Below are 72,089 nucleotides of genomic sequence, written 5' to 3' on the forward strand. Positions count from 1 at the left end.
AAAAAAAAGGTGCGAATGCCCAACCATATATCATCAAAAGAAGGAGAGGATGTGTTCGGCTGCAAGGTCTGAATGTCCAACCATTATTTGTAAAAACCGGGAAAGAAAAGGCTCGAAAACCAGACTATACACCGTCAAAAGTGGCAGCGGAGGTGTTCGGCTGTAAGAAGCTCTGAATGTCCACCCATAATTACTGAAAAATGGGTAAGAAAAGGTGAGAATGCCCAACCATAGATCATCAAAAGCAGGAGTGGATGTGTTCGGCTACAGGAAAGGGTTGAATGTCCGACTATAGTTTGTAAAAAGCGGGTAAGGCAAGGTTCGAATGCCCGACTATACACCATCAATTGAGGGAGTGGAGGTGGTTCAGCTGCAAGAAGGTGTGAATGTCCGACTAAAGTTTGTAAAAAGCGGGTAAGACAAAGTGCGAATGCCCGACAATGTATGATGTTTTCAGGAGGTTTTCGTCTGCAAGAAGGTCTGAATGTCCACCCATAATTCCTCAAAAATGGGTAAAAAAAGGTGCGAATGCCCAACCATATATCATCAAAAGCAGGAGAGGATGTGTTCGGCTGCAAGAAGGTGTGAATGTTCGACTAAAGTTTGTAAAAAGCGGGTAAGACAAGGTGCGAATGCCCGACAATGTATGATCAAAAAAAGGAGCGGAGGTTTTCTACTGAGAGAAGGTCTGAATGTCCAACAATTATTTGTAAAAACCGGGAAAGAAAAGGCTCGAAAGCCAGACTATACACCATCAAAAGCGGCAGCGGAGGTGTTCGGCTGCAAGAAGGTCTGAATGTCCACCCATAATTACTGAAAAATGGGTAAGAAAAGGTGCGAATGCCCAACCATACATCATCAAAAGCAGGAGTGGATGTGTTCGGCTACAGGAAGGTGTGAATGTCCGACTATAGTTTGTAAAAAGCTAGGAAAGGTTCGAATGCCCGAACATACACCATCAAAAGAGGGAGCGGAGGAATATGAAAGAAAATTTTCCAATATCAAGTGGGAGAGAAGGTGGTCGACTGCAAGTAAGTGTGAATGTCAGATCATAATTTGTAAAAAGCGGGTAAGAAAAGGTAAGAATGCCCAACCATAAAGATCAAAACTGGCAGCAGAGATGTTCAGCTGGTATTTATCAATGTCTAGATAGATTTCAACAAAAAACAACGTTGTATTTTGCAGTAAAAGAAAGAGCATAGGTTCAGAAATCCGAGAAAAAGCTTTTCATGAGTTCTGCATGATTTGGGATTTTGCTTATAAAATGCATTCCTTCACTCAAACTATGTTAAAACTGTTTTGTCCTTCATTTACCATGTCTACAAAGATTTAAACAAAAAAAACAACGTTGTACTTTGCAGTAAAAGAAAGAGCAAATCTAAAATTTCAGGAATCCGAGTATAAGCTTGCTTTCATGAGTGCTGCACGATTTCGGATTTTATCTATAAAATGAAATCCTTCACTGAAACTATGTTAAAATGGCTTTTACCTTCATATTTATCAATGTCTAGATCGACTTCAACAAAAAACAACATTGGATTTTGCAGTAGAAGAAAGAGCAACACTGAAGGATCAGGAATCCGAGAATAAGCTTCTTTTCATACGTTCTGCATGATTTGGGATTTTATGTATAAAATTAATTCCTTCACTCAAACCAAGATAAAACTGCTTTGTCCTTCATATTTATCAATGTCCAGATCGACTTCAACAAAGAATAACATTGTACTTCGCAGTAAAAGAAAGAGCAAATCAAAAGTTTTAGGAATCCGAGAATAAGCTTATTTTCATGAGTTCTGCACGATTTGGGATTTTACTATAAAATTAATTCCTTCACTCAAACTATTTTAAAACTGCTTTTAACTTCATATTTATCAATGTCTAGATCGACTTCAACAAAGAACAACATTGGATTTTGCAGTAGAAGAAAGAGCAAATCAAAAGTTTTACGAATCCGAGAATAAGCTTCTTTTCATACGTTCTGCATGATTTGGGATTTTATGTATAAAATTAATTCCTTCACTCAAACCAAGATAAAACTGCTTTGTCCTTCATATTTATCAATGTCTAGATCGACTTCAACAAAGAACAACATTGGATTTTGCAGTAGAAGAAAGAGCAACACTGGAGGATCAGGAATCCGAGAATAAGCTTATTTTCATACGTTCTGCACGATTTGGGATTTTCCTATAAAATGAATTGCTTTGCTCAAACCAAGTTAAAATTGCTTTGTCCTTCATATTTATCAATGTCTAAAATGTATCAAGCAGAAAGTTCCTCATATACCCTGAATGAGAAAGAAGCATCCCTTTGGTTGAGCATCACGTTCCTTTTGAGGAGTTATGCATGATTTCGGATTTTGCTATAAAATTCATTGCTTCACTCAAACCAAGTGGAAACTGCTTTGTCCTTCATATTTGTCAATGTCTAGATCAATTTCAACTTCTACTGCACCACCTCTCCCACTTTTGATGATGTATGGTACAGCATTCTTAGATTTTCTAACACATTTTTCAGCAATTATGGTCGGACATTCACACCTATTCACAGCCGAACAACTCCGCTCTCGCATTTGATGGTGTATAGTCGGGGTTTCTCACCCTTTCTCATCAGCTTTTTGCATTCGAACCTTTTGTTACCCGCTTTTTACAAACCATGGGTTGACTTTCAAACCTTCTTGTAGCCGAACACATCAGCTCCCGCAATTGATTGTGTACAGTCCGGTATTTTAACCTTTTCTTACCCGCTTTTTACCAACTATGGTCGGACATTTAAACCTTGTAGCCGAAAACCTCCGCTCCCTCTTTTGATCATACATTGTAGGGTATTCGCACCATTTCTTACCCGCTTTTTACAAACCATGGTCGGACATTCACACCTTGCAGCTGAACCACCTCCGCTCCCTGTTTTGATCATGTATGGTCTGGCAATACTACCTTTTCTTACCCGTTTGTGAGTAATTATGGCTGGACATTCACATCTACTTGCAGCCGAACACCACTTCTCCCGCTTGTGATGATGTATGGTCCGGCATTCTAGTCTTTTCTAACACATTTTTCAGCAATTATGGTTTGACATTCACACCTACTCACAGCCGAACACTTCCGCTCCCGCATTTGATGGTGTATAGTCGGGCATTCGAATCTTTTCTTACCCGCTTTTTACAAACTATGGTCGCACATTCAAACCTTCTTGTAGCCGAACACATCCACTCCTGCTTTTGATGATGTATGGTTGGAAATTCGCACCTTTTCTTACCCATTTTTCAGTAATTAAGGGTGGACATTCACACCTTCTTGCAGCTGAACACCTCCTCTCCCGCTTATAATGATGTGTGTTTTGATAATCGAAAATTTTCTTTCATGTTTTCTAGCAATTATTGATGGACATTCAGACCTTCTTGCAGCTGAACACCTCTGCTCCCGCTTTTCATGGTGTATAGTCGGGCTTTCGAGCCCTTTCTTCCCCGGTTTTTACAAATTATGGTTGGACATTCAGACCTTCTTGCAGCCGAAAACCTCCGCTCCCTCTTTTGATCATACATTGTCGGGAATTCGCATCTTTTCTTACCCGCTTTTTACAAACCAGGGTGGGACTTTCACACGTTTTAGTTGCCGAACAACTCCGCTCCCGCTATTGATTGTGTACAGTCGGGTATTTTCACATTTTCTTACCCGCTTTTTACCAACTATGGTCGGACATTCACACGTTCTTACAGCGGAACACCTCCGCTCCCTCTTTTGATGGTGTATGTTCGGGCATTCGAACCTTTTTTTACCCTGCTTTTTACAAACTATGGTCGAACATTCAAACCTTCTTGTAGCCGAACACACCACTCCCGCTTATGATCATGTACGGTTTGATATTCGAAAATTCTCTTTCATGTTTTCTAGCAATTATTGATGGACATTCAGACCTTCTTGCAGCTGAACACCTCCGCTCCAGCTGTTGATGGTGTATAGTCGGGCTTTCGAGCCTTTTCTTACTCGGTTTTTACAAATTATGGTCGGACATTCACACCGTCTTACAGCGAAACACCTCCGCTCCCTCTTTTGATGGTGTATGTTCGGGCATTCAAACCTTTTCTTACCCGCTTTTTACCAACTATGGTCGGACATTCACACCGTCTTACAGCGGAAAACCTCCACTCCCTCTTTTGATGGTGTATGTTCGGGCATTCGAACCTTTTCTTACCCGCCTTTTACAAACTATGGTTGGACATTCAAACCTTCTTGCAGCTGAACACCTCCGCTCCCGCTTTTGATGGTGTATAGTCGGGCTTTCGAGCCGTTTCTTACCTGGTTTTTACAGATTATGGGTGGACATTCACACCTTCTTGCAGCTGAACACCTCCTCTCCAGCGTAAAATCATGTGTTTTGATATTCGAAAATTTTCTTTCATGTTTTCTAGCAATTATTGATGGACATTCAGACCTTCTTGCAGCTGAACACCTCCGCTCCAGCTGTTGATGGTGTATAGTCGGGCTTTTGAGCCTTCTCTTCCCCGGTTTTTACAAATTATGGTCGGACATTCACACCGTCTTACAGCGGAACACCTCCGCTCCCTCTTTTGATGGTGTATGTTCGGGCATTCAAACCTTTTCTTACCCGACTTTTACAAACTATGGTCGGACATTCAAACCTTCTTGCAGCTGAACACCTCCGCTCCCGCTTTTGATGGTGTATAGTCGGGCTTTCGAGCCGTTTCTTCCCTGATTTTTACAGATTATGATTGGACATTCAGACCTTGCAGCCGAAAACCTCCGCTCCCTCTTTTGATCATACATTGTCAGGCCTTCGCACCTTGTCTTACCCGCTTTTTACAAACTTTAGTCAGACATTCACACCTTGCAGCTGAACCACCTCCGCTCCCTGTTTTGATCATGTATGGTCTTGCAATACTGAGCACTTTCTGACTACTCTATCAACTGGTCTAAGACCACAGTTCTGCCCATTAACTGTAGGGTCCAGAATATACCTGTGATCACTTTACAGTCAGGAAATATTAGATATTTAGGCATAAACCTTTCCTCCAGTCTCTCAGAGCTAACAAAGCTAAATCATGTGCAATTATTAAAGAGAGTAGAGGACGATCTCTCTCGTTGGAAGTCCTTACCTATATCACTTATGGGGAGAGTTACAACCATTAAAATGATGATACTACCAAAAGTTAATTATTTGTTCTCAATGATCCCCATGAAACCATCTGCTACTTGGTTTAAGTCACTAGATTCATGCATCTCCAAATTTCTGTGGAAAAACAAACCACCACGTATTAGTTTAAAAACCCTACAGAAGACCAAGGACTGTGGTGGATTAGATTTACCTAATTTTCAGCACTATTCCTTAGCCAATAGGTTACAGTATATATCAAAATGGTTTAAACCTAGCCCAATAGATGAACCATGGATAAATATAGAACAAGCATTGTGTGATAATCTGGAAATCTCTGACCTGCCACTTATTCGTCAAAACGTAAAAAATCACAAATGTTTCAAAAGCATTAACATCAGCACCTCTCTGACAGCCTGGTGGGAATTTCTTAAAATAACAAAGTCCTCACTTGTCCCGTGTAAGCTTACACCCATCTGGAACAATCCTGACATACTGCAAAACAAAAAAATGCTAAACTTTACTCTGTGGAAGATCAAAGGAATCAAACATCTGGAACATATAATCCAAAATGGAAATTTTATTTCATTTGATGAGCTCATATCACAACATCAGATAGGCAGCAATAAATTCCTAGAATATCAACAACTTAAGTCTATAATAACAAAGAAATATATCCTCCACCAACCAGACTTACAACTCCCGACTAGGGTAGCAGAATTTCTAAGCATCTGCACCCCAAAACTACTATCAAAAATATATAAATTATTGTCTAAGATAGATGACACAATGTCTCTTCCATCCTCAAAATGGGAGGCAGATTTATCCATCAGTTCTAGTCATAGCTTCTGGCCACAAATATGTTTGAACACCTTCAGAATGACTCGAAATCCTAATTTACAGCCCATACAATACAAAATCCTTCATAGAACACACTATACAGGACAAAGGATGTTCAGGATGGGTCTAACACACTCAAACATCTGCTCACATTGCACAGATAATACACCTGATGATTATGCACACGCTTTGTGGTTTTGTGCGCCTGTCCAGAAGTTCTGGCTTGAAGTCTGTGAGGACCTATCAACATGGCTAAAGTGTAGCATCCCTGCATGCCCCAGACTGTGCCTACTGGGTGACTTAGACAACATCAACATGGAAATTAACTCAGCAAACATGGTTCTCACAGTGTTATGTATCGCAAAGAAAACTATTCTCATGAACTGGAAAGCGAAGAACAATCTGTGTATTAACCAGTTTAGAAATTTTCTTTTAGATTATATTAGCATGGAAACAATGTCTGCCTCCTCAAAACATCAATTGGCTGAATTTCATTCTCTCTGGTCCCCTCTGATTAGCTTTATCACATAGTGGTGGTGGTGGGTTGCTGTCCCGTCGCTCTGGGCGGTTGGGTGTGTGCTGGGGGGGGCTGTGTCGCTTCGGGCGTCTGGTGGTCTCTCGGGTCGTGTTCCATTGCTGGGGGGGACTGTGTGTCGGGCTTGGAGGGCAGTTTTGGGGGCTTGCGGGTGGGGCTGTCTTGCAGTGTGGGGCGGGGTCCCTTAGGGGCCTTGGGGTGGTGGCTGCTGGCTCTATGCCGGGTGGCCGGGCCGCTCTGGCGTGGGTGGTGGTGCTGGGCCTGGGCCCTGGTGGCTGGGCCCTGCCTGTGCCTGGGGGGGCTGGGTTGCCCTGGACGCGCCACAGTATGGGTGGGTTGGTGCAGGTCCTGGTGCTGGGCTTGTTGCTCTGGGACCTCCAAGATATCCGCAGATGGTTGTTTTTTTTTCAGGGTGTTGGGGCGTGCGGTGGGGGGCGGTACTTTTCCCCTGTTGGGGGGGGCCCGGGTGATGGTGGGTCTCAGGCCCGGGCTGCTGCGACTGGTGTGACCGGGTGGTTTGTTTGTTTGTTTTTTGTTGTTGTTTGTTTGCTTTTTCTAGAGGTCCTCCGGGGTGGGGTTGGGTTGAGTGGGGTGGGGTGGGATGGGTACCTTCTGGGGGTACAGTAGCTCCCGGAATATGGTCGCTGCAGGCCCCGAGCCTGGTGGACATCAGGCCCTCCTGCCCTGTGTTGGCTCCCAGGTAGCGGGGATGCCTATTGCAGCCAGTCCCTGGCTTCCCTCTCTGGGGGAGAGTAGCTCCCCTGGTGTATATCCCCATACCCCTCTCCCTTCAGGCTCCTGTACACAGCACACACTCACACATGAAGGGTATTGGGGGCGTGTGTGTTCGGTGGGGTGTAGTGGATGGGGCCACGTAGGTGGTCCCCTTTGGTTGCACTCTGCAGTTCCCCGCCCCTGTTTTAATTACACCTTAGACATTACTACTTATCAAACACACTCACACACACACATTAGGTCTTGGGGGGTGGTTACACTGAGTGGCATCTGGTGGGCGGGGCTCTTTGGGTATGTAGGCTGCCCAGAGGGCCGCGCTCCCAGTTCTACAAGTTTGGCTGCCCCTCAATTTTAATTGCTCACTATTAGAAAATATTGAAGAGCCAGAAGGGTGAGGGGAGGGGTCTTCTTCGCACACCCCTGCTTCCTGGTTGCTGCTCGGGGCGGGAGGGGCCAGGAGTATTAATTAATTGTTCTGCTGGTTCGGGGTCTGTGGTGGCTGGGGGGCTGCTGGCCCCCTGGTGTGCCCGCTGCACGTGTAGCAGAGTCGAGGGAGGGAGGACTTGTGGATGTATGGGACGTGACAGTGTGTGTGTGTGGTAATGATTGGGCCTGGATCTGGGACTTGCTGTCGCCTGGCCTGCCTGTGCTTCTCCCGATGGGGGGGCAGCGTTGCCTCTCCCCGCTGCTCGCGACTTCACCCACCTGTGGGCACGTCTTGGCTCCCAGGGCACTTGGCCAGGGGCGCTGGGGCAGGCGCTGACCCACTGTGTGGCTGTCTGGGGCGCTTGGCCCTCCTGGGTATTGGGTGGGGCCTCTTCCGGGGGGTTTGGGGGAGCTCGGGCTCCTGGGGCCCGGGTCCAGTGCACGGCCCATGTCTGGGGGGCTGGGGCCTGGCGGGGTCGGTGGGCTGTTGCCCCTGGCTCCCGGAGGGCCTCTGCCCTATGCTTATGGGGGCTCTTTCCGGGGGCTTCCTCTTCAGTCTTCTGGGTGGATGCATGGTTGCCCCTGCGGTGGGCTTCGTGGGTTCTGTGCTCTGTGGTGGCTGCTGGTGGCCTGGGTCTTGTGGCCCTCTCTGCCTGCTTCTGATTGCTTGGGGGGGCTGTGGATTGTGGCCCTGTACGCTTATACACTCATAACTAAGCACGGTTATCATGTAGGTTGTGTGCCATGGGTGTTGCATGTTCTCACACACACATTCATTAGTCCAGTAGCATGGTCGCTAAGCAGTTGATGTATTATCATGTCGTCTCAGGTCATCTATATCCACAGCTGTGTTGTATGCGATTGCCGCTTCTTGTGCTTGTTTTTGTTTGTTTGTGTGTTTGTTTTTTCTCTGCTTGTCTGCTTTCAGGTGCTCCTGGTGGCGCTAAGGCTGGATTCCCCTCATGTCTTGTCTGTTTTGTTTTTTACAGGTGTAGCAGCTGGTTGTCTGGTTTTTGTTTCTAATTTTGTTCTGTTTCCTCTTTTTTCCTCTTCTTCTTTCCTTGTCCCCCGGTCCGGTTCAGTTCTATTCCTTGTCATATATTGTAAACAGAAATAAATAAATGGGCATCAAGGGGAGCTTTACATTTATAAAACTTCCCTTGGCAAAGCAAATCTGTTTGGCATCAAAGGTATTCAGACTACAATTCTGCTGCCATAATGCTGAACAGGAGAAGGGGAAAAAAAAAAAAAAAGTAATGAAGACAGTTCTGCCGAAAGCCAAGGACTAGACCTGTTCTAAGTTCTATACTTTTTAAAAGGGGCGTGTTTATCAACTATGGAATTAGAAGATTTACAAAAATGGTCAAGTGCTAGATCTTCATCTGGGATTTTAACAGTGTCATGAGTATAACTATTCAACAGATCAGTTAAAAAAAAACCTGCTCATGGAGATTTTTCAGGATCTGGATACCAAGCGTGGACCTAATGTTTTCATTTTTGCAATTCTGATACAGGCTATTGAGCAGTGATAACTAACACCAAGTTCAGATACTGCGGATTTTCTATCTTTGATTTGTTAAGATTGAGCCAATCAGGGACAACCTTGAAGGATCTCTTAAGTTTGGTTTTGTAGGATCAGTAATTACCTCAGAAAGGTTGATATTGGTACACACCTTTTTTAAATGATCAGAGGCAGAGTTCAACTTGTTTAAATTAAAATTGCCACACAGAGATTGGGTTTAGGCCACATGCACACAGAATGACATCAACAAATATAAGAAATATTAAACATTTACACATAGATTTTTGAATACATGTAGAGGAATGATACTTTGAAATGTGCTCATTGCGGAGTTATGATCAGTTGAGTAATGAAGGTTGAACTATTCTGGGAAAGAGGTTCTATTCCCAGCATCATGATGGACACTCCTGATATAGAAGGTTTCGCTAACGCATTGGAATTGTTTTACTATTTTCATATGCATGTGCAATGAATAATTGCTTGCTGCTGATAAATGCAAAGAAGAACAGCTTACACATAGATGCTCACATATAGGCTGCTGAATGCAATGAAGGATTTGCAAAACAGTGAAGTTAAACAATGAATGCGTCCATAGTCGGTATGAGTAGACTACAGGAATATTTACCTGGGTGTACGTTCAAACAGAGATGAGAAAATTGCGATAAATAATTGTTTGTTTGTTTGTTAGTATGTATATGAATGTTATGTGTATAAACTGTGTTGAGTTATATTAACTCAGTAGTGTCTCAGTGAAACAACCGACGGGGGAAGCCTTGCGGTGACAACAAAAGCAGTGTTTTACTGATCAGTCAAGTTGCTCCAGTGTACTCCATACAAACTGGTTGACTACTGAAGGGATAGAAAATGGGGAATACTTGTTTTAAAGCAAACAAGGAATTAGATGGGAAAAATACATGTTTTAACGGGACCCAGACAATATTAAATACTCAGACAGATGGGAGAAGTGTAGTTTTGTAGGAAATCACAAAATTATTACATAAAATTTGTGAAATCAATTGAAGAATGCCTTTCTGAAGAGCTGTTTACCACAGATGAGCAGCTTTGCGACCAAGCACATTGTAGATCGCTTTACTGCCAAAATGATCTAATTTAATGGATTGGTTTAGACATGCATAACAGCATTTTAAGAACAAAGAGAGAAACAAAAAGGGACAACGCTTCACGGTGGAAGGTGATGTATAAATAACTGTGTATATGATGAAGGAGAGACCATTTGAGCAGCACAGCCATTTCGCAGCACAGGGACAGCAGTCCAAGTTAAAGGATCTCCCACGTGGTATCACCTGTCACACTGTGTCAAGGCATCAAAAGAAGAAAAAATCCTCAAACTCAAGGACAAAGAGACGAAGACTCCGGTGAACGAAGAGAGAGGACTGACAAACCAGAAATACAAAAGGATGCTCGATATCAAGATCCAGAAGAAGAGACTAACAATGCCACGAAAACTTACGATGCTGGGAATGATGCCAGCAATGAACAGAGAAGAAGATTCAGTGTCATCAATCTGCAACACATGCCTCTAATGAGGGGGTGAATATAGAATCCTCAACGATTACAACGTCTCTGGGAACTGTGACAACAACAAGGTTTAAACCATTTTGATATATATTGTAACCTATTGGCTAAGGAATAGTGCTGAAAATGAGGTCAATCTAATCCACCACTGTCCTTGGTCTTCTGTGGGGTTTTTAAACTAATACGTGGTGGTTTGTTTTTCCACAGAAATTTGGAGATGCATGAATCTAGTGACTTAAACCAAATAGCAGATGGTTTTATAGGGATCATTGAGAACAAATAGTTAACTTTTGGTAGTATAATCATTTTAATGGTTGTAACTCTCCCCATAAGTGATATAGGTAAGGACTTCAAACGAGACAGATCGTCCTCTACTTTCTTTAATATCCATCCATCCATCATCTGCCGCTTATCCGGGGGTCGGGTCGCGGGGGCAGCAGCTTGAGCAGAGAAACCCAGACGTCTCTGTCCCCGGCCACTTCCTCCAGCTCTTCCGGGGGGACCCCGAGGCGTTCCCAGGCCAGCCGAGAGACATAGTCTCTCCAGCGTGTCCTGGGTCTTCCCCGGGGTCTCCTCCCAGTGGGACGTGCCCGGAACACCTCCCCAGGGAGGCGCCCAGGGGGCATCCTAACCAGATGCCCGAGCCACCTCATCTGACTCCTCTCAATGCGGAGGAGCAGCGGTTCTACTCCGAGCCCCTCCCGGATGACTGAGCTTCTCACCCTATCTCTAAGGGAGAGCCCAGACACCCTGCGGAGGAAACCCATTTCGGCCGCTTGTATTCGCGATCTTGTTCTTTCGGTCACTACCCACAACTCGTGACCATAGGTGAGGATGGGAACGTAGATTGACCAGTAAGTAGAGAGCTTCGCCTTCTGGCTCAGCTCCCTCTTCACAACGACGGGTCGGTGCAGAGCCCGCAACACTGCAGACGCCGCACCGATCCGCCCGTCAATCTCCCGCTCCATTCGTCCCTCACTCGTGAACAAGACCCCGAGATACTTGAACTCCTCCACTTGGGGAAGGATCTCATTCCCGACCCGGAGAGAGCATTCCACCCTTTTCCGGCTGAGAACCATAGTCTCGGATTTGGAGGTGCTGATTCTCATCCCAGCCGCTTCACACTCGGCTGCGAATCGCTCCAGTGAGAGTTGAAGGTCACGGCCTGACGACGCTAACAGAACCACATCATCCGCAAAAAGCAGAGACCCGATTCTGAGGTCGCCAAATCGGACACCCTCAACGCCCTGGCTGCGCCTAGAAATTCTGTCCATAAAAGTTAGGAACAGAATCGGTGACAAAGGGCAGCCCTGACGGAGTCCAACTCTCACCGGAAACGTATCCGACTTACTGCCGGCAATGCGGACCAAACTCTGGCACCGGTCATACAGAGACCGAACGGACCCTATCAAGGGGTCCGGCACTCCATATTCCCGGAGCACCCCCCACAGGACTCCACGAGGGACACGGTTGAACGCTTTCTCCAAGTCCACAAAACACATGTAGACTGGTTGGGCGAACTCCCATGCACCCTCCAGGATCCTGCCGAGGGTATAGAGCTGGTCCACTGTTCCACGGCCAGGATGAAAGCCACACTGCATCTCCTGAATCCGAGGCTCGATTATCCGACGGATCCTCCTCTCCAGTACCCCCGAATAGACCTTACCAGGGAGGCTGAGGAGTGTGATACCCCTATAGTTGGAACACACCCTCCGGTCCCCCTTTTTAAAGAGGGGGACCACCACCCCAATCTGCCAGTCCAGAGGCACTGTCCCCGATGTCCACGCGATGCTGCAGAGGCGTGTCAGCCAAGACAGCCCTACAACATCCAGAGCCTTGAGAAACTCAGGACGGACCTCATCCACCCCCGGGGCCTTGCCACCGAGGAGCTTTTTGACCACCTCGGCAACCTCAGCCCCAGAAATGGGAGGCCCCGTCTCCGAGCTCTCCGACTCTGCCTCTTCCGAGCACGTGTTGGTAGGATTGAGGAGTTCCTCGAAGTACTCCCCCCACCGACTCACAACATCCCTAGTTGAGGTCAGCAAAGCCCCGTCCCCACTGTAAACAGTGTTGACTGTGAGCCGCTTCCCCCCCCTGAGACGCCGGATGGTGGACCAGAATCTCTTCGAGGCCGTCCGGAAATCGTTCTCCATGGTCTCACCGAACTCCTCCCAGGCCCGAGTTTTTGCCTCAGCAACCGCCGAAGCCGCAGCCCGTCTGGCCTGTCGGTACCTATCAGCTGCTTCCAGGGTCCCACTGGCCAAAAAGGCCCGATAGGACTCCTTCTTCAGCTTGACGGCTTCCCTCACCACTGGTGTCCACCAGCAGGTTCGAGGGTTGCCGCCACGACAGGCACCGACCACCTTACGGCCACAACTCCGATCAGCTGCCTCGGCAATGGAGTCACGGAACATGGCCCATTCGGACTCAATGTCCCCCACCTCCCCCGGGATATGGTTGAAGCTCTGCCGGAGGTGGGAGTTAAAGCTCCTCCTGACGGGGGATTCTGACAAACGCTCCCAGCAGACCCTCACAATACGTTTGGGCCTGCCAGGTCTGATCGGCATCCTCCCCCACCAGCGGAGCCAACTCACCACCAGGTGGTGATCAGTTGACAGCTCCGCCCCTCTCTTCACCCGAGTGTCCAGGACATACGGCCGCAAGTCCGATGATACAACCACAAAGTCGATCATCGAACTGCGGCCAAGGGTGTCCTGGTGCCAAGTGCACATATGGACACCCTTATGTCTGAACATGGTGTTCGTTATGGACAGTCCATGACCAGCACAGAAGTCCAACAACATAACACCACTCTGGTTCAGATCGGGGGGGCCGTTCCTCCCAATCACACCCCTCCAGGTCTCACTGTCATTGCCCACGTGAGCATTGAAGTCCCCCAGCAGAACGAGGGAGTCTCCGGTAGGAGCATTCTCCAGTGCCTCCCCCAGAGACTCCAAAAAGGGTGGGTACTCTGAACTGCTGTTTGGCGCATAGGCACAAACAACAGTCAGGACTCGTCCCCCCACCCGAAGGCGGAGGGAGGCTACCCTCTCGTTCACTGGGGTAAACCCCAATGTACTGGCACACAGCCGGGGGGCAATAAGTATGCCCACACCTGCTCTGCGCCTCTCACCACGGGCAACTCCAGAGTGGAAGAGAGTCCAACCCCTCTCAAGAGGACTGGTTCCAGAGCCCAAGCCGTGCGTCGAGGTGAGTCCGACTATATCTAGCCGGAACCGCTCAGCCTCGCGCACCAGCTCCGGCTCCTTCCCCAACAGAGAGGTGACATTCCACGTCCCAAGAGCTAGCTTCAGTAGCCGAGGATCAGACCGCCAAGGCCTCTGCCTTCGGCCGCTACCCAGCTCACATCGCACCCGACCCCCTTGGCCCCTCCCACGGGTGGTGAGCCCATCGGAAGGGGGACCCACGTCATCATTTCGGGCTATGCCCGACCGAGCCCCATGGGCACAGACCCGGCCACCAGGCGCCCGCTGCCGGGCCCCACCCCCGGGCCTGGCTCCGGGGGGAGGCCCCGGTGTCCCATATCCGGGCAAGGGATCACGAGGTCCAAATTTTTTGTTCATCATAAGGGGTCTTTTGAGCTGTTCTTTGTCTGGTCCCTCATCTAGGATCTGTTTGCCTTGGGTGACCCTACCAGGGGATTAAAGCCCCGGGCAACATAGCTCCCAGACTCATTGGGGCACGCAAACTCCCCCACCACGATAAGGTGACAGCTCAGGAGGGAGCTTTCTTTAATAATTGCACATAATTTAGCTTTGTTAGCTCTGAGAGCCTGGAGGAAAGGTTTATGCCTAAATATCTAATATTTCTTGACTGTAAAGTGATCACAGGTATATTCTGGACCCCACAGTTAATGGGCAGAACTGTGGTCTTAGACCAGTTGATAGAGTAGTCAGAAAGTGCTGAGAATTTATTTATGAGTGTGATCGTGTGAGTTAGAGACGTCTGTGAGTTCTGAAGAAAAAGTAATACATCATCAGCATAAAGACTTATTTTATGCTCAATATTTTGGAATTAGATGCCTTTAATATTTCTATTTTGTCTGATAGAAGCTGCTAAAGGTTTGATGAAAATAGCAAAAAGTGAGGGAGAAAGTGGGCAACCCTGTCTTGTACCTCTCTGCAGACTGAAGCTTGGAGAAGTTTGATCATTTGTCCTGACACTTGCATTTGGGGAGCTATATAATATCCTTATCCAGTTGATGAAGTGTGACCCAAACCCGAATTTGTTTAATGCTGTGAATAAAAATTTACAGTTCACTCCATCAAATGTTTTTTCTGCATCTAGAGAGTCGATTGTGGTTTCCAAGTTGTTGATGGTTGAATAGTCTATGAGATTAATGATCCGGTTTGTGAACGAACTGTTGTGCCTACTGCCCTTCAGCCCGTCAAATGAAACGTAGAATTTGAAAAGTGACAAATGAACGAAGACCCAAGGAGTTGAGTCGTAAACGAATCAATACTGTTTCCTGTGCGAGGACCCGTCAGCCGAGGAGTTGAGTCATGAACGAATCAATACTGTTTCCTGTCCTGCTGACTGAGCTTATTAAACTGCCGCCTGCCATATGGTGAGGAAGGGTACTGCATGAAAATGAACGAATCACTCACTGAGACAACTCGTTACTCCCGAGTCACTCCATCAAATGCTTTTTCTGCATCTAGAGAGTCGATTGTGGTTTCCAAGTTGTTGATGGTAGAATAGTCTATGAGACAAACGGGTAAGAAAAGGTAGTATTGCCAGACCATACTTGATCAAAACAGGGAGCGGAGGTGGTTCAGCTGCAAGAAGGTGTGAATGTCCGACTAAAGTTTATAAAAAGCGTGTAAGAAGAGTGCGAATGCCCGACAATGTATGATCAAAAGAGGGAGCGGAGGTTTTCGGCTGCAAGAAGGTCTGAATTTCCACCCATAATTCCTGAAAAATGGGTAAAAAAAGGGTGCGAATGCCCAACCATACATCATCAAAAGCAGGAGTGGATGTGTTCGGCTACATGAAGATTTGAATGTCCATCAATAATTGCTTTAAAACATGAAAGAAAATTTTCAAATATCAAACCGCACATGATCATAAGCGGGAGAGGAGTTGTTCAGCTGAAAGAATGTGTGAATGTCCACCCATAATTACTGAAAAATGGGTAAGAAAAGGTTAGAATGCCCAACCATACATCATCAAAAGCAGGAGTGGATGTGTTCGGCTACAAGAAGGTTTGAATGTCCGACCATAGTTTGTAAAAAGCGGGTAAGAAAAGGTTCGAATGCCCGAACATACACCATCAAAAGAGGGAGCGGAGGTGTTCCGCTGTAAGAAGGTGTGAATGTCCGACCATAGTTGGTAAAAAGCGGGTAAGAAAAGGTTAAAATACCCGACTGTACACAATCAATAGCGGAAGCGGAGTTGTTCGGCTACAAGAAGGTGTGAAAGTCCGACCATGGTTTGTAAAAAGCGGGTAAGAAAAGGTTCGAATGCCCGCATATATACCATCAAAAGTGGAAGCAGAGGTGTTCGGCTGCAAGAAGGTGTGAACGTCCGACCAAAGTTTGTAAAAAGCAGTTAAGAAAAGGTTCGAATATCCAACCAAACATAATCAAAAGCGGGAGCAGAGCTGTTCGGCTGCAGGTAGGTGTGAATGTCAGATCATAATTTGCAAAATGCTGATGAGAAAGGCTAAGTATACTCGACTATACACCATCAATTGCGGGAGCGGAAGTGTTCGGCTGTGAGTAGGTGTGAATGTCCGACCATAATTGCTGAAAAATGTATTAGAAAACACTAGAATGCCGGACAATACATCATCAAAAGAGGGAGAGGTGGTGTTCGGCTGCAAGTAGATGTGAATATCCAGCCATAATTACTCACAAACGGGTAAGAAAATGTAGTATTGCCAGACCATACATGATCAAAACAGGGATCGGAGGTGGTTCAGCTGCAAGGTGTAAAAAGCGGATAAGAGAAGGTGCGAATGCCCGACAATGTGTGATCAAAAGAGGGAGTGGAGGTTTTTGGCTGCAAGGTCTGAATGTCCAACCATAATTTGTAAAAACCGGGGAAGAAAAGGCTCGAAAGCCCGACTATACATCATCAAAAGCAGGAGTGGATGTGATCGGCTACAAGAAGGTTTGAATGTCCGACCATTGTTTGTAAAAGGCGTGTAAGAAAAGATTCGAATGCCCGAACATACACCATCAAAAGAGGGAGCAGAGGTGTTCCGCTGTAAGAAGGCGTGAATGTCCGACCATAGTTGGTAAAAAGCGGGTAAGAAAAGGTTAAAATACCCGACTGTACACAATCAAAAGAGGGAGCGGAGTTGTTCAGCAACAGTGTGAAAGTCCGACCATGGTTTGTAAAAAGCGGGTAAGAAAAGGTTTGTATACCCGAATATACACCATCAAAAGTGGAAGCGGAGATGTTCGGCTGCAAGAAGGTGTGAACGTCCGACCAAAGTTTGTAAAAAGCAGTTAAGGAAAGTTTCGAATATCAGACCAAACATAATCAAAAGTGGGAGCAGAGCTGTTCGACTGCAAGTAGGTGTGAATGTCAGATCATAATTTGCAAAAAACTGATGAGAAAGGGTGAGAATGCCCGACTATACACCATCAAATGCGGGAGCAGAGTTGTTCCGCTGTAAGAAGGTGTGAATGTCCACCCATTGTTGGTAAAAAGCGGGTACGACAAGGTGCGAATGCATGACAATATATGATCAAAAGAGGGAGCGGAGGTTTTCGGCTGCAAGAAGGTCTGAATGTCCGAGCATAGTCTGTAAAAAGCGGGTAAGAAAAAGTTTGAATGCCCGAACATACACCATCAAAAGAGGGAGCGGAGGTGTTCCGCTGCAAGAAGGTTTGAATGTCCGAGCATAGTTAGTAAAAAGCGGGTAAGAAAAGGTTTGAATGCCCGAACATACACCATCAAAAGAGAGAGCGGAGTTGTTCTGCTGTAAGAAGGTGTGAATGTCCGACCATAGTTGCTAAAAAGCGGGTATGAAAAAGTTAAAATACCCGACTGTACAAAATCAATAGCGGGAGTGGAGTTGTTCGGCTACAAGAAGTTGTGAAAGTCCGACTAAATTTTGTAAAAAGCGGGGAAGAAAAGGTGCGAATGCCCGACAATGTATGATCAAAAGCGGGAGCGTAGGTGTTCAGCTGCAAGGTCTGAATGTCCATCAATAATTACTAGAAAACATGAAAGAAAATTTTCGAAAATCAAACCGCACATGATCATAAGTGGGAGAGGAGGTGTTAAGCTGCAAGAAGGTGCGAATGCCCAACCATACATCATCAAAAGCAGGAGTGGAAGTGTTCGGCTACAAGAAGGTTTGAATGTCCGAGCATAGTTCGTAAAAGGCGGGTAAGGTTCCGGTGTAAGAAGGTGTGAACGTCCGACCAACGTTTGTAAAAAGCAGTTAAGAAAAGGTTAGAATATCTAACCAAACATAATCAAAAGCGGGAGCAGAGCTGTTCGATTGCAAGTAGGTGTGAATGTCTGATCATAATTTGCAAAAAGCTGATGAGAAAGGGTGAGAATGCCCGACTATACACCATCAAATGCGGGAGCGGAGGTGTTTGGCTGTGAGTAGGTGTGAATGTCCGACCATGATTGCTAAAAAAGGTATTAGAAAAGGTAAGAACTCCGGACCATTCATCATCAAATGCGGGAGAGGTGTTCGGCTGCAAGAAGCTGTGAATGTCCAGCCATAATTACTCACAAACGGGTAAGAAAATGTAGTATTGCCAGACCATACATGATCAAAACAGGGAGCGGAGGTTGTTCAGCTGCAAGAAGGTGTGAATGTCCGACTAAAGTTTTTAAAAAGCGGGTAAGACAAGGTGCGAATGCCTGACAATGTATGATCAAAAGAGGGAGCGGAGGTTTTTGGCTGCAAGAAGGTCTGAATGTCCACCCATAATTCCTCAAAAATGGGTAAAAAAAAGGTGCGAATGCCCAACCATATATCATCAAAAGAAGGAGAGGATGTGTTCGGCTGCAAGGTCTGAATGTCCAACCATTATTTGTAAAAACCGGGAAAGAAAAGGCTCGAAAACCAGACTATACACCATCAAAAGTGGCAGCGGAGGTGTTCGGCTGTAAGAAGCTCTGAATGTCCACCCATAATTACTGAAAAATGGGTAAGAAAAGGTGAGAATGCCCAACCATACATCATCAAAAGCAGGAGTGGATGTGTTCGGCTACAGGAAAGGGTTGAATGTCCGACTATAGTTTGTAAAAAGCGGGTAAGGAAAGGTTCGAATGCCCGAACATACACCATCAAAAGAGGGAGTGGAGGTGGTTCAGCTGCAAGAAGGTGTGAATGTCCGACTAAAGTTTGTAAAAAGCGGGTAAGACAAAGTGCGAATGCCCGACAATGTATGATGTTTTCAGGAGGTTTTCGGCTGCAAGAAGGTCTGAATGTCCACCCATAATTCCTCAAAAATGGGTAAAAAAAGGTGCGAATGCCCAACCATATATCATCAAAAGCAGGAGAGGATGTGTTCGGCTGCAAGAAGGTGTGACTGTTCGACTAAAGTTTGTAAAAAGCGGGTAAGACAAGGTGCGAATGCCCGACAATGTATGATCAAAAAAGGGAGCGGAGGTTTTCTACTGAGAGAAGGTCTGAATGTCCAACCATTATTTGTAAAAACCGGGAAAGAAAAGGCTCGAAAGCCCGAACATACACCATCAAAAGAGGGAGCGGAGGAATATGAAAGAAAATTTTCCAATATCAAGCGGGAGAGAAGGTGGTCGACTGCAAGTAAGTGTGAATGTCAGATCATAATTTGTAAAAAGCGGGTAAGAAAAGGTAAGAATGCCCAACCATAAAGATCAAAAGCGGCAGCAGAGATGTTCAGCTGGTATTTATCAATGTCTAGATAGATTTTAACAAAAAACAACGTTGTATTTTGCAGTAAAAGAAAGAGCAAAGGTTCAGAAATCCGAGAAAAAGCTTTTCATGAGTTCTGCATGATTTGGGATTTTGCTTATAAAATGCATTCCTTCACTCAAACTATGTTAAAACTGTTTTGTCCTTCATATTTACCATGTCTACAAAGATTTAAACAAAAAAAACAACGTTGTACTTTGCAGTAAAAGAAAGAGCAAATCTAAAATTTCAGGAATCCGAGTATAAGCTTGCTTTCATGAGTTCTGCACGATTTCGGATTTTATCTATAAAATGAAATCCTTCACTGAAACTATGTTAAAATGGCTTTTACCTTCATATTTATCAATGTCTAGATCGACTTCAACAAAAAACAACATTGGATTTTGCAGTAGAAGAAAGAGCAAAACTGAAGGATCAGGAATCCGAGAATAAGCTTCTTTTCATACGTTCTGCATGATTTGGGATTTTATGTATAACATGAATTCCTTCACTCAAACCAAGATAAAACTGCTTTGTCCTTCATATTTATCAATGTCCAGATCGACTTCAACAAAGAATAACGTTGTACTTCGCAGTAGAAGAAAGAGCAAAACTGAAGGATCAGGAATTCGAGTAGAAGCTTGCCTTCATGAGTTGTGCACGATTTCGGATTTTATCTATAAAATGAATTCCTTCACTGAAACTATGTTAAAATGGCTTTTACCTTCATATTTATAAATGTCTAGATAGATTCAAACAAAAAAACAATGTTGTACTTCGCAGTAAAAGAAAGAGCAAATCAAAAGTTTTAGGAATCCGAGAATAAGCTTCTTTTCATACGTTCTGCATGATTTGGGATTTTATGTATAAAATTAATTCCTTCACTCAAATCAAGATAAAACTGCTTTGTCCTTCATATTTATCAATGTCTAGATCGACTTCAACAAAGAACAACATTGTATTTTGCAGTAGAAGAAAGAGCAACACTGAAGGATCAGGAATCCGAGAATAAGCTTATTTTCATACGTTCTGCACGATTTGGGATTTTCCTATAAAATGAATTGCTTTGCTCAAACCAAGTTAAAATTGCTTTGTCCTTCATATTTATCAATGTCTAAAATGTATCAAGCAGAAAGTTCCTCATATACCCTGAATGAGAAAGAAGCATCCCTTTGGTTGACCATCACGTTCCTTTTGAGGAGTTATGCATGATTTCGGATTTTGCTATAAAATTCATTGCTTCACTCAAACCAAGTGGAAACTGCTTTGTCCTTCATATTTGTCAATGTCTAAATCAATTTCAACTTCTACTGCACCACCTCTCCCACTTTTGATGATGTATGGTCCAGCATTCTTACCTTTTCTAACACATTTTTCAGTAATCATGGTCGGACATTCACACCTATTCACAGCCGAACAACTCCGCTCCCGCATTTTGATGGTGTATAGTCGGGCATTCTCACCCTTTCTCATCAGATTTTTGCATATTATGATCTGACATTCACACCTACTTGCAGTCGAACAGCTCTGCTCACGCTATTGATTATGTTTGGTTGGATATTCGAACCTTTTCTTACCTGCTTTTTACAAACTTTGGTCGGACGTTCACACCGTCTTACAGCGGAACACCTCCGCTCCCGCTTTTGATGGTGTACAGTCGGGCATTCGAACCTTTTCTTACCCGCTTTTTACAAACTATGGTCGGACATTTAAACCTTGTAGCCGAAAACCTCCGCTCCCTCTTTTGATCATACATTGTCGGGCATTCGCACCATTTCTTACCCGCTTTTTACAAACCATGGTCGGACTTTCACACCTTCTTGTAGCCGAAAACATCAGCTCCCGCAATTGATTGTGTACAGTCGGGTATTTTAACCTTTTCTTACCCGCTTTTTACCAACTATGGTCGGACATTCACACCTTCTTACAGCGGAACACCTCCGCTCCCGCTTTTGATGGTGTATGTTCGGGCATTTGAACCTTTTCTTCCCCACTTTTTACTAACTATGCTTGGACATTCAAACCTTCTTGCAGCTGAACACCTCCGCTCCCGCTTTTGATGGTGTATGTTCGGGCTTTCGAGCCGTTTCTTACCTGGTTTTTACATATTATGGTTGGACATTCAGACCTTGCAGCCGAAAACTTCCGCTCCCTCTTTTGATCATACATTGTCAGGCATTCGCACCTTGTCTTACCCGCTTTTTACAAACTTTAGTCAGACATTCACACCTTGCAGCTGAACCACCTCCGCTCCCTGTTTTGATCATGTATGGCCTGGCAATACTACCTTTTCTTACCCGTTTGTGAGTAATTATGGCTGGACATTCACACCTACTTGCAGCCGAACACCACTTCTCCCGCTTGAGATGATGTATGGTCTGGCATTCTAGTCTTTTCTAACACATTTTTCTGCAATTATGGTTTGACATTCACACCTACTCACAGCCGAACACTTCCGCTCCCGCATTTGATGGTGTATAGTCGGAATTTCGAATCTTTTCTTACCCGCTTTTTACAAACTATGGTCGGACATTCAAACCTTGTAGCCGAACACATCAACTCTTGCTTTTGATGATGTATGGTTGGGCATTCGCACCTTTTATTGCCCATTTTTGAGTACTTATGGGTGGACATTCACACCTTCTTGCAGCTGAACACCTCCTCTCCCGCTTATGATCATGTGCGGTTTGATATTCATAAATTTTCTTTCATGTTTTCTAGCAATTATTGATGGACATTCAGACCTTCTTGCAGCTGAACACCTCCGCTCCCGCTTTTGATGGTGTATAGTCAGGCTTTCGAGCCCTTTCTTCCCCGGTTTTTACAAATTATGGTTGGACATTCACACCTTCTTGCAGCCGAAAACCTCCGCTCCCTCTTTTGATTATACATTGTCGGGCATTCGCACCTTTTCTTACCCGCTTTTTACAAACCATGGTCGGACTTTCACACCTTTTAGTAGCCGAACAACGCCGCTCCCGCTATTGATTGTGTATAGTCGGGTATTTTAACCTTTTCTTACCCGATTTTTACCAACTATGGTCGGACATTCACACGTTCTTACAGCGGAACACCTCCGCTTCCTCTTTTGATGGTGTATGTTCGGGCATTCGAACCTTTTCTTACCCAACTTTTACAAACTATGGTCGGACATTCAAACCTTCTTGCAGCTGAACACCTCCGCTCCCGCTTTTGATGGTGTATAGTCGGGCTTTCGAGCCGTTTCTTCCACGATTTTTACAGATTATGGTTGGACATTCAGACCTTGCAGACTTATTCGTCAAAACGTAAAAAATCACAAATGTTTCAAAAGCATTAACATCAGCACCTCTCTGACAGCCTGGTGGGAATTTCTTAAAATAACAAAGTCCTCACTTGTCCCGTGTAAGCTTACACCCATCTGGAACAATCCTGACATACTGCAAAACAAAAAAATGCTAAACTTTACTCTGTGGAAGATCAAAGGAATCAAACATCTGGAACATATAATCCAAAATGGAAATTTTATTTCATTTGATGAGCTCATATCACAACATCAGATAGGCAGCAATAAATTCCTAGAATATCAACAACTTAAGTCTATAATAACAAAGAAATATATCCTCCACCAACCAGACTTACAACTCCCGACTAGGGTAGCAGAATTTCTACCAGATTTATCCATCAGTTCTAGTCATAGCTTCTGGCCACAAATATGTTTGAACACCTTCAGAATGACTCGAAATCCTAATTTACAGCCCATACAATACAAAATCATTCATAGAACACACTATACAGGACAAAGGATGTTCAGGATGGGTCTAACACACTCAAACATCTGCTCACATTGCACAGATAACACACCTGATGATTATGCACACGCTTTGTGGTTTTGTGCGCCTGTCCAGAAGTTCTGGCTTGAAGTCTGTGAGGACCTATCAACATGGCTAAAGTGTAGCATCCCTGCATGCCCCAGACTGTGCCTACTGGGTGACTTAGACAACATCAACATGGAAATTAACTCAGCACACATGGTTCTCACAGTGTTATGTATCGCAAAGAAAACTATTCTCATGAACTGGAAAGCGAAGAACAATCTGTGTATTAACCAGTTTAGAAATTTTCTTTTAGATTATATTAGCATGGAAACAATGTCTGCCTCCTCAAAACATCAATTGGCTGAATTTCATTCTCTCTGGTCCCCTCTGATTAGCTTTATCACATAGTGGTGGTGGTGGGTTGCTGTCCCGTCGCTCTGGGCGGTTGGGTGTGTGCTGGGGGGGACTGTGTCGCTTCGGGCGTCTGGTGGTCTCTCGGGTCGTGGGGACCGGGTTGGTCATTGCTGGGGGGGACTGCATGTCGGGCTTGGAGGGCAGTTTTGGGGGCTTGCGGGTGGGGCTGCTGGCTCTATGCCGGGTGGCCGGGCCGCTCTGGCGTGGGTGGTGGTGCTGGGCCTGGGGGGGCTGGGTTGCCCTGGACGCGCCACAGTATGGGTGGGTTGGTGCAGGTCCTGGTGCTGGGCTTGTTGCTCTGGGACCTCCAAGGTGTCCGCAGATGGTTGTTTTTTTTTCAGGGTGTTGGGGCGTGCGGTGGGGGGCGGTACTTTTCCCCTGTTGGGGGGGGCCTGGGTGATGGTGGGTCTCAGGCCCAGGCTGCTGCGACTGGTGTGACCGGGTGGTTTGTTTTTTGTTGTTGTTTGCTTGCTTTTTCTAGAGGTCCTCCGGGGTGGGGTTGGGTTGAGTGGGGTGGGGCGGGATGGGAAAATGGTCGCTGCAGGCCCCGAGCCTGGTGGACATCAGGCCCTCCTGCCCTGTGTTGGCTCCCAGGTAGCGGGGATGCCTATTGCAGCCAGTCCCTGGCTGACCTCTCTGGGGGAGAGTAGCTCCCCTGGTGTATATCCCCATACCCCTCTCCCTTCAGGCTCCTGTACACAGCACACACTCACACATGAAGGGTTTTGGGGGCGTGTGTGTTCGGTGGGGTGTAGTGGATGGGGCCACGTAGGTGGTCCCCTTTGGTTGCACTCTGCAGTTCCCCGCCCCTGTTTTAATTACACCTTAGACATTACTACTTATCAAACACACTCACACACACACATTAGGTCTTGGGGGGTGGTTACACTGAGTGGCATCTGGTGGGCGGGGCTCTTTGGGTATGTAGGCTGCCCAGAGGGCCGCGCTCCCAGTTCTACAAGTTTGGCTGCCCCTCAATTTTAATTGCTCACTATTAGAAAATATTGAAGAGCCAGAAGGGTGAGGGGAGGGGTCTTCTTCGCACACCCCTGCTTCCTGGTTGCTGCTCGGGGCGGGAGGGGCCAGGAGGATTAATTAATTGTTCTGCTGGTTCGGGGTCTGTGGTGGCTGGGGGGCTGCCTGCCCCCCTGGTGTGCCCGCTGCACTACACCCCAGCGGAGTCGAGGGAGGGAGAACTTGTGGATGTATGGGACGTGAAAGTGTGTGTGGTAATGATTGGGCCTGGATCTGGGACTTGCTGTCGCCTGGCCTGCCTGTGCTTCTCCCGATGGGGGGGCAGCGTTGCCTCTCCCCGCTGCTCGCGACTTCACCCACCTGTGGGCACGTCTTGGCTCCCAGGGCACTTGGCCAGGGGCGCTGGGGCAGGCGCTGACCCACTGTGTGGCTGTCTGGGGCGCTTGGCCCTCCTGGGTATTGGGTGGGGCCTCTGCCAGGGGGTTTGGGGGAGCTCGGGCTCCTGGGGCCCGGGTCCAGTTCACGGCCCATGTCTGGGCGGCTGGGGCCTGGCGGGGTCGGTGGGCTGTTGCCCCTGGCTCCCGGAGGGCCTCTGCCCTATGCTTATGGGGGCTCTTTCCGGGGGCTTCCTCTGCAGTCTTCTGGGTGGATGCGTGGTTGCCCCTGCGGTGAGCTTCGTGGGTTCTGTGCTCTGTGGGGGCTGCTGGTGGCCTGGGTCTTGTGGCCCTCTCTGCCTGCTTTTGATTGCTTGGGGGGGCTGTGGATTGTGGCCCTTTACGCTTATACACTCATAACTAAGCACGGTTATCATGTAGGTCCTGTGCCATGGGTGTTGCATGTTCTCACACACACATTCATTAGTCCAGTAGCATGGTCGCTAAGCAGTTGATGTATTATCATGTCGTCTCAGGTCATCTATATCCACAGCTGTGTTGTATGCGATTGCCGCTTCTTGTGCTTGTTTTTGTTTGTTTGTGTGTTTGTTTTTTCTCTGCTTGTCTGCTTTCAGGTGCTCCTGGTGGATTCCCCTCATGTCTTGTCTGTTTTGTTTTTTACAGGTGTAGCAGCTGGTTGTCTGGTTTTTGTTTCTATTTTTGTTCTGTGTCCTCTTCTTTCCTCTTCTTCTTTCCTTGTCCCCCGGTCCGGTTCAGTTCTATTCCTTGTCATATATTGTAAACAGAAATAAATAAATGGGCATCAAGGGGAGCTTTACATTTATAAAACTTCCCTTGGCAAAGCAAATCTGTTTGGCATCAAAGGTATTCAGACTACAATTCTGCTGCCATAATGCTGAACAGGAGAAGGGGAAAAAAAAAAAAAAGTAAAGAAGACAGTTCTGCCGAAAGCCAGGGACTAGACCTGTTCTAAGTTCTATACTTTTTAAAAGGGGCGTGTTTATCAACTATGGAATTAGAAGATTTACAAAAATGGTCAAGTGCTAGATCTTCATCTGGGATTTTAACAGTGTCATGAGTATAACTATTCAACAGATCAGTTAAAAAAAAAACCTGCTCATGGAGATGTTTCAGGATCTGGATACCAAGCGTGGACCTAATGTTTTCATTTTTGCAATTCTGATACAGGCTATTGAGCAGTGATAACTAACACCAAGTTCAGATACTGCAGATTTTCTACCTTTGATTTGTTAAGATTGAGCCAATCAGGGACAACCTTGAAGGATCTCTTAAGTTTGGTTTTGTAGGATCAGTAATTACCTGAGAAATGTTGATATTGGTACACACCTTTTTTAAATGATCAGAGGCAGAGTTCAACTTGTTTAAATTAAAATTGCCACACAGAGATTGGGTTTAGGCCACATGCACACAGAATGACATCAACAAATATAAGAAATATTAAACATTTACACATAGATTTTTGAATACATGTAGAGGAATGATATTTTGAAATGTGCTCATTGCGGAGTTATGATCAGTTCAGTAATGAAGGTTGAACTATTCTGGGAAAGAGGTTCTATTCCCAGCATCATGATGGACACTCCTGATATAGAAGGTTTCGCTAACGCATTGGAATTGTTTTACTATTTTCATATGCATGTGCAATGAAGAATTGCTTGCTGCTGATAAATGCAAAGAAGAACAGCTTACACATAGATGCTCACATATAGGCTGCTGAATGCAATGAAGGATTTGCAAAACAGTGAAGTTAAACAATGAATGCGTCCATAGTCGGTATGAGTAGACTACAGGAATATTTACCTGGGTGTACGTTCAAACAGAGATGAGAAAATTGCGATAAATAATTGTTTGTTTGTTTGTTAGTATGTATATGAATGTTATGTGTATAAACTGTGTTGAGTTATATTAACTCAGTAGTGTCTCAGTGAAACAACCGACGAGGGAAGCCTTGCGGTGACAACAAAAGCAGTGTTTTACTGATCAGTCAAGTTGCTCCAGTGTACTCCATACAAACTGGTTGACTACTGATAGAAAATGGGGAATACTTGTTTTAAAGCAAACAAGGAATTAGATGGGAAAAATACGTGTTTTAACGGGACCCAGACAATATTAAATACTCAGACAGATGGGAGAAGTGTAGTTTTGTAGGAAATCACAAAATTATTACATAAAATTTGTGAAATCAATTGAAGAATGCCTTTCTGAAGAGCTGTTTACCACAGATGAGCAGCTTTGCGACCAAGCACATTGTAGATCGCTTTACTGCCAAAATGATCTACTTTAATGGATTGGTTTAGACATGCATAACAGCATTTTAAGAACAAAGAGAGAAACAAAAAGGGACAACGCTTCACGGTGGAAGGTGATGTATAAATAACTGTGTATATGATGAAGGAGAGACCATTTGAGCAGCACAGCCATTTCGCAGCACAGGGACAGCAGTCCAAGTTAAAGGATCTCCCACGTGGTATCACCTGTCACACTGTGTCAAGGCATCAAAAGAAGAAAAAATCCTCAAACTCAAGGACAAAGAGACGAAGACTCCGGTGAACGAAGAGAGAGGACTGACAAACCAGAAATACAAAAGGATGCTCGATATCAAGATCCAGAAGAAGAGACTAACAATGCCACGAACACTTACGATGCTGGGAATGATGCCAGCAATGAACAGAGAAGAAGATTCAGTGTCATCAATCTGCAACACGTGCCTCTAATGAGGGGGTGAATATAGAATCCTCAACGATTACAACGTCTCTGGGAACTGTGACAACAACAAGGTTTAAGCCATTTTGATATATATTGTAACCTATTGGCTAAGGAATAGTGCTGAAAATGAGGTCAATCTAATCCACCACTGTCCTTGGTCTTCTGTGGGGTTTTTAAACTAATACGTGGTGGTTTGTTTTTCCACAGAAATTTGGAGATGCATGAATCTAGTGACTTAAACCAAATAGCAGATGGTTTTATAGGGATCATTGAGAACAAATAGTTAACTTTTGGTAGTATAATCATTTTAATGGTTGTAACTCTCCCCATAAGTGATATAGGTAAGGACTTCAAACGAGACAGATCGTCCTCTACTTTCTTTAATAATTGCACATAATTTAGCTTTGTTAGCTCTGAGAGCCTGGAGGAAATGTTTATGCCTAAATATCTAATATTTCTTGACTGTAAAGTGATCACAGGTATATTCTGGACCCTACAGTTAATGGGCAGAACTGTGGTCTTAGACCAGTTGATAGAGTAGTCAGAAAGTGCTGAGAATTTATTTATGAGTGTGATCGTGTGAGTTAGAGACGTCTGTGAGTTCTGAAGAAAAAGTAATACATCATCAGCATAAAGACTTATTTTATGCTCAATATTTTGGAATTGGATGCCTTTAATATTTCTATTTTGTCTGATAGAAGCTGCTAAAGGTTTGATGAAAATAGCAAAAAGTGAGGGAGAAAGTGGGCAACCCTGTCTTGTACCTCTCTGCAGACTGAAGCTTGGAGAAATTTGACCATATGATCATTCTGACAGGTGGATTTGGGGAGCTATATAATATCCTTATCCAGTTGATGAAGTGTGACCCAAACCCGAATTTGTTTAATGCTGTGAATAAAAATTTACAGTTCACTCCATCAAATGTTTTTTCTGCATCTAGAGAGTCGATTGTGGTTTCCAAGTTGTTGATGGTTGAATAGTCTATGAGATTAATGATCCGGTTTGTGAACGAACTGTTGTGCCTACTGCCCTTCAGCCCGTCAAATGAAACGTAGAATTTGAAACGTGACAAATGAACGAAGACCCAAGGAGTTGAGTCGTAAACGAATCAATACTGTTTCCTGTGCGAGGACCCGTCAGCCGAGGAGTTGAGTCATGAACGAATCAATACTGTTTCCTGTCCTGCTGACTGAGCTTATGAAACTGCCGCCTGCCATGTGGTGAGGAAGGGTACTGCATGAAAATGAACGAATCACTCACTGAGACAACTCGTTACTCCCGAGTCACTCCATCAAATGCTTTTTCTGCATCTAGAGAGTCGATTGTGGTTTCCAAGTTGTTGATGGTAGAATAGTCTATGAGACAAACGGGTAAGAAAAGGTAGTATTGCCAGACCATACTTGATCAAAACAGGGAGCGGAGGTGGTTCAGCTGCAAGAAGGTGTGAATGTCCGACTAAAGTTTATAAAAAGCGTGTAAGAAGAGTGCGAATGCCCGACAATGTATGATCAAAAGAGGGAGCAGAGGTTTTCGGCTGCAAGAAGGTCTGAATTTCCACCCATAATTCCTGAAAAATGGGTAAAAAAAGGGTGCGAATGCCCAACCATACATCATCAAAAGCAGGAGTGGATGTGTTCGGCTACATGAAGATTTGAATGTCCATCAATAATTGCTTTAAAACATGAAAGAAAATTTTCAAATATCAAACCGCACATGATCATAAGCGGGAGAGGAGTTGTTCAGCTGCAAGAATGTGTGAATGTCCACCCATAATTACTGAAAAATGGGTAAGAAAAGGTTAGAATGCCCAACCATACATCATCAAAAGCAGGAGTGGATGTGTTCAGCTACAAGAAGGTTTGAATGTCCGATCATAGTTTGTAAAAAGCGGGTAAGAAAAGGTTCGAATGCCCGAACATACACCATCAAAAGAGGGAGCGGAGGTGTTCCGCTGTAAGAAGGTGTGAATGTCCGACCATAGTTGGTAAAAAGCGGGTAAGAAAAGGTTAAAATACCCGACTGTACACAATCAATAGCGGAGTTGTTCGGCTACAAGAAGGTGTGAAAGTCCGACCATGGTTTGTAAAAAGCGGGTAAGAAAAGGTTCGAATGACCGAATATATACCATCAAAAGTGGAAGCGGAGGTGTTCGGCTGCAAGGTGTGAACGTCCGACCAAAGTTTGTAAAAAGCAGTTAAGAAAAGGTTCGAATATCCAACCAAACATAATCAAAAGCGGGAGCAGAGCTGTTCGGCTGCAAGTAGGTGTGAATGTCAGATCATAATTTGCAAAATGCTGATGAGAAAGGCTAAGTATACTCGACTATACACCATCAATTGCGGGAGCGGAAGTGTTCGGCTGTGAGTAGGTGTGAATGTCCGACCATAATTGCTGAAAAATGTATTAGAAAACACTAGAATGCCGGACAATACATCATCAAAAGAGGGAGAGGTGGTGTTCGGCTGCAAGTAGATGTGAATATCCAGCCATAATTACTCACAAACGGGTAAGAAAAGGTAGTATTGCCAGACCATACATGATCAAAACAGGGATCGGAGGTGGTTCAGCTGCAAGGTGTAAAAAGCGGATAAGACAAGGTGCGAATGCCCGACAATGTATGATCAAAAGAGGGAGTGGAGGTTTTTGGCTGCAAGGTCTGAATGTCCAACCATAATTTGTAAAAACCGGGGAAGAAAAGGCTCGAAAGCCCGACTATACATCATCTAAAGCAGGAGTGGATGTGATCGGCTACAAGAAGGTTTGAATGTCCGACCATTGTTTGTCAAAGGCGTGTAAGAAAAGGTTCGAATGCCCGAACATACACCATCAAAAGAGGGAGCAGAGGTGTTCCGCTGTAAGAAGGCGTGAATGTCCGACCATAGTTGGTAAAAAGCGGGTAAGAAAAGGTTAAAATACCCGACTGTACACAATCAAAAGAGGGAGCGGAGTTGTTCAGCAACAGTGTGAAAGTCCGACCATGGTTTGTAAAAAGCGGGTAAGAAAAGGTTTGTATATCAGACCAAACATAATCAAAAGTGGGAGCAGAGCTGTTCGACTGCAAGTAGGTGTGAATGTCAGATCATAATTTGCAAAAAACTGATGAGAAAGGGTGAGAATGCCCGACTATACACCATCAAATGCGGGAGCAGAGTTGTTCCGCTGTAAGAAGGTGTGAATGTCCACCCATAGTTGGTAAAAAGCGGGTAAGACAAGGTGCGAATGCATGACAATATATGATCAAAAGAGGGAGCGGAGGTTTTCGGCTGCAAGAAGGTCTGAATGTCCGAGCATAGTCTGTAAAAAGCGGGTAAGAAAAAGTTTGAATGCCCGAACATACACCATCAAAAGAGGGAGCGGAGGTGTTCCGCTGTACGAAGGTGTGAATGTCCGACCATAGTTGCTAAAAAGCGGGTATGAAAAAGTTAAAATACCCGACTGTACAAAATCAATAGCGGGAGTGGAGTTGTTCGGCTACAAGAAGTTGTGAAAGTCCGACTAAAGTTTGTAAAAAGCGGGGAAGAAAAGGTGCGAATGCTCGACAATGTATGATCAAAAGCGGCAGCGTAGGTGTTCAGCTGCAAGGTCTGAATGTCCATCAATAATTACTAGAAAACATGAAAGAAAATTTTCGAAAATCAAACCGCACATGATCATAAGTGGGAGAGGAGGTGTTAAGCTGCAAGAAGGTGCGAATGCCCAACCATACATCATCAAAAGCAGGAGTGGAAGTGTTCGGCTACAAGAAGGTTTGAATGTCCGAGCATAGTTCGTAAAAGGCGGGTAAGGTTCCGGTGTAAGAAGGTGTGAACGTCCGACCAACGTTTGTAAAAAGCAGTTAAGAAAAGGTTAGAATATCTAACCAAACATAATCAAAAGCGGGAGCAGAGCTGTTCGATTGCAAGTAGGTGTGAATGTCAGATCATAATTTGCAAAAAGCTGATGAGAAAGGGTGAGAATGCCCGACTATACACCATCAAATGCGGGAGCGGAGGTGTTTGGCTGTGAGTAGGTGTGAATGTCCAACCATAATTGCTAAAAAAGGTGTTAGAAAAGGTAAGAACTCCGGACCATTCATCTACAAAAGCGGAAGAGGTGTTCGGCTGCAAGAAGCTGTGAATGTCCAGCCATAATTACTCACAAACGGGTAAGAAAATGTAGTATTGCCAGACCATACTTGATCAAAACAGGGAGCGGAGGTTGTTCAGCTGCAAGAAGGTGTGAATGTCCGACTAAAGTTTTTAAAAAGAGGGTAAGACAAGGTGCGAATGCATGACAATGTATGATCAAAAGAGGGAGCGGAGGTTTTTGGCTGCAAGAAGGTCTGAATGTCCAACCATAATTCCTCAAAAATGGGTAAAAAAAAGGTGCATCATCAAAAGAAGGAGAGGATGTGTTCGGCTGCAAGGTCTGAATGTCCAACCATTATTTGTAAAAACCGGGAAAGAAAAGGCTCGAAAACCAGACTATACACCGTCAAAAGTGGCAGCGGAGGTGTTCGGCTGTAAGAAGCTCTGAATGTCCACCCATAATTACTGAAAAATGGGTAAGAAAAGGTGAGAATGCCCAACCATAGATCATCAAAAGCAGGAGTGGATGTGTTCGGCTACAGGAAAGGGTTGAATGTCCGACTATAGTTTGTAAAAAGCGTGTAAGGCAAGGTTCGAATGCCCGACTATACACCATCAATTGAGGGAGTGGAGGTGGTTCAGCTGCAAGAAGGTGTGAATGTCCGACTAAAGTTTGTAAAAAGCGGGTAAGACAAAGTGCGAATGCCCGACAATGTATGATGTTTTCAGGAGGTTTTCGTCTGCAAGAAGGTCTGAATGTCCACCCATAATTCCTCAAAAATGGGTAAAAAAAGGTGCGAATGCCCAACCATATATCATCAAAAGCAGGAGAGGATGTGTTCGGCTGCAAGAAGGTGTGAATGTTCGACTAAAGTTTGTAAAAAGCGGGTAAGACAAGGTGCGAATGCCCGACAATGTATGATCAAAAAAGGGAGCGGAGGTTTTCTACTGAGAGAAGGTCTGAATGTCCAACAATTATTTGTAAAAACCGGGAAAGAAAAGGCTCGAAAGCCAGACTATACACCATCAAAAGCGGCAGCGGAGGTGTTCGGCTGCAAGAAGGTCTGAATGTCCACCCATAATTACTGAAAAATGGGTAAGAAAAGGTGCGAATGCCCAACCATACATCATCAAAAGCAGGAGTGGATGTGTTCGGCTACAGGAAGGTGTGAATGTCCGACTATAGTTTGTAAAAAGCGGGTAAGGAAAGGTTCGAATGCCCGAACATACACCATCAAAAGAGGGAGCGGAGGAATATGAAAGAAAATTTTCCAATATCAAGTGGGAGAGAAGGTGGTCGACTGCAAGTAAGTGTGAATGTCAGATCATAATTTGTAAAAAGCGGGTAAGAAAAGGTAAGAATGCCCAACCATAAAGATCAAAACTGGCAGCAGAGATGTTCAGCTGGTATTTATCAATGTCTAGATAGATTTCAACAAAAAACAACGTTGTATTTTGCAGTAAAAGAAAGAGCATAGGTTCAGAAATCCGAGAAAAACCTTTTCATGAGTTCTGCACGATTTGGGATTTTGCTTATAAAATGCATTCCTTCACTCAAACTATGTTAAAACTGTTTTGTCCTTCATTTACCATGTCTACAAAGATTTAAACAAAAAAAACAACGTTGTACTTTGCAGTAAAAGAAAGAGCAAATCTAAAATTTCAGGAATCCGAGTATAAGCTTGCTTTCATGAGTGCTGCACGATTTCGGATTTTATCTATAAAATGAAATCCTTCACTGAAACTATGTTAAAATGGCTTTTACCTTCATATTTATCAATGTCTAGATCGACTTCAACAAAAAACAACATTGGATTTTGCAGTAGAAGAAAGAGCAACACTGAAGGATCAGGAATCCGAGAATAAGCTTCTTTTCATACGTTCTGCATGATTTGGGATTTTATGTATAAAATTAATTCCTTCACTCAAACCAAGATAAAACTGCTTTGTCCTTTCATATTTATCAATGTCCAGATCGACTTCAACAAAGAATAACATTGTACTTCGCAGTAAAAGAAAGAGCAAATCAAAAGTTTTAGGAATCCGAGAATAAGCTTATTTTCATGAGTTCTGCACGATTTGGGATTTTACTATAAAATTAATTCCTTCACTCAAACTATTTTAAAACTGCTTTTAACTTCATATTTATCAATGTCTAGATCGACTTCAACAAAGAACAACATTGGATTTTGCAGTAGAAGAAAGAGCAAATCAAAAGTTTTAGGAATCCGAGAATAAGCTTCTTTTCATACGTTCTGCATGATTTGGGATTTTATGTATAAAATTAATTCCTTCACTCAAACCAAGATAAAACTGCTTTGTCCTTCATATTTATCAATGTCTAGATCGACTTCAACAAAGAACAACATTGGATTTTGCAGTAGAAGAAAGAGCAACACTGGAGGATCAGGAATCCGAGAATAAGCTTATTTTCATACGTTCTGCACGATTTGGGATTTTCCTATAAAATGAATTGCTTTGCTCAAACCAAGTTAAAATTGCTTTGTCCTTCATATTTATCAATGTCTAAAATGTATCAAGCAGAAAGTTCCTCATATACCCTGAATGAGAAAGAAGCATCCCTTTGGTTGAGCATCACGTTCCTTTTGAGGAGTTATGCATGATTTCGGATTTTGCTATAAAATTCATTGCTTCACTCAAACCAAGTGGAAACTGCTTTGTCCTTCATATTTGTCAATGTCTAGATCAATTTCAACTTCTACTGCACCACCTCTCCCACTTTTGATGATGTATGGTACAGCATTCTTAGATTTTCTAACACATTTTTCAGCAATTATGGTCGGACATTCACACCTATTCACAGCCGAACAACTCCGCTCTCGCATTTGATGGTGTATAGTCGGGGTTTCTCACCCTTTCTCATCAGCTTTTTGCATTCGAACCTTTTGTTACCCGCTTTTTACAAACCATGGGTTGACTTTCAAACCTTCTTGTAGCCGAACACATCAGCTCCCGCAATTGATTGTGTACAGTCCGGTATTTTAACCTTTTCTTACCCGCTTTTTACCAACTATGGTCGGACATTTAAACCTTGTAGCCGAAAACCTCCGCTCCCTCTTTTGATCATACATTGTAGGGTATTCGCACCATTTCTTACCCGCTTTTTACAAACCATGGTCGGACATTCAAACCTTCTTGCAGCTAAACACCTCCGCTCCCGCTTTTGATGGTGTATAGTCGGGCTTTCGAGCCGTTTCTTCCCCGATTTTTACAGATTATGATTGGACATTCAGACCTTGCAGCCGAAAACCTCCGCTCGCTCTTTTGATCATACATTGTCGGGAATTCGCATCTTTTCTTACCCGCTTTTTACAAACTTTAGTCAGACATTCACAACTTGCAGCTGAACCACCTCCGCTCCCTGTTTTGATCATGTATGGTCTGGCAATACTACCTTTTCTTACCCGTTTGTGAGTAATTATGGCTGGACATTCACATCTACTTGCAGCCGAACACCACTTCTCCCGCTTGTGATGATGTATGGTCCGGCATTCTAGTCTTTTCTAACACATTTTTCAGCAATTATGGTTTGACATTCACACCTACTCACAGCCGAACACTTCCGCTCCCGCATTTGATGGTGTATAGTCGGGCATTCGAATCTTTTCTTACCCGCTTTTTACAAACTATGGTCGCACATTCAAACCTTCTTGTAGCCGAACACATCCACTCCTGCTTTTGATGATGTATGGTTGGAAATTCGCACCTTTTCTTACCCATTTTTCAGTAATTAAGGGTGGACATTCACACCTTCTTGCAGCTGAACACCTCCTCTCCCGCTTATAATGATGTGTGTTTTGATAATCGAAAATTTTCTTTCATGTTTTCTAGCAATTATTGATGGACATTCAGACCTTCTTGCAGCTGAACACCTCTGCTCCCGCTTTTCATGGTGTATAGTCGGGCTTTCGAGCCCTTTCTTCCCCGGTTTTTACAAATTATGGTTGGACATTCAGACCTTCTTGCAGCCGAAAACCTCCGCTCCCTCTTTTGATCATACATTGTCGGGAATTCGCATCTTTTCTTACCCGCTTTTTACAAACCAGGGTGGGACTTTCACACGTTTTAGTTGCCGAACAACTCCGCTCCCGCTATTGATTGTGTACAGTCGGGTATTTTCACATTTTCTTACCCGCTTTTTACCAACTATGGTCGGACATTCACACGTTCTTACAGCGGAACACCTCCGCTCCCTCTTTTGATGGTGTATGTTCGGGCATTCGAACCTTTTTTTACCCTGCTTTTTACAAACTATGGTCGAACATTCAAACCTTCTTGTAGCCGAACACATCCACTCCCGCTTATGATCATGTACGGTTTGATATTCGAAAATTCTCTTTCATGTTTTCTAGCAATTATTGATGGACATTCAGACCTTCTTGCAGCTGAACACCTCCGCTCCAGCTGTTGATGGTGTATAGTCGGGCTTTCGAGCCTTTTCTTCCCCGGTTTTTACAAATTATGGTCGGACATTCACACCGTCTTACAGCGGAACACCTCCACTCCCTCTTTTGATGGTGTATGTTCGGGCATTCGAACCTTTTCTTACCCGCCTTTTACAAACTATGGTTGGACATTCAAACCTTTTTGCAGCTGAACACCTCCGCTCCCGCTTTTGATGGTGTATAGTCGGGCTTTCGAGCCGTTTCTTACCTGGTTTTTACAGATTATGGTTGGACATTCACACCTTCTTGCAGCTGAACACCTCCTCTCCAGCGTAAAATCATGTGTTTTGATATTCGAAAATTTTCTTTCATGTTTTCTAGCAATTATTGATGGACATTCAGACCTTCTTGCAGCTGAACACCTCCGCTCCAGCTGTTGATGGTGTATAGTCGGGCTTTCGAGCCTTCTCTTCCCCGGTTTTTACAAATTATGGTCGGACATTCACACCGTCTTACAGCGGAACACCTCCGCTCCCTCTTTTGATGGTGTATGTTCGGGCATTCAAACCTTTTCTTACCCGACTTTTACAAACTATGGTCGGACATTCAAACCTTCTTGCAGCTGAACACCTCCGCTCCCGCTTTTGATGGTGTATAGTCGGGCTTTCGAGCCGTTTCTTCCCTGATTTTTACAGATTATGATTGGACATTCAGACCTTGCAGCCGAAAACCTCCGCTCCCTCTTTTGATCATACATTGTCAGGCCTTCGCACCTTGTCTTACCCGCTTTTTACAAACTTTAGTCAGACATTCACACCTTGCAGCTGAACCACCTCCGCTCCCTGTTTTGATCATGTATGGTCTTGCAATACTCAGCACTTTCTGACTACTCTATCAACTGGTCTAAGACCACAGTTCTGCCCATTAACTGTAGGGTCCAGAATATACCTGTGATCACTTTACAGTCAGGAAATATTAGATATTTAGGCATAAACCTTTCCTCCAGTCTCTCAGAGCTAACAAAGCTAAATCATGTGCAATTATTAAAGAGAGTAGAGGACGATCTCTCTCGTTGGAAGTCCTTACCTATATCACTTATGGGGAGAGTTACAACCATTAAAATGATGATACTACCAAAAGTTAATTATTTGTTCTCAATGATCCCCATGAAACCATCTGCTACTTGGTTTAAGTCACTAGATTCATGCATCTCCAAATTTCTGTGGAAAAACAAACCACCACGTATTAGTTTAAAAACCCTACAGAAGACCAAGGACTGTGGTGGATTAGATTTACCTAATTTTCAGCACTATTCCTTAGCCAATAGGTTACAGTATATATGAAAATGGTTTAAACCTAGCCCAATAGATGAACCATGGATAAATATAGAACAAGCATTGTGTGATAATCTGGAAATCTCTGACCTGCCACTTATTCGTCAAAACGTAAAAAATCACAAATGTTTCAAAAGCATTAACATCAGCACCTCTCTGACAGCCTGGTGGGAATTTCTTAAAATAACAAAGTCCTCACTTGTCCCGTGTAAGCTTACACCCATCTGGAACAATCCTGACATACTGCAAAACAAAAAAATGCTAAACTTTACTCTGTGGAAGATCAAAGGAATCAAACATCTGGAACATATAATCCAAAATGGAAATTTTATTTCATTTGATGAGCTCATATCACAACATCAGATAGGCAGCAATAAATTCCTAGAATATCAACAACTTAAGTCTATAATAACAAAGAAATATATCCTCCACCAACCAGACTTACAACTCCCGACTAGGGTAGCAGAATTTCTAAGCATCTGCACCCCAAAACTACTATCAAAAATATATAAATTATTGTCTAAGATAGATGACACAATGTCTCTTCCATCCTCAAAATGGGAGGCAGATTTATCCATCAGTTCTAGTCATAGCTTCTGGCCACAAATATGTTTGAACACCTTCAGAATGACTCGAAATCCTAATTTACAGCCCATACAATACAAAATCCTTCATAGAACACACTATACAGGACAAAGGATGTTCAGGATGGGTCTAACACACTCAAACATCTGCTCACATTGCACAGATAATACACCTGATGATTATGCACACGCTTTGTGGTTTTGTGCGCCTGTCCAGAAGTTCTGGCTTGAAGTCTGTGAGGACCTATCAACATGGCTAAAGTGTAGCATCCCTGCATGCCCCAGACTGTGCCTACTGGGTGACTTAGACAACATCAACATGGAAATTAACTCAGCAAACATGGTTCTCACAGTGTTATGTATCGCAAAGAAAACTATTCTCATGAACTGGAAAGCGAAGAACAATCTGTGTATTAACCAGTTTAGAAATTTTCTTTTAGATTATATTAGCATGGAAACAATGTCTGCCTCCTCAAAATATCAATTGGCTGAATTTCATTCTCTCTGGTCCCCTCTGATTAGCTTTATCACATAGTGGTGGTGGTGGGTTGCTGTCCCGTCGCTCTGGGCGGTTGGGTGTGTGCTGGGGGGGGCTGTGTCGCTTCGGGCGTCTGGTGGTCTCTCGGGTCGTGGGGACCGGGTTGGTCATTGCTGGGGGGGACTGTGTGTCGGGCTTGGAGGGCAGTTTTGGGGGCTTGCGGGTGGGGCTGTCTTGCGGTGTGGGGCGGGATCCCTTAGGGGCCTTGGGGTGGTGGCTGCTGGCTCTATGCCGGGTGGCCGGGCCGCTCTGGCGTGGGTGGTGGTGCTGGGCCTGGGCCCTGGTGGCTGGGCGCTGCCTTGCGCCTGGGGGGGCTGGGTTGCTGGGTTGTTTTTTTTTTCAGGGTGTTGGGGCGTGCGGTGGGGGGCGGTACTTTTCCCCTGTTGGGGGGGGCCTGGGTGATGGTGGGTCTCAGGCCCGGGCTGCTGCGACTGGTGTAACCGGGTGGTTTGCTTGTTTGTTTTTTGTTGTTGTTTGTTTGCTTTTTCTAGAGGTCCTCTGGGGTGGGGTTGGGTTGAGTGGGGTGGGGCGGGATGAGTACCTTCTGGGGGTACAGTAGCTCCCGGAATATGGTCGCTGCAGGCCCCGAGCCTGGTGGACATCAGGCCCTCCTGCCCTGTGTTGGCTCCCAGGTAGCGGGGATGCCTATTGCAGCCAGTCCCTGGCTGCCCTCTCTGGGGGAGAGTAGCTCCCCTGGTGTATATCCCCATACCCCTCTCCCTTCAGGCTCCTGTACAAAGCACACACTCACACATGAAGGGTTTTGGGGGCGTGTGTGTTCGGTGGGGTGTAGTGGATGGGGCCACGTAGGTGGTCCCCTTTGGTTGCACTCTGCAGTTCCCCGCCCCTGTTTTAATTACACCTTAGACATTACTACTTATCAAACACACTCACACACACACATTAGGTCTTGGGGGGTGGTTACACTGAGTGGCATCTTGTGGGCGGGGCTCTTTGGGTATGTAGGCTGCCCAGAGGGCCGCGCTCCCAGTTCTACAAGTTTGGCTGCCCCTCAATTTTAATTGCTCACTATTAGAAAATATTGAAGAGCCAGAAGGGTGAGGGGAGGGGTCTTCTTCGCACACCCCTGCTTCCTGGTTGCTGCTCGGGGCCGGAGGGGCCAGGAGGATTAATTAATTCTGCTGGTTCGGGGTCTGTGGTGGCTGGGGGGCTGCTGGTCCCCTGGTGTGCCCGCTGCACTACACCCCAGCGGAGTCGAGGGAGGGAGGGAGGACTTGTGGATGTATGGGACGTGAAAGTGTGTGTGGTAATGATTGGGCCTGGATCTGGGACTTGCTGTCGCCTGGCCTGCCTGTGCTTCTCCCGATGGGGGGGCAGCGTTGCCTCTCCCCGCTGCTCGCGACTTCACCCACCTGTGGGCACGTCTTGGCTCCCAGGGCACTTGGCCAGGGACGCTGGGGCAGGCGCTGACCCACTGTGTGGCTGTCTGGGGCGCTTGGCCCTCCTGGGTATTGGGTGGGGCCTCTGCCGGGGGGTTTGGGGGAGCTGGGGCTCCTGGGGCCCGGGTCCAGTGCACGGCCCATGTCTTGGCGGCTGGGGCCTGGCGGGGTCGGTGGGCTGTTGCCCCTGGCTCCCGGAGGGCCTCTGCCCTATGCTTATGGGGGCTCTTTCCGGGGGCTTCCTCTGCAGTCTTCTGGGTGGATGCGTGGTTGCCCCTGCGGTGGGCTTCGTGGGTTCTGTGCTCTGTGGTGGCTGCTGGTGGCCTGGGTCTTGTGGCCCTCTCTGCCTGCTTCTGATTGCTTGGGGGGGCTGTGGATTGTGGCCCTGTACGCTTATACACTCATAACTAAGCACGGTTATCATGTAGGTCGTGTGCCATGGGTGTTGCATGTTCTCACACACACATTCATTAGTCCAGTAGCATGGTCGCTAAGCAGTTGATGTATTATCATGTCGTCTCAGGTCATCTATATCCACAGCTGTGTTGTATGCGATTGCCGCTTCTTGTGCTTGTTTTTGTTTGTTTGTGTGTTTGTTTTTTCTCTGCTTGTCTGCTTTCAGGTGCTCCTGGTGGCGCTAAGGCTGGATTCCCCTCATGTCTTGTCTGTTTTGTTTTTTACAGGTGTAGCAGCTGGTTGTCTGGTTTTTGTTTCTATTTTTGTTCTGTTTCCTCTTTTTTCCTCTTCTTCTTTCCTTGTCCCCCGGTCCGGTTCAGTTCTATTCCTTGTCATATATTGTAAACAGAAATAAATAAATGGGCATCAAGGGGAGCTTTACATTTATAAAACTTCCCTTGGCAAAGCAAATCTGTTTGGCATCAAAGGTATTCAGACTACAATTCTGCTGCCATAATGCTGAACAGGAGAAGGGGAAAAAAAAAAAAAAAAAGTAATGAAGACAGTTCTGCCGAAAGCCAAGGACTAGACCTGTTCTAAGTTCTATACTTTTTAAAAGGGGCGTGTTTATCAACTATGGAATTAGAAGATTTACAAAAATGGTCAAGTGCTAGATCTTCATCTGGGATTTTAACAGTGTCATGAGTATAACTATTCAACAGATCAGTTAAAAAAAAACCTGCTCATGGAGATTTTTCAGGATCTGGATACCAAGCGTGGACCTAATGTTTTCATTTTTGCAATTCTGATACAGGCTATTGAGCAGTGATAACTAACACCAAGTTCAGATACTGCGGATTTTCTATCTTTGATTTGTTAAGATTGAGCCAATCAGGGACAACCTTGAAGGACCTCTTAAGTTTGGTTTTGTAGGATCAGTAATTACCTGAGAAAGGTTGATATTGGTACACACCTTTTTTAAATGATCAGAGGCAGAGTTCAACTTGTTTAAATTAAAATTGCCACACAGAGATTGGGTTTAGGCCACATGCACACAGAATGACATCAACAAATATAAGAAATATTAAACATTTACACATAGATTTTTGAATACATGTAGAGGAATGATACTTTGAAATGTGCTCATTGCGGAGTTATGATCAGTTGAGTAATGAAGGTTGAACTATTCTGGGAAAGAGGTTCTATTCCCAGCATCATGATGGACACTCCTGATATAGAAGGTTTCGCTAACGCATTGGAATTGTTTTACTATTTTCATATGCATGTGCAATGAATAATTGCTTGCTGCTGATAAATGCAAAGAAGAACAGCTTACACATAGATGCTCACATATAGGCTGCTGAATGCAATGAAGGATTTGCAAAACAGTGAAGTTAAACAATGAATGGGTCCATAGTCGGTATGAGTAGACTACAGGAATATTTACCTGGGTGTACGTTCAAACAGAGATGAGAAAATTGCGATAAATAATTGTTTGTTTGTTTGTTAGTATGTATATGAATGTTATGTGTATAAACTGTGTTGAGTTATATTAACTCAGTAGTGTCTCAGTGAAACAACCGACGGGGGAAGCCTTGCGGTGACAACAAAAGCAGTGTTTTACTGATCAGTCAAGTTGCTCCAGTGTACTCCATACAAACTGGTTGACTACTGAAGGGATAGAAAATGGGGAATACTTGTTTTAAAGCAAACAAGGAATTAGATGGGGAAAATACGTGTTTTAACGGGACCCAGACAATATTAAATACTCAGACAGATGGGAGAAGTGTAGTTTTGTAGGAAATCACAAAATTATTACATAAAATTTGTGAAATCAATTGAAGAATGCCTTTCTGAAGAGCTGTTTACCACAGATGAGCAGCTTTGCGACCAAGCACATTGTAGATCGCTTTACTGCCAAAATGATCTAATTTAATGGATTGGTTTAGACATGCATAACAGCATTTTAAGAACAAAGAGAGAAACAAAAAGGGACAACGCTTCACGGTGGAAGGTGATGTATAAATAACTGTGTATATGATGAAGGAGAGACCATTTGAGCAGCACAAGCAAAAGGATCTCCCACGTGGTATCACCTGTCACACTGTGTCAAGGCATCAAAAGAAGAAAAAATCCTCAAACTCAAGGACAAAGAGACGAAGACTCCGGTGAACGAAGAGAGAGGACTGACAAACCAGAAATACAAAAGGATGCTCGATATCAAGATCCAGAAGAAGAGACTAACAATGCCACGAACACTTACGATGCTGGGAATGATGCCAGCAATGAACAGAGAAGAAGATTCAGTGTCATCAATCTGCTACACATGCCTCTAATGAGGGGGTGAATATAGAATCCTCAACGATTACAACGTCTCTGGGAACTGTGACAACAACAAGGTTTAAACCATTTTGATATATATTGTAACCTATTGGCTAAGGAATAGTGCTGAAAATGAGGTCAATCTAATCCACCACTGTCCTTGGTCTTCTGTGGGGTTTTTAAACTAATACGTGGTGGTTTGTTTTTCCACAGAAATTTGGAGATGCATGAATCTAGTGACTTAAACCAAATAGCAGATGGTTTTATAGGGATCATTGAGAACAAATAGTTAACTTTTGGTAGTATAATCATTTTAATGGTTGTAACTCTCCCCATAAGTGATATAGGTAAGGACTTCAAACGAGACAGATCGTCCTCTACTTTCTTTAATAATTGCACATAATTTAGCTTTGTTAGCTCTGAGAGCCTGGAGGAAAGGTTTATGCCTAAATATCTAATATTTCTTGACTGTAAAGTGATCACAGGTATATTCTGGACCCTACAGTTAATGGGCAGAACTGTGGTCTTAGACCAGTTGATAGAGTAGTCAGAAAGTGCTGAGAATTTATTTATGAGTGTGATCGTGTGAGTTAGAGACGTCTGTGAGTTCTGAAGAAAAAGTAATACATCATCAGCATAAAGACTTATTTTATGCTCAATATTTTGGAATTAGATGCCTTTAATATTTCTATTTTGTCTGATAGAAGCTGCTAAAGGTTTGATGAAAATAGCAAAAAGTGAGGGAGAAAGTGGGCAACCCTGTCTTGTACCTCTCTGCAGACTGAAGCTTAAGATAATATCCTTATCCAGTTGATGAAGTGTGACCCAAACCCGAATTTGTTTAATGCTGTGAATAAAAATTTACAGTTCACTCCATCAAATGTTTTTTCTGCATCTAGAGAGTCGATTGTGGTTTCCAAGTTGTTGATGGTTGAATAGTCTATGAGATTAATGATCCGGTTTGTGAACGAACTGTTGTGCCTACTGCCCTTCAGCCCGTCAAATGAAACGTAGAATTTCAAACGTGACAAATGAACGAAGACCCAAGGAGTTGAGTCGTAAACGAATCAATACTGTTTCCTGTGCGAGGACCCGTCAGCCGAGGAGTTGAGTCATGAACGAATCAATACTGTTTCCTGTCCTGCTGACTGAGCTTATGAAACTGCCGCCTGCCATGTGGTGAGGAAGGGTACTGCATGAAAATGAACGAATCACTCACTGAGACAACTCGTTACTCCCGAGTCACTCCATCAAATGCTTTTTCTGCATCTAGAGAGTCGATTGTGGTTTCCAAGTTGTTGATGGTAGAATAGTCTATGAGACAAACGGGTAAGAAAAGGTAGTATTGCCAGACCATACTTGATCAAAACAGGGAGCGGAGGTGGTTCAGCTGCAAGAAGGTGTGAATGTCCGACTAAAGTTTATAAAAAGCGTGTAAGAAGAGTGCGAATGCCCGACAATGTATGATCAAAAGAGGGAGCAGAGGTTTTCGACTGCAAGAAGGTCTGAATTTCCACCCATAATTCCTGAAAAATGGGTAAAAAAAGGGTGCGAATGCCCAACCATACATCATCAAAAGAAGGAGTGGATGTGTTCGGGCACATGAAGATTTGAATGTCCATCAATAATTGCTTTAAAACATGAAAGAAAATTTTCAAATATCAAACCGCACATGATCATAAGCGGGAGAGGAGTTGTTCAGCTGCAAGAATGTGTGAATGTCCACCCATAATTACTGAAAAATGGGTAAGAAAAGGTTAGAATGCCCAACCATACATCATCAAAAGCAGGAGTGGATGTGTTCGGCTACAAGAAGGTTTGAATGTCCGACCATAGTTTGTAAAAAGCGGGTAAGAAAAGGTTCGAATGCCCGAACATACACCATCAAAAGAGGGAGCGGAGGTGTTCCGCTGTAAGAAGGTGTGAATGTCCGACCATAGTTGGTAAAAAGCGGGTAAGAAAAGGTTAAAATACCCGACTGTACACAATCAATAGCGGAGTTGTTCGGCTACAAGAAGGTGTGAAAGTCCGACCATGGTTTGTAAAAAGCGGGTAAGAAAAGGTTCGAATGACCGAATATATACCATCAAAAGTGGAAGCGGAGGTTTTCGGCTGCAAGAAGGTGTGAACGTCCGACCAAAGTTTGTAAAAAGCAGTTAAGAAAAGGTTCGAATATCCAACCAAACATAATCAAAAGCGGGAGCAGAGCTGTTCGGCTGCAAGTAGGTGCGAATGTCAGATCATAATTTGCAAAAAGCTGATGAGAAAGGCTAAGTATACTCGACTATACACCATCAATTGCGGGAGCGGAAGTGTTCGGCTGTGAGTAGGTGTGAATGTCCGACCATAATTGCTGAAAAATGTATTAGAAAACACTAGAATGCCGGACAATACATCATCAAAAGAGGGAGAGGTGGTGTTCGGCTGCAAGTAGGTGTGAATATCCAGCCATAATTACTCACAAACGGGTAAGAAAATGTAGTATTGCCAGACCATACATGATCAAAACAGGGATCGGAGGTGGTTCAGCTGCAAGGTGTAAAAAGCGGATAAGACAAGGTGCGAATGCCCGACAATGTATGATCAAAAGAGGGAGTGGAGGTTTTTGGCTGCAAGGTCTGAATGTCCAACCATAATTTGTAAAAACCGGGGAAGAAAAGGCTCGAAAGCCCGACTATACATCATCAAAAGCAGGAGTGGATGTGATCGGCTACAAGAAGGTTTGAATGTCCGACCATAGTTTGTAAAAGGCGTGTAAGAAAAGGTTCGAATGCCCGAACATACACCATCAAAAGAGGGAGCAGAGGTGTTCCGCTGTAAGAAGGCGTGAATGTCCGACCATAGTTGGTAAAAAGCGGGTAAGAAAAGGTTAAAATACCCGACTGTACACAATCAAAAGAGGGAGCGGAGTTGTTCAGCAACAGTGTGAAAGTCCGACCATGGTTTGTAAAAAGCGGGTAAGAAAAGGTTTGTATATCAGACCAAACATAATCAAAAGTGGGAGCAGAGCTGTTCGACTGCAAGTAGGTGTGAATGTCAGATCATAATTTGCAAAAAACTGATGAGAAAGGGTGAGAATGCCCGACTATACACCATCAAATGCGGGAGCAGAGTTGTTCCGCTGTAAGAAGGTGTGAATGTCCACCCATAGTTGGTAAAAAGCGGGTAAGACAAGGTGCGAATGCATGACAATATATGATCAAAAGAGGGAGCGGAGGTTTTCGGCTGCAAGAAGGTCTGAATGTCCGAGCATAGTCTGTAAAAAGCGGGTAAGAAAAAGTTTGAATGCCCGAACATACACCATCAAAAGAGGGAGCGGAGGTGTTCCGCTGTACGAAGGTGTGAATGTCCGACCATAGTTGCTAAAAAGCGGGTATGAAAAAGTTAAAATACCCGACTGTACAAAATCAATAGCGGGAGTGGAGTTGTTTGGCTACAAGAAGTTGTGAAAGTCCGACTAAAGTTTGTAAAAAGCGGGGAAGAAAAGGTGCGAATGCCCGACAATGTATGATCAAAAGCGGGAGTGTAGGTGTTCAGCTGCAAGGTCTGAATGTCCATCAATAATTACTAGAAAACATGAAAGAAAATTTTCGAAAATCAAACCGCACATAAGTGGGAGAGGAGGTGTTAAGCTGCAAGAAGGTGCGAATGCCCAACCATACATCATCAAAAGCAGGAGTGGAAGTGTTCGGCTACAAGAAGGTTTGAATGTCCGAGCATAGTTCGTAAAAGGCGGGTAAGGTTCCGGTGTAAGAAGGTGTGAACGTCCGACCAACGTTTGTAAAAAGCAGTTAAGAAAAGGTTAGAATATCTAACCAAACAATCAAAAGCGGGAGCAGAGCTGTTCGATTGCAAGTAGGTGTGAATGTCAGATCATAATTTGCAAAAAGCTGATGAGAAAGGGTGAGAATGCCCGACTATACACCATCAAATGCGGGAGCGGAGGTGTTTGGCTGTGAGTAGGTGTGAATGTCCGACCATAATTGCTAAAAAAGGTGTTAGAAAAGGTAAGAACTCCGGACCATTCATCTACAAAAGCGGGAGAGGTGTTCGGCTGCAAGAAGCTGTGAATGTCCAGCCATAATTACTCACAAACGGGTAAGAAAATGTAGTATTGCCAGACCATACATGATCAAAACAGGGAGCGGAGGTTGTTCAGCTGCAAGAAGGTGTGAATGTCCGACTAAAGTTTTTAAAAAGAGGGTAAGACAAGGTGCGAATGCCCGACAATGTATGATCAAAAGAGGGAGCGGAGGTTTTTGGCTGCAAGAAGGTCTGAATGTCCAACCATAATTCCTCAAAAATGGGTAAAAAAAAGGTGCGAATGCCCAACCATATATCATCAAAAGAAGGAGAGGATGTGTTCGGCTGCAAGGTCTGAATGTCCAACCATTATTTTTAAAAACCGGGAAAGAAAAGGCTCGAAAACCAGACTATACACCGTCAAAAGTGGCAGCGGAGGTGTTCGGCTGTAAGAAGCTCTGAATGTCCACCCATAATTACTGAAAAATGGGTAAGAAAAGGTGAGAATGCCCAACCATAGATCATCAAAAGCAGGAGTGGATGTGTTCGGCTACAGGAAAGGGTTGAATGTCCGACTATAGTTTGTAAAAAGCGGGTAAGGCAAGGTTCGAATGCCCGAACATACACCATCAATTGAGGGAGTGGAGGTGGTTCAGCTGCAAGAAGGTGTGAAAGTCCGACTAAAGTTTGTAAAAAGCGGGTAAGACAAAGTGCGAATGCCCGACAATGTATGATGTTTTCAGGAGGTTTTCGTCTGCAAGAAGGTCTGAATGTCCACCCATAATTCCTCAAAAATGGGTAAAAAAAGGTGCGAATGCCCAACCATATATCATCAAAAGCAGGAGAGGATGTGTTCGGCTGCAAGAAGGTGTGAATGTTCGACTAAAGTTTGTAAAAAGCGGGTAAGACAAGGTGCGAATGCCCGACAATGTATGATCAAAAAAGGGAGCGGAGGTTTTCTACTGAGAGAAGGTCTGAATGTCCAACCATTATTTGTAAAAACCGGGAAAGAAAAGGCTCGAAAGCCAGACTATACACCATCAAAAGCGGCAGCGGAGGTGTTCGGCTGCAAGAAGGTCTGAATGTCCACCCATAATTACTGAAAAATGGGTAAGAAAAGGTGCGAATGCCCAACCATACATCATCAAAAGCAGGAGTGGATGTGTTCGGCTACAGGAAGGTGTGAATGTCCGACTATAGTTTGTAAAAAGCGGGTAAGGAAAGGTTCGAATGCCCGAACATACACCATCAAAAGAGGGAGCGGAGGAATATGAAAGAAAATTTTCCAATATCAAGCGGGAGAGAAGGTGGTCGACTGCAAGTAAGTGTGAATGTCAGATCATAATTTGTAAAAAGCGGGTAAGAAAAGGTAAGAATGCCCAACCATAAAGATCAAAACTGGCAGCAGAGATGTTCAGCTGGTATTTATCAATGTCTAGATAGATTTCAACAAAAAACAACGTTGTATTTTGCAGTAAAAGAAAGAGCAAAGGTTCAGAAATCCGAGAAAAAGCTTTTCATGAGTTCTGCATGATTTGGGATTTTGCTTATAAGATGCATTCCTTCACTCAAACTATGTTAAAACTGTTTTGTCCTTCATATTTACCATGTCTACAAAGATTTAAACAAAAAAAACAACGTTGTACTTTGCAGTAAAAGAAAGAGCAAATCTAAAATTTCAGGAATCCGAGTATAAGCTTGCTTTCATGAGTGCTGCACGATTTCGGATTTTATCTATAAAATGAAATCCTTCACTGAAACTATGTTAAAATGGCTTTTACCTTCATATTTATCAATGTCTAGATCGACTTCAACAAAAAACAACATTGGATTTTGCAGTAGAAGAAAGAGCAAAACTGAAGGATCAGGAATCCGAGAATAAGCTTCTTTTCATACGTTCTGCATGATTTGGGATTTTATGTATAAAATGAATTCCTTCACTCAAACCAAGATAAAACTGCTTTGTCCTTCATATTAATCAATGTCCAGATCGACTTCAACAAAGAATAACATTGTACTTTGCAGTAAAAGAAAGAGCAAATCAAAAGTTTTAGGAATCCGAGAATAAGCTTATTTTCATGAGTTCTGCACGATTTGGGATTTTACTATAAATTAATTCCTTCACTCAAACTATGTTAAAACTGCTTTTAACTTCATATTTATCTATGTCTAGATCGACTTCAACAAAGAACAACATTGGATTTAGCAGTAGAAGAAAGAGCAAATCAAAAGTTTTAGGAATCCGAGAATAAGCTTCTTTTCATACGTTCTGCATGATTTGGGATTTTATGTATAAAATTAATTCCTTCACTCAAACCAAGATAAAACTGCTTTGTCCTTCATATTTATCAATGTCTAGATCGACTTCAACAAAGAACAACATTGGATTTTACAGTAGAAGAAAGAGCAACGCTGGAGGATCAGGAATCCGAGAATAAGCTTATTTTCATACGTTCTGCACGATTTGGGATTTTCCTATAAAATGAATTGCTTTGCTCAAACCAAGTTAAAATTGCTTTGTCCTTCATATTTATCAATGTCTAAAATGTATCAAGCAGAAAGTTCCTCATATACCCTGAATGAGTAAGAAGCATCCCTTTGGTTGAGCAATACGTTCCTTTTGAGGAGTTATGCATGATTTCGGATTTTGCTATAAAATTCATTGCTTCACTCAAACCAAGTGGAAACTGCTTTGTCCTTCATATTTGTCAATGTCTAGATCAATTTCAACTTCTACTGCACCACCTCTCCCACTTTTGATGATGTATGGTACAGCATTCTTAGATTTTCTAACACATTTTTCAGCAATTATGGTCGGACATTCACACCTATTCAAAGCCGAACAACTCCGCTCTCGCATTTGATGGTGTATAGTCGGGCAATCTCACCCTTTCTCATCAGCTTTTTGCATTCGAACCTTTTTTTACCCGCTTTTTACAAACCATGGGTTGACTTTCAAACCTTCTTGTAGCCGAACACATCAGCTCCCGCAATTGATTGTGTACAGTCCGGTATTTTAACCTTTTCTTACCCGCTTTTTACCAACTATGGTCGGACATTTAAACCTTGTAGCCGAAAACCTCAGCTCCCTCTTTTGATCATACATTGTAGGGTATTCGCACCATTTCTTACCCGCTTTTTACAAACCATGGTCGGACATTCAAACCTTCTTGCAGCTAAACACCTCCGCTCCCGCTTTTGATGGTGTATAGTCGGGCTTTCGAGCCGTTTCTTCCCCGATTTTTACAGATTATGGTTGGACATTCAGACCTTGCAGCCGAAAACCTCCGCTCGCTCTTTTGATCATACATTGTCGGGAATTCGCATCTTTTCTTACCCGCTTTTTACAAACTTTAGTCAGACATTCACACCTTGCAGCTGAACCACCTCCGCTCCCTGTTTTGATCATGTATGGTCTGGCAATACTACCTTTTCTTACCCGTTTGTGAGTAATTATGGCTGGACATTCACATCTACTTGCAGCCGAACACCACTTCTCCCGCTTGTGATGATGTATGGTCCGGCATTCTAGTCTTTTCTAACACATTTTTCAGCAATTATGGTTTGACATTCACACCTACTCACAGCCGAACACTTCCGCTCCCGCATTTGATGGTGTATAGTCGGGCATTCGAATCTTTTCTTACCCGCTTTTTACAAACTATGGTCGCACATTCAAACCTTCTTGTAGCTGAACACATCCACTCCTGCTTTTGATGATGTATGGTTGGAAATTCGCACCTTTTCTTACCCATTTTTCAGTAATTAAGGGTGGACATTCACACCTTCTTGCAGCTGAACACCTCCTCTCCCGCTTATAATGATGTGTGTTTTGATAATCGAAAATTTTCTTTCATGTTTTCTAGCAATTATTGATGGACATTCAGACCTTCTTGCAGCTGAACACCTCTGCTCCCGCTTTTCATGGTGTATAGTCGGGCTTTCGAGCCCTTTCTTCCCCGGTTTTTACAAATTATGGTTGGACATTCAGACCTTCTTGCAGCCGAAAACCTCCGCTCCCTCTTTTGATCATACATTGTCGGGAATTCGCATCTTTTCTTACCCGCTTTTTACAAACCAGGGTGGGACTTTCACACGTTTTAGTTGCCGAACAACTCCGCTCCCGCTATTGATTGTGTACAGTCGGGTATTTTCACCTTTTCTTACCCGCTTTTTACCAACTATGGCCGGACATTCACACGTTCTTACAGCGGAACACCTCCGCTCCCTCTTTTGATGGTGTATGTTCGGGCATTCGAACCTTTTCTTACCCGCTTTTTACAAACTATGGTCGGACATTCAAACCTTGTTGTAGCCGAACACATCCACTCCTGCTTTTGATGATGTATGGTTGGGCATTCGCATCTTTTCTTACCCATTTTTCAGTAATTATGGGTGGACATTCACACCTTCTTGCAGCTGAACACCTCCTCTCCCGCTTATGATCATGTACGGTTTGATATTCGAAAATTCTCTTTCATGTTTTCTAGCAATTATTGATGGACATTCAGACCTTCTTGCAGCTGAACACCTCCGCTCCAGCTGTTGATGGTGTATAGTCGGGCTTTCGAGCCTTTTCTTCCCCGGTTTTTACAAATTATGGTCGGACATTCACACCGTCTTACAGCGGAACACCTCCGCTCCCTCTTTTGATGGTGTATGTTCGGGCATTCAAACCTTTTCTTACCCGCTTTTTACCAACTATGGTCGGACATTCAAACCTTCTTGCAGCTGAACACCTCCGCTCCCTCTTTTGATGGTGTATGTTCGGGCATTGGAACCTTTTCTTACCCGCCTTTTACAAACTATGGTTGGACATTCAAACCTTCTTGCAGCTGAACACCTCCGCTCCCGCTTTTGATGGTGTATAGTCGGGCTTTCGAGCTGTTTCTTACCTGGTTTTTACAGATTATGGTTGGACATTCAGACCTTGCAGTCGAACACCACTTCTCCCGCTTGTGATGATGTATGGTCTGGCATTCTAGTCTTTTCTAACACATTTTTCAGCAATTATGGTTTGACATTAGAGAAATAAAAGGACACCTTCGCTCAAACTCATTTTGACAGGTGACCTCTGACCTCTTATCGATCAATCAAATTAATATGACAGTTGACCTTTGTTTGACATCCGTTTGCTGACATCTGGGGATATGACTTTTGACCTCTTATCGATCGATCAAGCTATTTTGACGTGTGACCTTCGTTTGACATAGATTAGCCATCTGTTGAAGCGATCTAAGGAAGGAAGGGGGTGTTTATGGCTAGGGTTAAGAATGATTACAGCTAAAGTCAGGAGGTTGTGAGAAATATATTAGTTGAATGTTTAAATAAGAGAAAGGGTTAGGGTTAATAGAAAAGGTTAAGTTGTAGAAGCGGTCAGCATTTTAACAGCTTCAAAGACCGGTCCCTGTAAGGTAAAGATGGGAAAATAATTAGATGTGTGGGGGGTCGCAAGAATGCAGCATTGCCAGGATTTGGGTGGGGTGGGGGGGTGTTAACAGACATCTGGCTGTCTCTGGCTGCACCATACTGTGACACTGAACTGAGGATGGGTTGTTTATAGCAAATAGAGGTAGGTTTAAATTACATAAAAAAGGTTTCCCTCTTAGTTTGCATACATGCTGTATATGGTATCATGGGCTAATCTACAGAGAATTCACTAATAGAACAGGTTGCCCATAAAGTTTACATCTAGTTCTCGCTCTGACTGATCAGCTCATATTATGAGAGTCAACTGCAGGGGGTCGCAAGAATGCATCATACAGTGGCACTGAACAGTAGGAGCAAATGGGTTCAATAAGAATGCAAAGTACAGTGTGGTAAACAGTATGTGTCGTTGTCTTAGTTTGCAAGTAAACAAATGAACATATATGATGTTAACTAGAATGCACCATGCTGTGTGGGAAAGAGACAACGTCTTACTTCACAAGTAAACAGAATCAATCTGTTACTAACCGTAGGGTGGATGTAAACTAAGTGTGAAGAGCAAATGGGTTGAAATTAGCACTTCAAGAAATTTTTAAAACACTCCCTTATTTCTATGGAGGGGGGTGTAAGACTATATAAAATGGTTCAGGCATTTACGTCAGGGGCTCAACCGACAGGATAGGAACCATGGACACAGGTACGCAAAAATTCCGCGAGCAATTCTTTAACGAGACGCGCGTGGACCCCCTGAAATGCATCACGATCGCGTCGGCCTGTATGAAGGTTTTTACCGCCAACTTTCTGCAGCCTAAAACCCTGGCCATACCTTCACCCGTTGATTACAGTCAGCAGAGTAAGACCTTCTCAAACGCATCCATCCAGTGGCTGGAGTGGTTAGCGTTTAGCAGTGGGATTGAGATTAGCCACGCGTTAAACACAGGGGAAAAAGGAATCGGTCCTTATCACGTAGATGGATATGCGGAAATTGACGGTGTGAGGGTAGCTTTTGAGTTTTACGGCTGTTTCTTTCACGGCTGCCCCATCTGTTATCAGCCTCAGGACACATGTCCGCTGAGGAAGGAGCCGTTTGAAAAGTTCTATGCAGAGACCCATGAGAGAGAGAGAGAGCTTCAGTCAGTGTACGGTCTTCGTCTGCATATCATGTGGGAGCACGAGTGGACTGAGATGAAAAAGTCCCATCCGGAGGTGATTGAATTTCTCAAGAGCTTTAACGCCCCTGAACCTCTCTCTCCAAGACAGGCACTGTACGGTGGTCGGACCTGCGCACTCAGGTTGAGGTACAGTGCGGGGGTAGATGAAACTATGCACTACGCTGACTTTACATCTCTTTACCCCTATGTAAATTGCAGCTTTCCTTACCCTCTCGGCCATCCCAGAATCATCTGCAAAGATTTTGATGACCCTGACAGCTACTTTGGTTTCATAAGAGCTGTTGTTTATCCTCCACGTGGGCTGTTTTTCCCAGTTTTACCTTACAAGTCATCTCACGGAAAACTTGTATTCACTCTCTGTCGCACCTGTGCTGAAATGAATAACCAGGCAGGTGCATGCAACCACAGCGATGAGGAGAGAGCACTAACAGGTGTGTGGGTGAGTGTGGAGTTTAGCAAGGCGTTAAAGCTTGGTTATCGTCTTGCTAAAATCACTGAGGTGTGGCAGTTTGACAGGACCAGTAGCTCAATCTTTGTAGACTACATACACACATTTCTTAAGGGTAAACAAGAGGCTTCAGGATATCCAGCAGACGCAATTGATGAGGAGAGTAAGCAGAGGTACGTCAGAGATTACAAACTCCATCAAGGTATTCAGTTGGATACCAGCAAAATAGAGGTAAACCCTGCTAAAAGACAGGTGGCTAAACTGTGTCTGAACAGTTTCTGGGGGAAATTTGCGCAGAGGAGCGACCTCCATCAGACCACCATCGTCACAGACCTGAATGAATTTTTTAATTTCATGTTCTCGGGTAAATACAAGATAGCCTACTTCCACTTTCTAAACCCTGACATGTGCATGTTGCAGTGGACTTACAACAAACGGTGCATCGCTCCACCCAACAAGGTAAACAATGTATTCATTGCAGCATTTACCACCGCATATGCACGTTTAAAACTATACAGCTGTCTGGAAGTAATGCAGGACAAAATTCTCTACATAGACACAGACAGTCTGATCTATGTGGTGAAAAAAGGTGAGACTCCTCTGAAACTGGGAAACTATCTGGGGGATTTGACCGACGAGCTGGGGGGTGACACAATTCAGGAATTTGTTGCAGCAGGACCCAAGAGTTACGCCTACCAGACCAGAAATCAGAAAAAAGTATCGATGCGCGTTAAAGGCATCACTCAGACGCAAGAATGCAGCGAGAAGGTCAACTTTGACAGCGTCAAAGAGTTAGTGGAGGGATACTTGGCTGACTCCAGAGAAACGGTGATCGAGACCCCTCAGCGTACCATCAGAAGAGATAAAAAGGGGTTTCTGTTAAAAAATGTGACATTCCAGAAAACGTTCCGGGTGGTGTATGACAAGAGACGCCTTTTTCCTGACGGTACAACTCTGCCTTTCGGTTATTAAGGTATTAAGGTATTAAGGTGGTTAAGAGGGGGAAAAAAAATAAATAAATAAATAAAAATGCCGCAATTTTCTGATATGAAGGAGATTGATTTTGACCCCAGACTAAAGACTCCTTTTTCATGTCTGATTGTGGGGCCCAGCGGATGTGGAAAATCATTTTTTGTTAAAAGTGTTTTAAAAAAGTGTAACCATGTGATGGATGTTGTACCGGATAATATTGTTTGGATTTATACCTCTTTCCAACCATTGTATGCTGAACTGCAGCGGTTGAATAAAAACATCAAATTTGTGGAAGGATTGCCTCATTCTTTTGAAGATGAAAATCTGTTCCCTCCTGATTGTAAGCACTTGGTTATTCTGGACGATGTCATTTTTCAGGCTTCAGACCATCCTGAAGTGGTAAAAATTTTCACACAGTACAGACATCACAGAAATATGAGTGTCATGATGTTGACTCAAAATGTATTTCATCAAGGGAAATACAGTCGCACCATCAGCCTGAACAGTAACTACCTGGTGCTGTTTAAGAATCCCAGAGATAGATTGCAGGTGAATATACTAGCCTGTCAAATCTTCCCCTCAGAGAAAGCTATTTTTCTGGAGAGCTTTGAGGACGCCACCAGAGAGCCGCACGGGTATTTAATCGTCGACCTGACCCACTCATGCCCAGAACAATACAGACTGAGAACGTGTTTACTTCCTAGTCAGTGGCCAGTGTTCTATGTTCCGAAAGCATAGTAATTTATCATGTCAGCCCGTATAAAAAAGAATGCTCCGTTACTCCGAGCTCTGTACCACGCCACACCTCAGAAACGTAAGGACATTCTCGGCCATTGTTCATCCGACTTTCTTAAAACTTTGTGTGAGATTGCTCTGAATATTTTAAAGGGTAACATTAAGCTATCCCCTCCCCAGTATCGGAGTTTGAAAAAGCAAAAGAAAGTTATCAGACTGCTGGCTGATAAGAGAACCGGTTTAAAACGTAAGCAGCTGGCTCTCAAAAGTCAAGGAGGAGGGTTTATTCTCCCCATCCTAACGGCTCTTGCACCCGTAATTGGGGATCTAGTGGCCGGAATCGTTAGAAGATAAGATGTCGCTCAGGACGGCACAAAAGATGTTTCTCATCTCACCTCATCAGTTCAAACACTTGAGTCAGCCAGAGACTTCTTTCAGACAGACGGCGGAGGATGATTTGGATAATAAAATGAGAGCGATACTCGATGAGTCAGGAATGACCTCTTATGAAAAAATTAAGAAATACGACGCCCTGCTGCAAAGATACCTCACCCTAATCAAGCAAGGTCAGATGGAGGAGCCGCGGATGACTGTGACTCTTCAGCGAAATAGTCTTAATGATCCAATACCTGAATCAGATTTCCGTGAGACGGATCGTGTTCACGAGCCCGATCAGCTAGAATTGGATGCAACGGCAAGTGAGGTATTAAAAATCCTTCAAAAGTGCGATCGCAGAAATGGTGAATACATCTTGAGGAAATTATCTGAGAGAAATGGCTGGACCACCAGAGGAGAATTTGTTTATCAGGGGCAGGTTGTGAGAGGATCACATTTGGTTGATTTACTTAAAAACCTTCTGCTCCCTTTTAAAAGAAAAGCCCAAACCATGCAACCAGCAGGCTGGACAAGTTTTCTCAATTTTCTGAATGAACTGAACATACCTTTATCCTCTGTGAATAATCCGCAAGCCCGTGAACAATATCGTCGTCTCAAAACAGAGTCGAGCGGAATAGAGGAAATACCATCTGTAAAACCGAAGAAGAAAATAACCCTCTCCCCACATTTTTTAAGATCTGGACATGCTGAGCGAGACGAGGCTGCAGATGAACATAGTCTGCATAAAAAGATAAAACCTCCGCGCTGGGTTACCTTTTCACCATAAATTTCTGTAAGAAATGAATAAATTGATACCGTCATTTGTTCTCAATAAAAAATTTTTATTGATTCCAATTTTCAGAGTCTACAGAGTCATCACTTTCATGCATTCACAATTTATAGCACTCTTTGAACATCTGTAAAGAACAGGCTCCGTGATGAAATGAGGTAGCACTGTGCTTTCTGATGCATCTATGATATTTTTTCACAAAGTTAGATACCATCACATCATTTTTAAGAACATCGTCACTGTAGGAGGATAATACTTGTTGCAGAGACATTCCGCACGCCCGGTGGCAGAGGTAATAAACGCACTGCTGACCGCACACGGTGGACAAGGTGTTCTGAAGTTGGCGATTATGGTACGTTATCTTCAGGGATCGGTCTTTCAGAAATGACACAATGTCTGAGGGGTAGTGAGAAAAATCTGGCGGTAGCCCGTAAGAGTCGAAAAAGGTGGCTTGACCGTTCTCCTCCAGAGTCAGAGCTAGCCAGTGCTCCCCAGGCATGTGAGAAGGATGTGTGTTCACAATGAAGTAAGCCGGCTTTGTAAACGTTTGTGTGAGCAAGGGGAGTTGGTCACTAGCCCACACGCCACAAAATAGGTCACCCAGTAGATGGTGCAACAGGCTCTCCAGTTAGTGGTTATTCATGCTTACTCTTTTAATAATAGTCCACCAGCACCTGTCTTCTTGAGTTGATCTCCAAAATGGAATCGTAACATGCGTAGACAATGAGGGTTGTGGTGTGAGGTAGCGGAACTCTAAACCTCGCCTCCAGTCTTAAATTCCCATTAGAAACAGGTGACAAGGCGTCGCCATCCTCCCCAGGATTGAGATTAAAGATAAACAGCGAGTAACCGTTGTTAAATTCTTCACGTGTGATACTCAGAGGGAGATCTTTTAAATGACGACCTGTTGCTGTGAACAAATTGTAAAATTCCCGGACTGAAATGCCTTGGTTGAACTGAGGCTGGAACGCCTTGGCGGGAACTTGTTTACCATCCTGACAAAGAGCTAGATACTCTATATCCATATGTTTAAAGTTGAAGGGTGACAAGTCCCTTCTTCCCGTGAATGCCTCGTGGTGCACCATACCTAAAACAATATATTTAGGCATCGCTCCCAAAAAGAGATTCTCCTGATTGCATATCCTCGAATTTTCAGGGATGGAGTATGTTTTTACATTCACTCGTGACAGTGCGTAGAGAGCGTTTCCTCTCATTAAGGCCGATGTGTGGCCTAAACGAACAGCGGGGGAGACGGAAACTTTTTTGATAAAAAGAGAGGCTCCTAATATCATTAATCGGTAAGTCGAGTCTCTGGTTCCCATGAGATAGAAGGCCTCACTGGCTCTGGTTAGTTTAACTCTCATATCCACAGAGTTCAGCAGGAGCCTTTCGCAGAAAAAGATATCCCCATGGTGGGGGCCCAATAGGTGTACTTCTCTGGAATTAGCTGTACAGAGAGCCCTCTGGTTTAGCCCTCTGTTTGGCCCATTATTGGTTACTATAGAGTCTATGGCGCCGGCTGTGTCTTTACAATAAAGACCAGCGCTGAACTGACTCTTTAACGTGTCTTCAGAAAAGTTTAGCAGAGTCTCGATCATAGCTCTATATGGGTGGGTGGCACTAGACTGTGAAATTAATCTATCACCCAGAGTAACATCGCATTGACTGAATAGTGTATTGAGAGGATAATTGATGAGACCCACAGGTGCGTCGTTCGCCAAGTTTGTGCCGTCTGCATTGGTGATCTTCACGCGTAGATGTAACAAGGTATCGTTGAGATCCAGATACTTTTCACCATCTCTCGGTATAAAATACTCAATCGGACCATTCTCAGTAATAGCGGATAGAGGCATAATTTCCGTGTAGATCTTATCCTCGATAGAAAGCTGGGTCATAGGGACTGAAAATAAGTCCAGTTTTGCCAGGGTGCACTCAGGGGATTTGTGATGCAAAAGAGCCATGTTTCACTCTCTTTCTCTCTCTATTTATGATTCAGTGAAATATATCCCTGCTCCGTGCAGACTTCCTCCCTTTAGGCTTGATCCTTCCAACTGACTTCTTTCATTTGAGCGGCCTCACTATTTGTGACCTCCTCACACGTTCACCCGGCGGCCGCTTTCTTGGTCTTCGTAACAGAACCATGATACCCGATCCTTCTTGTCCTCCCGTCTCTGCAGGACCAGAGATCCTTCTCATGGTTTTGCCTATGACATCTGAGGCAATGTTTGTAGCTGCTGTTTTCAGATGAGGCTTAGCTATAGCAAAACCTTTTTTAACAAGGGGGGCTACGAAGCGAAATAATTTTGAAAATATAGAACCTATTCCACGACCGTACTTTACAGGTGCTCCATAAAAACCAGGCAGGGTACCTCCGACCTGGTTCTGGTAATAGTTTACGAAGCGGTGAGGATCATCCCTCATGTTTATCTGAACCATGTTGCTTTGTTTTGTCGTCCTCCTCCTGACACAGACACAGACACTGAGGTGACCTCTGACTGAACGTTTGTTTGATAGTGACTAATGAGTCTGTGATCAACCCGTTTTTATATATATATATTACCTCTTACTCTCTCTGTGATATTAGAGTGAATGACCATCATTTCATTACGCGTTGTGATATCACGGGTCGGAAGTGTAGTCTCACAACGGTTTTCAGGAATGACCTCTTATGAAAAAATTAAGAAATACGACGCCCTGCTGCAAAGATACCTCACCCTAATCAAGCAAGGTCAGATGGAGGAGCCGCGGATGACTGTGACTCTTCAGCGAAATAGTCTTAATGATCCAATACCTGAATCAGATTTCCGTGAGACGGATCGTGTTCACGAGCCCGATCAGCTAGAATTGGATGCAACGGCAAGTGAGGTATTAAAAATCCTTCAAAAGTGCGATCGCAGAAATGGTGAATACATCTTGAGGAAATTATCTGAGAGAAATGGCTGGACCACCAGAGGAGAATTTGTTTATCAGGGGCAGGTTGTGAGAGGATCACATTTGGTTGATTTACTTAAAAACCTTCTGCTCCCTTTTAAAAGAAAAGCCCAAACCATGCAACCAGCAGGCTGGACAAGTTTTCTCAATTTTCTGAATGAACTGAACATACCTTTATCCTCTGTGAATAATCCGCAAGCCCGTGAACAATATCGTCGTCTCAAAACAGAGTCGAGCGGAATAGAGGAAATACCATCTGTAAAACCGAAGAAGAAAATAACCCTCTCCCCACATTTTTTAAGATCTGGACATGCTGAGCGAGACGAGGCTGCAGATGAACATAGTCTGCATAAAAAGATAAAACCTCCGCGCTGGGTTACCTTTTCACCATAAATTTCTGTAAGAAATGAATAAATTGATACCGTCATTTGTTCTCAATAAAAAATTTTTATTGATTCCAATTTTCAGAGTCTACAGAGTCATCACTTTCATGCATTCACAATTTATAGCACTCTTTGAACATCTGTAAAGAACAGGCTCCGTGATGAAATGAGGTAGCACTGTGCTTTCTGATGCATCTATGATATTTTTTCACAAAGTTAGATACCATCACATCATTTTTAAGAACATCGTCACTGTAGGAGGATAATACTTGTTGCAGAGACATTCCGCACGCCCGGTGGCAGAGGTAATAAACGCACTGCTGACCGCACACGGTGGACAAGGTGTTCTGAAGTTGGCGATTATGGTACGTTATCTTCAGGGATCGGTCTTTCAGAAATGACACAATGTCTGAGGGGTAGTGAGAAAAATCTGGCGGTAGCCCGTAAGAGTCGAAAAAGGTGGCTTGACCGTTCTCCTCCAGAGTCAGAGCTAGCCAGTGCTCCCCAGGCATGTGAGAAGGATGTGTGTTCACAATGAAGTAAGCCGGCTTTGTAAACGTTTGTGTGAGCAAGGGGAGTTGGTCACTAGCCCACACGCCACAAAATAGGTCACCCAGTAGATGGTGCAACAGGCTCTCCAGTTAGTGGTTATTCATGCTTACTCTTTTAATAATAGTTCACCAGCACCTGTCTTCTTGAGTTGATCTCCAAAATGGAATCGTAACATGCGTAGACAATGAGGGTTGTGGTGTGAGGTAGCGGAACTCTAAACCTCGCCTCCAGTCTTAAATTCCCATTAGAAACAGGTGACAAGGCGTCGCTATCCTCCCCAGGATTGAGATTAAAGATAAACAGCGAGTAACCGTTGTTAAATTCTTCACGTGTGATACTCAGAGGGAGATCTTTTAAATGACGACCTGTTGCTGTGAACAAATTGTAAAATTCCCGGACTGAAATGCCTTGGTTGAACTGAGGCTGGAACGCCTTGGCGGGAACTTGTTTACCATCCTGACAAAGAGCTAGATACTCTATATCCATATGTTTAAAGTTGAAGGGTGACAAGTCCCTTCTTCCCGTGAATGCCTCGTGGTGCACCATACCTAAAACAATATATTTAGGCATCGCTCCCAAAAAGAGATTCTCCTGATTGCATATCCTCGAATTTTCAGGGATGGAGTATGTTTTTACATTCACTCGTGACAGTGCGTAGAGAGCGTTTCCTCTCATTAAGGCCGATGTGTGGCCTAAACGAACAGCGGGGGAGACGGAAACTTTTTTGATAAAAAGAGAGGCTCCTAATATCATTAATCGGTAAGTCGAGTCTCTGGTTCCCATGAGATAGAAGGCCTCACTGGCTCTGGTTAGTTTAACTCTCATATCCACAGAGTTCAGCAGGAGCCTTTCGCAGAAAAAGATATCCCCATGGTGGGGGCCCAATAGGTGTACTTCTCTGGAATTAGCTGTACAGAGAGCCCTCTGGTTTAGCCCTCTGTTTGGCCCATTATTGGTTACTATAGAGTCTATGGCGCCGGCTGTGTCTTTACAATAAAGACCAGCGCTGAACTGACTCTTTAACGTGTCTTCAGAAAAGTTTAGCAGAGTCTCGATCATAGCTCTATATGGGTGGGTGGCACTAGACTGTGAAATTAATCTATCACCCAGAGTAACATCGCATTGACTGAATAGTGTATTGAGAGGATAATTGATGAGACCCACAGGTGCGTCGTTCGCCAAGTTTGTGCCGTCTGCATTGGTGATCTTCACGCGTAGATGTAACAAGGTATCGTTGAGATCCAGATACTTTTCACCATCTCTCGGTATAAAATACTCAATCGGACCATTCTCAGTAATAGCGGATAGAGGCATAATTTCCGTGTAGATCTTATCCTCGATAGAAAGCTGGGTCATAGGGACTGAAAATAAGTCCAGTTTTGCCAGGGTGCACTCAGGGGATTTGTGATGCAAAAGAGCCATGTTTCACTCTCTTTCTCTCTCTATTTATGATTCAGTGAAATATATCCCTGCTCCGTGCAGACTTCCTCCCTTTAGGCTTGATCCTTCCAACTGACTTCTTTCATTTGAGCGGCCTCACTATTTGTGACCTCCTCACACGTTCACCCGGCGGCCGCTTTCTTGGTCTTCGTAACAGAACCATGATACCCGATCCTTCTTGTCCTCCCGTCTCTGCAGGACCAGAGATCCTTCTCATGGTTTTGCCTATGACATCTGAGGCAATGTTTGTAGCTGCTGTTTTCAGATGAGGCTTAGCTATAGCAAAACCTTTTTTAACAAGGGGGGCTACGAAGCGAAATAATTTTGAAAATATAGAACCTATTCCACGACCGTACTTTACAGGTGCTCCATAAAAACCAGGCAGGGTACCTCCGACCTGGTTCTGGTAATAGTTTACGAAGCGGTGAGGATCATCCCTCATGTTTATCTGAACCATGTTGCTTTGTTTTGTCGTCCTCCTCCTGACACAGACACAGACACTGAGGTGACCTCTGACTGAACGTTTGTTTGATAGTGACTAATGAGTCTGTGATCAACCCGTTTTTATATATATATATTACCTCTTACTCTCTCTGTGATATTAGAGTGAATGACCATCATTTCATTACGCGTTGTGATATCACGGGTCGGAAGTGTAGTCTCACAACGGTTTTCCCATAAGTAAAATTTACCGGAGTGTTTTGATCCGTTTTAATCTCTATGTGGATGTTTTCAATATGCCTCTTTGCTACAGGTAGATAGTTGACCGGGTTAAAAGTATGCGTAATTATATCGCCAAACTTACCCTCTACTCTAGCTGTTCGCAAGAGCGGGGCATAAGCATCGCCGACTATCTGAGGAGCAACCACATCGCTGTAACAGTAAAGCTGGTAGAAACCTGCTTTTAAATCCATCGGGTAAGGGGCACTCCTTTTATCAAATACGATCCATTTGCCAGGCTCCACACCTAGCATGTAGCTCAGTGGTGGATAAAAACGCAGGTGGTACTGGCCACCTGCCTGATACACGAGTCTATTTTCCACCGTGTTCACGACTAAATAAATATCAGAACCTATTTTTCTAAGGTGACCCTCAATCTCGGCTTTGAGCTGATTCAAATCCTTGAAATGCCCCCATCCTATATTGTGGCGATAGAAATTTTCCAGCCCCGCTTTCCTCCATTCAAAAAAAGCCTGGTCCTTGGGGGCGTTATGCCATGTGTACGGATAAGAAATCTCCGTCAAGGCAACCTGCCACGAACCTTCCAAATCGATATGCTGGGCTTAATCCACGCGGAAACTGGAACTGGTATTATTCTTAAAGACGTTGAGACTAGCGTTGGAGGGCAGGGTGATATAAAACCCCTCATCCTCTACCGTTCGGTTCATGGTGTAATGTAGCGGGCTAGGAGTAGCGATGGCCCCCTTTATACCTCGTGAAGGTCACTGGCTCTGACCCAGCTGTTGAATTTCTCAGGCCAGTTTTTCCAACGGACAAAAACCTGTTTTACACCCCTGATGTTGCGTCGTTTTAATATCTTCTCCACTTGATACATCTTGTCTTTATTCAGTTTAACTTTTTGAATCTCCTCCGCGTAAAATGAACCTTCAATAGCTTCTCCATCAAAATCTTTGAGTTTGTACACAGAGGGAGATCGTGCAAGCTGCTCGGTCACTGTAAACACTTCATCTGTAAAACTTTGTTCATATTTCTTGTCAAACACGCCTCGCAGTTTAGATATTCTTACAAGATCTCCTTTTTTAAACTTTATCCTTGAGTCCTTGCAGCGTCGATCGCGTGCAGAGCCGTACAGGTTCTGAAAAACTTTAAAGGTGTTTTCTAGAGTCACCTCTAACAGGCTTCATTTTGATGCTCGTGTGGTAACTGTGGTTGTAACTTTCCACGAGATCCTGCAGGACGTCGACGTATCGACGTGTGTTATTAGCAGTAAAATATCTCCACATCCTGGTTTTTAACGTGCGGTTAAACCTCTCAATCACAGATGCCTTTACCTCGCTCGGAGTAGCAAAATGCACAACTCTGTGGTTCTCTAATAATGCCTTAAATTTTTTGTTAAAAAATTCTTTCCCCGCATCAGTTTGAAGTTTTTTAGGGGTCTCGCTTTCTCTAAAAACAGATTCAAAAGCCTTTACGACCTCTGCGGCTGTTTTTCTCTTCATAGTGCGAACGTAAGCCTTTTTTGAAAACACGTCAATGACGGTTAATAGATAATTATACCCGTCATTGTACTCAGCCAAGGCCTGCATGTCGCAGAGATCTGCTTGGAATTGTTTTAAGGGGCTGGTGACAAAAACTCTGTTTCTCGGAAAATGTATTCTTGCAGGTTTATGTAGAGTATATGCATCTTGCTCGCTCTGATAAGAAGTCTTGCACTTTTTCGCACGCGACTTTCTTACCCGTTTCGTCCTGTACAGTTTTACGCAACCTCTCTACTCCCCCAAAACTACCAGGGTGGATAGGATCGTAGAAAACCTTTTTCATTAACCTCGTTTCAGCCATCTCACCTTATACAAACTCTGGCTTGTAATGACAGAAAACACAAAACGCAAGTATATTTCAACTTTTTATTTTTTCTCTAATGTGTAATAATACACACACATATACAAATGATCACAAAAAGCAGGAATGCTAGTAATATAGGATTTAAGAAAAGTTAAATGTTATAAAAACATCACACGAATACAATATTAGTCTAAACACATCCGGCTGATGGAAAGAAGGAATGTAACACCCCTCTTTTAACCCTCCCAGAACTTTGTCATGGTTTGAAGCTGCTGCAATTTCTTTACATCTTCTCCAATCAACTGCTCGTACATATCGTGTATAGAAGTGTTGATTTGTTTTACCAGAGTTAGTTCGTACAAGTAAGCTTCTGCCACAGCCCTGACTCTGGCATTATCTTGACAAATGTTACGCGCAGTTAGAAGATGTTGAATGGAAGCAATGAATCGTTGATTATAAAGTCTCCGCATCAGAGTGTAGTAATGGTCATGAAAAAAGTCGTCCTCGAGGACATCCTTGCACTGATGTTGGCGTAAACTAGGGTGATCGACACTACACCCGTAGCATGATTCAATCATAAATTTTTTGATGGTCTCGTTCAAGAGGTGTATCACTGCAGTTTTCACAACTTTGATGAAACCTGAGGGGACCCATCCATCAAATTCGTCCTCACCCTCTCCTCCGGCATCCTGAGTGTGTGCAGGGGACCCCTGGCCTGGTGGAAGCTGAGAGTCCTCCATTTCGTTAGATTTAGCTTCCTCCATTGTTACGGCCACGGTGGATCCTATCGGGTAGAGCGTTAAGCAGCGGTCATCAGGCGCCGAATTTGAGAACTCGATCTCGAGAGAAGAGGAGGAGTTGGAGGAGAAGAAAGACTCAGACGAAGTCGCTGGTGAAGGAGGGTGATACGGCTCCAGGTAGTATCTGTCGCTGTCTGGTGATCCAAACTGCGGTGATGTGGATGTTGCAGAAGGGGTCCCTGTATGCATCAATAGCGACGGAGAAGCATTCTCCAGATCGCGGTCAGCGATCTCCTCGCACAATGTCTTCTGGACGCTAGTTCTCATCCTGTTCCTCGTGTTGATCGGTGTATGACCTGTGCTGGAGTGTGTCCTTATAAACCTGAAGGGGGTGTGGTTATTGAGGTTGAGGAGGAGGGTTCTCAGCGGAGGGAGGTCTACACAGCCAGGGTTTTCTTGACTGCTAGAATCTCACCCCAGTTCTGGCAACTGCGGAACAGCGTGGAGACTCGATCCGCTATATCATTCATCTTCTCCACCCAGGCTGCATGAGGTATTGCTAACAGCGTCCTAAACACACCACAGTCAGAGTTATGACACTCAAGAACAAAAAGATCCTCCTCTTCATTCTCATTAGATTTCCGGTGACTTGCACGGAAGAACCAACGGCCTGTAACGCCTGTTTTCGATTGCCACACAGCAGTGAAAACCATCCTTGTTTTGGCCAGCTCAGCATCATCCAGAGGATTCCTCAGTCTCGGACTCTCCAGTCTCGGCCGTTTGGCTGCAGACGTTGCCGGGATTTCTTCGGGTTCTTCTTTCACTGTTAACACCTCCTCAGCCGAGCCCTTGCCTCCTTCTCTATGACGCGGTATCGCTAGTTTCAACACTCCCCAGTCGTTGGAAGTTAGCATACCCACAGTGGTCAGAGGTCCCGGCTTCTCACCACCCTCGTCAAGCTGATACAGACAGAGGTCACCTGTTTCATACATGAACACATAGCCCCATCTTCCCCGCAGTCCATAAGGCTCCAGTGACCATTCTTCCCGTAGAGACACGGGCGGCGGTTGCTGCGTTCTGCACAGAAACACCATCCTTTTCTTGGGAGCATTTGGTACCAAGGGCTGATCTTCAATTATCGTTACCGGAGTCTCACAAATGAGAGACCGCAGAGCACACGTCCTCTCCGGGGCCTGCGTAGATTTATCCTCTACACTCACTCTGCTTCTTGTCCTCGGCATCTTGAATCAGCTATCTTTCACCCCAAAGTCGTTCTCTACACACTGACTGTCTCAGGGTTTTTATCCTTTACTCGAAACCCCTCCCCTGTCCACCCATTGGCCCTCAAACCTGGGGTCGAACAATACCCCACCCCACACATCTAATTATTTTCCCATCTTTACCTTACAGGGACCGGTCTTTGAAGCTGTTAAAATGCTGACCGCTTCTACAACTTAACCTTTTCTATTAACCCTAACCCTTTCTCTTATTTAAACATTCAACTAATATATTTCTCACAACCTCCTGACTTTAGCTGTAATCATTCTTAACCCTAGCCATAAACACCCCCTTCCTTCCTTAGATCGCTTCAACAGATGGCTAATTTATGTCAAACGAAGGTCACAAGTCAAAATAGCTTGATCGATCGATAAGAGGTCAAAAGTCATATCCCCAGATGTCAGCAAACGGATGTCAAACAAAGGTCACCTGTCATATTAATTTGATTGATCGATAAGAGGTCAGAGGTCACCTGTCAAAATGAGTTTGAGCGAAGGTGTCCTTTTATTTCTCTGACATTCACACCGTCTTACAGCGGAACACCTCCGCTCCCTCTTTTGATGGTGTATGTTCGGGCATTCAAACCTTTTCTTACCCAACTTTTAAAAACTATGGTCGGACAATCAAACCTTCTTGCAGCTGAACACCTCCGCTCCCGCTTTTGATGATGTATAGTCGGGCTTTCGAGCCGTTTCTTCCCCGATTTTTACAGATTATGATTGGACATTCAGACATTGCAGCCGAAAACCTCCGCTCCCTCTTTTGATCATACATTGTCAGGCCTTCGCACCTTGTCTTACCCGCTTTTTACAAACTTTAGTCAGACATTCACACCTTGCAGCTGAACCACCTCCGCTCCCTGTTTTGATCATGTATGGTCTTGCAATACTCAGCACTTTCTGACTACTCTATCAACTGGTGTAAGACCACAGTTCTGCCCATTAACTGTAGGGTCCAGAATATACCTCTGATCACTTTACAGTCAGGAAATATTAGATATTTAGGCATAAACCTTTCCTCCTGGCTCTCAGAGCTAACAAAGCTAAATCATGTGCAATTATTAAAGAGAGTAGAGGACGATCTCTCTCGTTGGAAGTCCTTACCTATATCACTTATGGGGAGAGTTACAACCATTAAAATGATGATACTACCAAAAGTTAATTATTTGTTCTCAATGATCCCCATGAAACCATCTGCTACTTGGTTTAAGTCACTAGATTCATGCATCTCCAAATTTCTGTGGAAAAACAAACCACCACGTATTAGTTTAAAAACCCTACAGAAGACCAAGGACTGTGGTGGATTAGATTTACCTAATTTTCAGCACTATTCCTTAGCCAATAGGTTACAGTATATATCAAAATGGTTTAAACCTAGCCCAATAGATGAACCATGGATAAATATAGAACAAGCATTGTGTGATAATCTGGAAATCTCTGACCTGCCACTTATTCGTCAAAACGTAAAAAATCACAAATGTTTCAAAAGCATTAACATTAGCACCTCTCTGACAGCCTGGTGGGAATTTCTTAAAATAACAAAGTCCTCACTTGTCCCGTGTAAGCTTACACCCATCTGGAACAATCCTGACATACTGCAAAACAAAAAAATGCTAAACTTTACTCTGTGGAAGATCAAAGGAATCAAACATCTGGAACATATAATCCAAAATGGAAATTTTATTTCATTTGATGAGCTCATATCACAACATCAGATAGGCAGCAATAAATTCCTAGAATATCAACAACTTAAGTCTATAATAACAAAGAAATATATCCTCCACCAACCAGACTTACAACTCCCGACTAGGGTAGCAGAATTTCTAAGCATCTGCACCCCAAAACTACTATCAAAAATATATAAATTATTGTCTAAGATAGATGACACAATGTCTCTTCCATCCTCAAAATGGGAGGCAGATTTATCCATCACTTCTAGTCATAGCTTCTGGCCAAAAATATGTTTGAACACCTTCAGAATGACTGGAAATCCTAATTTACAGCCCATACAATACAAAATCCTTCATAGAACACACTATACAGGACAAAGGATGTTCAGGATGGGTCTAACACACTCAAACATCTGCTCACATTGCACAGATAACACACCTGATGATTATGCACACGCTTTGTGGTTTTGTGCGCCTGTCCAGAAGTTCTGGCTTGAAGTCTGTGAGGACCTATCAACATGGCTAAAGTGTAGCATCCCTGCATGCCCCAGACTGTGCCTACTGGGTGACTTAGACAACATCAACATGGAAATTAACTCAGCACACATGGTTCTCACAGTGTTATGTATCGCAAAGAAAACTATTCTCATGAACTGGAAAGCGAAGAACAATCTGTGTATTAACCAGTTTAGAAATTTTCTTTTAGATTATATTAGCATGGAAACAATGTCTGCCTCCTCAAAACATCAATTGGCTGAATTTCATTCTCTCTGGTCCCCTCTGATTAGCTTTATCACATAGTAGTGGTCGCTCTGGGCGGTTGGGTGTGTGCTGCGTGGGGCTGTGTCGCTTCGGGCGTCTGGTGGTATCTCGGGTCGTGGGGACCGGGTTGGTCATTGCTGGGGGGGACTGTGTGTCGGGCTTGGAGGGCAGTTTTGGGGGCTTGCGGGGGGCTGGGGGGGCTGGGTTGCCCTGGACGCGCCACATTATGGGTGGGTTGGTGCAGGTCCTGGTGCCGGGCTTGTTGCTCTGGGACCTCCAAGGTGTCCGCAGATGGTTGTTTTTTTTTCAGGGTGTTGGGGCGTGCGGTGGGGGGCGGTACTTTTCCCCTGTTGGGGGGGGGCCTGGGTGATGGTGGGTCTCAGGCCCGGGCTGCTGCGACTGGTGTGACCGGGTGGTTTGTTTGTTTGTTTTTTGTTGTTGTTTGTTTGCTTTTTCTAGAGGTCCTCCGGGGTGGGGTTGGGTTGAGTGGGGTGGGGCGGGATGGGTACCTTCTGGGGGTACAGTAGCTCCCGGAATATGGTTGCTGCAGGCCCCGAGCCTGGTGGACATCAGGCCCTCCTGCCCTGTGTTGGCTCCCAGGTAGCGGGGATGCCTATTGCAGCCAGTCCCTGAATGCCCTCTCTGGGGGAGAGTAGCTCCCCTGGTGTATATCCCCATACCCCTCTTCCTTCAGGCTCCTGTACACAGCACACACTCACACATGAAGGGTTTTGGGGCGTGTGTGTTCGGTGGGGTGTAGTGGATGGGGCCACGTAGGCGGTCCCCTTTGGTTGCACTCTGCAGTTCCCCGCCCCTGTTTTAATTACACCTTAGACATTACCACTTATCAAACACACTCACACACACACATTAGGTCTTGGGGGGTGGTTACACTGAGTGGCATCTGGTGGGCGGGGCTCTTTGGGTATGTAAGCTGCCCAGAGGGCCGCGCTCCCAGTTCTACAAGTTTGGCTGCCCCTCAATTTTAATTGCTCACTATTAGAAAATATTGAAGAGCCAGAAGGGTGAGGGGAGGGGTCTTCTTCGCACACCCCTGCTTCCTGGTTGCTGCTCGGGGCGGGAGGGGCTAGGAGGATTAATTAATTGTTCTGCTGGTTCGGGGTCTGTGGTGGCTGGGGGGCTGCTGGCCCCCTGGTGTGCCCGCTGCACTACACCCCAGCGGAGTCGAGGGAGGGAGGACTTGTGGATGTATGGGACGTGAAAGTGTGTGTGGTAATAATTGGGCCTGGATCTGGGACTTGCTGTCGCCTGGCCTGCCTGTGCTTCCCCCGATGGGGGGGCAGCGTTGCCTCTCCCCGCTGCTCGCGACTTCACCCACCTGTGGGCACGTCTTGGCTCCCAGGGCACTTGGCCAGGGGCGCTGGGGCAGGCGCTGACCCACTGTGTGGCTGTCTGGGGCGCTTGGCCCTCCTGGGTATTGGGTGGGGCCTCTGCCGGGGGGTTTTGGGGGATTTCGGGCTCCTGGGGCCCGGGTCCAGTGCACGGCCCATGTCTGGGCGGCTGGGGCCTGGCGGGGTCGGTGGGCTGTTGCCCCTGGCTCCCGGAGGGCCTCTGCCCTATGCTTATGGGGGCTCTTTCCGGGGGCTTCCTCTGCAGTCTTCTGGGTGGATGCGTGGTTGCCTCTGCGGTGGGCTTCGTGGGTTCTGTGCTCTGTGGGGGCTGCTGGTGGCCTGGGTCTTGTGGCCCTCTCTGCCTGCTTCTGATTGCTTGGGGGGGCTGTGGATTGTGGCCCTGTACGCTTATACACTCATAACTAAGCACGGTTATCATGTAGGTCCTGTGCCATGGGTGTTGCATGTTCTCACACACACATTCATTAGTCCAGTAGCATGGTCGCTAAGCAGTTGATGTATTATCATGTCGTCTCAGGTCATCTATATCCACAGCTGTGTTGTATGCGATTGCCGCTTCTTGTGCTTGTTTTTGTTTGTTTGTGTGTTTGTTTTATCTCTGCTTGTCTTCTTTCAGGTGCTCCTGGTGGCGCTAAGGCTGGATTCCCCTCATGTCTTGTCTGTTTTGTTTTTTACAGGTGTAGCAGCTGGTTGTCTGGTTTTTGTTTCTATTTTTGTTCTGTTTCCTCTTCTTTCCTCTTCTTCTTTCCTTGTCCCCCGGTCCGGTTCAGTTCTATTACTTGTCATATATTGTAAACAGAAATAAATAAATGGGCATCAAGGGGAGCTTTACATTTATAAAACTTCCCTTGGCAAAGCAAATCTGTTTGGCATCAAAGGTATTCAGACTACAATTCTGCTGCCATAATGCTGAACAGGAGAAGGGGAAAAAAAAAAAAAGGTAAAGAAGACAGTTCTGCCGAAAGCCAGGGACTAGACCTGTTCTAAGTTCTATACTTTTTAAAAGGGGCGTGTTTATCAACTATGGAATTAGAAGATTTACAAAAATGGTCAAGTGCTAGATCTTCATCTGGGATTTTAACAGTGTCATGAGTATAACTATTCAACAGATCAGTTAAAAAAAAAACCTGCTCATGGAGATGTTTCAGGATCTGGATACCAAGCGTGGACCTAATGTTTTCATTTTTGCAATTCAGATGAAGGCTATTGAGCAGTGATAACTAACACCAAGTTCAGATACTGCGGATTTTCTACCTTTGATTTGTTAAGATTGAGCCAATCAGGGACAACCTTGAAGGATCTCTTAAGTTTGGTTTTGTAGGATCAGTAATTACCTGAGAAAGGTTGATATTGGTACACACCTTTTTTAAATGATAAGAGGCAGAGTTCAACTTGTTTAAATTAAAATTGCCACACAGAGATTGGGTTTAGGCCACATGCACACAGAATGACATCAACAAATATAAGAAATATTAAACATTTACACATAGATTTTTGAATACATGTAGAGGAATGATACTTTGAAATGTGCTCATTGCAGAGTTATGATCAGTTGAGTAATGA

The sequence above is a fragment of the Leuresthes tenuis genome, unplaced genomic scaffold (assembly GCF_036924035.1).
Source record: "Leuresthes tenuis unplaced genomic scaffold, fLeuTen1.0.hap1 SCAF_9, whole genome shotgun sequence".
Classification (NCBI taxonomy): Eukaryota; Metazoa; Chordata; class Actinopteri; order Atheriniformes; family Atherinopsidae; genus Leuresthes; species Leuresthes tenuis.